The following is a 72,089-nucleotide window of genomic DNA, read 5'->3' as shown; positions in this document are numbered from 1 at the left end:
TTACAGATTTCTGCAGAACTAAAACTACCTTTTGAAAATCAGACATCTTGTTTCCAAAGGGGCATACTTCTACCTGCAGTTATTTCAGTTTATTACTGCTTCTAGCCCATCATGTTCAGGCTCAGATCTAACAGAGCAGCAATGTTTGGCACAGATACCTCGATCACCATTCACATTACGTGGTGTCATGTATGTGGGCTGACTAATGTAACTGCAGAGGACAGCTAGTAGTTCAGACATAGAGAAAGCAATGCACCTGATCCCAAGGTTACATCTCCCTTCTTTATGCACCTTTAATGCAGTCTTGTCAATAGACCAAAATGTATCAGGAAAGCTTTTCAAAATTATGTGTACTTTTATAAATGCATATAAACTTATACATGCATGTATCTACACCTGGATACACAATGGCGAATATGTAAGTACAAAAAATATGGCCTCATAAAATATGACCCTTAATATGCCACTGGATATTGGCTAAGTTAATTAAATTAGTGGTATATAAACAACTTTTTTTTTAGTTATTGAGTTTTGTTCTTATGCATGGTTAGAAGAAAAAACACATACAACAAACTCTAAAGCTGGCTTACAGCAGTGCCATCACCAATACCTTTGTATCTCTTATATGTTTGGAGATGAGGGGTCCTGTCAAGCCTGGCTGGTGTGTGAACAAAGAAGGGATGTGTAAACTCCACCTTCCCAGTCCTCACTTTTGCAGAGGATGCTGCTTTGACCATAACTGAGTCCTACCATCACTGAAAAGGGCAGGGAGGAAACATGTATCAGTGGGGCCTGGCTTCAGCAACTGTAGAAACTTGCCGTGCATTCGGTGCATCATTTTTTATAGCTCTGATCATGACATATGATAGAAGCCAGAAAATAGTCTCTTATCATCATTCTGCAGACAAGAGTCTCTCTTATAGTATGTGCCCTGGGCATAGTCCTGCCAATTTCACTGGCACAGATATGAAAAGCTGTGTTTGCTCTTTTCTGTAACCTATTTATAGGGATTTCTTCTGAATCCCCAGAATTTCCCCTGGAGTGGGGCAACCCTATGCTGTTCTCAGTTAGTGCTATACTATTTTCCAGCAAAAACAAAACAAAACAAAACCAGTTATGTTAAGCCTGAAAGATTTCTATCACAAAATATTTGCCAAATGCAGCGCAGGATTTTATTTGGGGAGTTTTGAGGCAGCTTGCTTCTGAGCTGGGGTGCTTGGGAATCCAAGGTCACCAGCTTGGGATGAGCTAGCTCTTCCCACCTCTCTGCTTGGCATGGGAAGGAGAAAGCTTGGACTTGGCTATAACAAGACCCCAAAGACTACAAATCTTGAAGTCACAGACAGCTGTTCAGAAAAAAAACAACCTCTTTTGCATCAGCAAAACTGAGAAAAATGGCAATTTTATTGAGAGGATGCATGTTCTAGGTAGGAAGTTAATCTGGGAAGTATTATATACCTTAGGTTCTGAAAGAAAATGTTATTGGAATATCTGATTCATAGGAGTTTGTGAAACTTTTTATATTTTGGCTCAATTTTGATTAAAGTAAAGTCTAAAGATCGTTTTTCACATATTGGAAGGCTATCAGTTCTCCTTCTACTACAGGCTCAGTCTAATTAGGTAAATTCTTGGCTTATTAGGCAAAGAGATGTCCAAATAAAACAAATAGCTACACTACTAGTCTCCCTTACGTCATGGGAGAAGTTGACATCTTCACTAGTGTTATTGTAATTAGGATTTGAAAGCAGTATAATAAATAAATGTCATTGCTTTGTCAAAGAGATGTAAGACTTTTATATTAGCTGTATATTTGCCCTTTGGACTGCTGGAAAACAGTGGAAAGAAAGATGGCAAAAATAGAAACACTTAAAAAATAAGATGGAAGAGTAGGCAAATAACCAACATTGTTTTTACTTATAGCTAAGTATTTAAATTTCCATTTACCCTATCCGGTCATGAAATACTAGGGTAAACTTTGCAGTAGTTTTTATAAACACGTTGGAAGAACCTCACTATTTCTCAGTCCCATATCTCTCAGATAGATGCAGTGTCATGTAATGCCTTCTTCATGTTACAAATGTTCTTATGGATCACAAGGACAGGAGCCACCAAAAAGGTTTACTTTGATGTGGGAAGTTCAGGATACAGTGCTGTCACCTGAAATGCTCAGCTGTTGCCACTGAGAAACAGGTGTATGAAGTGTTCCTGAGCATTAGAAAGCTGTAGCCTTTCCAAGGTTTCTCCTCCGTACGGTTTTAAATAACAAGAACATTAACCGTCTTCCTCTACAAAGAAAACAGGCTTATCTAGCTGTGAGAAAGGAAACAAGTTGCCCGCCTTCCAGAGAGCTGTCAGACTAAACTATTGCAAGTGGAGTGGAAACAAAGAATTTGTCTTGAGTGAAGATTTTTGTTCTAAATAAGACATACCCCATCTGCAGGTGCATTTCCATTTTCGTGGAAATTGAATCCCAGAGGGGGGAAAAGCACAATGACCTAATGCAAAGGTAATTACAAAAAAAAAGACAATTTATGTGGGAATATGGGACCTAATGTCTTTCTCTGCATACAGCATTTTACTTAAATGCCAGTTTTCATGTTTTACTTTGCAGAACGTAGATGAGCAGATCAATTGCATAAGATGTGTGCTTCCTCTTTTTCTCAATTTCTAATAAATTTGGCTTGGATGAATTCCTTCGGAAATGAGCTTAATGGGACACATGGTCAGGTGAGTTTCCTGATGGCACTCGGTAGTCCGACCAGTCAGCTGGCTACTACAGTTGGCCCGTAGTGGTAAACTAACTCCCACTTAGAGCTAGTGTCTTTTAATGGTTACAGAAATCCATCAGTCTCTAAAGAAAAATTTGATAGAATGACAGCCGTCAGGCTGGGCAGGCCAGTTACTCTGTTATGTAAGAAACTCGGCCTTCTCTGCACTGTCAAATTTTGCTTGCAATATGTTTGGGCAAAGATCAACCATAAACTGAGACTGTGCACTCTTCAGATTTTGTCTGACCTGCCTGTGGTTTTCTCTGTTAAGTAGCTGCCTAATCTGGGCCACAGCTACATTTTCTTGCATTCTAGATTTTATCAATCTTTTATGTTTTACTTCCAGCATCTCTGTGAGAAAAAGACTTAAGTTTTTTTAAGAAGTGGACCGAGCAAAGCAGGAGAAAGGTACTAAAACACGTAGCGTGAAATAATTGCTAAAAATAAAATTCATTGTGTGAATATTGATTTTGACTGGTAAGGAAAATGGAAGAAGGCTGTGAAAACATATCCTATCTGCCTTACTCAGAACTGTGACTGGTGAGATGAGCTTTGGTTGTGCCTGACACGTGCCATGGGAAAGCACTCAGGCCCATAAAGCTTTCAAGTTACAAGTGCGAAGATCTGAACCCTAGCCAAGGGGGAAGTCCCTTTAGTTAAGAGATGAATATGAACCATGCTGCTGAGTGCTCATCACTGCTTCACACTAAAAATTACGCATATGGGCTTCAATGAATAGCTGAACATGTACCCCAAAGACTTCATCAGTTTAAAAATCCTGCTTTTTTCTCCGAACACATTGTGCATTTTATTACTGTAGTGAGCAACTTCCAGTGGAAAAAAAGAACAGAAGTATTGGTGCAGTGACTAAAGAGATCCTCCTGTTTTTTCCCCTGTAAATCTGATTGTAGTATGTGAAGAGTCAATTCTTTATTTTTCTTACAGATTCCATATATCTAGTCCGTGATTTGCATGCTTTTGATACACAATTAGAGAAAACAGAAACGAAAACAAAAACACATTTTTAAAACCAAACAAAAAGTAATCTTTTTGTCCCCCAAAATGGCTTTGGGGAGTTAGGATATAATCTACTATGATCATAGATCACTCTTTGAACTAGGGTGGATAGGGTGATCCTGTATCTTTAAAAAACAGATTAACAAAATTTTGCATAGCAACAATCTTTTCACTTTTCATCCCCGAATCATGAAAATTGTCTTCTTCCATGATGCTCTTAATAATGAGCCAATCAACATGTTTACCTTCCAAATGGCACATGTAACTATGGAGAAATCCAACTGCCTTAAGTGCAGAAGATACAAAGTTCTTTGGAATCATAAAGTTAAATCCATCTTCAAACAAAATCACAGTGCACTGACCTTGGTCTGACTTCAGCCACAGTTCTGCATATTTTGGGAAATACATCTTGGGTTAAAAAAGAGAGCGCTTACCTTACAAATGGTCCTCAGAAGGCCTTTTCCTCACCTCAGTCTTACTGAAATCTGGCATGTAAGTGGGACAGCCTTTGTGAATCAGCCCTGTGTCTGTCTTATGCATGGAGGTGAGTGTTATTCTGAAAGATGGGAGAAAAACAATGTGATTCAGACTGAGCTTTGCTAAACTTAAATACAGGTTTTAAATGTTCATAAGTCAGAATTCAACTGATTAAATTTACAGCTGTCTAGTTGAAAGCAAGTGATTAGTTGACCTTAGTAGAAGATTTGGGACCAGAATCACCCATATGGGTATAGTCATTCTGACGTTAGAAAACATCTGTAAAACTACTTCCTTGACCAGAAAAAAAAAGTAGGCTCTATTGTTACTTTGTTTTTCCAACCATTTGATGAATGCAGTCCTTTGTCTCCAGAAGCATCTGAAAACCTAGATACTTATCTGCATTTCTCAGCTAAGTAAATTACGATGGGGATCTTGTGGTGATAGCCCATCACAAGCTTTTCAGCTTTTTGATGCTGAATAATTGGTTAGAGAACATTTGAATGGAAATGAGCCAAGAGGAGGTTTCATCTTTTATGAAGTCTCTTTATCAAAAAAAAAAAGGTCCTGCCATGGGAAAGTCACAGCCTAAGTAAAAACTGTCGAAGAATAGTTAGTAATCAGTTTAAACAGACAAAATAAGAAAAGTAACATGAGAAAAAATACTCTAAAGAGGAAGAATGACTGAGCACTTGCATTTGGTTCATTTTCATGTGTTAGTAGAGCTGCAGGGGGCTGTTTGTTTTTTATCTGCGCTACATTGATGGACTCAATGGGAGGATTGGGGTTTAGAGATGTTATGAGACAAGTATTTTGAGAAGAGACTTAATAGAATAAGGGGTGGAGGCATGAAAGATTGGGTCAGGAAGGGAATTTCAGGCAGGGGGGCTCAATTGAAGAAGGCACCAGAGAAAGCTGGCAAAGCTGATGTATGCAACTTCAGCAAAGTAAAGGAGACAAGGGTGAAAGGATGAGAGCAGAGCTCTTCCAGCAGACTTCCTATGCTTCTTCTCCTATCATTTCAAGCCTAAAATGCATGGAAAGGGAGAATGGGGAGGTGTTGCTAGAGAAAGATTGTTGTGGCAGAAACTACCTCAATCTCCCCAGCCTTCAAAAAAGATGTATTTACTGTTCCAAACTGAGAGCTTAGACACTGACAGGTACAGCATTTTAAAACTCTTTTTGTAGATTCCTTTGCAAGAAATCTGCTGTTTTCTTATTTTTTGAGACCATTTGCCCAGGTGTCATGCAGAGACTCTGGAAACTAGGAATGAAAGTGGTGTTTCATTGTTTGCTCCCTCACTCAGACTCTCTTTACTCTCTCATATGTCTCTGAAGGATATATTTCCAAATGTGCACTTTCTCAATCTTGTCTGAATGTTCTTTAGATTAAAGGTCAAAAAATGCAATTCTTGCCATTGCGAAGATACCAAAGAGAATGGTAAAAATGGAGCAGTATCAGTTCTGTGGACTACATTTAAAATACCTGAAAGCAACAGCTTTAGGACTAATTTTTAAAGCCATGCATATGTGTAAAATCTAGCAGCCCTGAGACACAATTTAACATTTTGGGCCATAATACATACTTTATAAAGATCAGTTAAAGTTGGCAGGAGATAAATCAACTTTTCCAATTATTTCAAAAGTATGTAAGCTAAGGCATACCACAACTTTTGATCACAAGTACTTATGGAATTGCATATTCACCAAGTACAACTGTCAAGGTCATGCATGGATGTAGATCATAATGGCTTTCAGTTCGATCACAGTCTGAGAGATCTCTGTCCTTCCACTGACAGCAGTAAAACAAGTACAGTGATGGAGGAAACTGGTGGCTTTGGGGCCAGTAGGGCTTTGCATCCATTTTAAATAATTTTGTATCAATGAAATGGCAACACAATGACAAAAGAGACAAAATGAGTATCTGAAGGGCTTTGTAAGCCTGTTTCTCTATGACTTACCCAAAGAGGATCATTATAAAATTTAATCAGGTTGAAGTAAAATACTAGCTAATAAATGGAATACAGAAGGTAAAAAGCAATACACTATCATAAGAAAAGCCCAAGTGATAAATGTCAAGTGCAGTGTACAGTTCATATGTTGCTATTGCTGCTATCTGCTTTGGAAGTATAGAGTACATATCTACTGGAGCAAAAAAACATCAGCTATTCATTTTGAGCAATGTAATAGCCAATGACATGATGGCAGTAAAGTGAAAACTTTTGTGTCTTATTAAAAGTAAGTATTGCATATACCTTCATATAGAATACCATATTCTCCAGCTGATGAGAGCTAATATAAAATCAACATGCTTTGATAAATAGAGATACTTCTGGAAGGGTTATTCAGTGCTTAAGAGAGCACTTGTCACTTGCATAATTTTAATAGAATTAGCAGACAGTTTGATGGGATTGCTTCTTCTCATGATAATCCATCTTCTCTGTAATACTGGGAATTTCTAGTGACAAATGTGGCCACTAGCTTATATAGATTTTTTTTAAAACCTCATTTTTAATGTCAGTGTCATTGAGCATTGTTATTCTTAGATATGGACACTTGCCAAAATCCAGAGCTGTGCAGTCTCAGATCAGGAGAAATTTGGATTCATTCTTTCTATTTTGAATCTACCCTTTCTTAACTATAATTAATTTTTTTCTTTGTTGTTGTGGATTTTTTTATTATTATTATTAATTATATGCAATTCAATCAAGAAGTATACAGAATCAAAGTACCCTGAAAAGTTTGTGAAATAGAGATGACATTAGAAGCACAGATGGAAATGTGGGCCAGGAGAAAGCAGGTAAACTTAATAGTAAACTGGAACAATAGAATGAACGCTGCTGGTAACATTTTTTGCCTTGTAGTGCAGTAAGATGCTTGACCAACTAGAATATACTTGAAGGCTCTTCCTAGATGTCTTATGGGTGGGACGTAAGAATGCAACTGGTAGTGAACAGAAAGAACCAGTGTGGATTGCTTTCTAGAATCTTTTTGAGGCTTAATTTCTCTATGCAACCAGATGATGGGGAAACGGCTCTTTTGCTAACCTTGGAAAAATAGCCACCATAGAGATTAGAACCAATTAAAATTCTCTTATGATTTATCATCTGCTGCTTATTTAAAGTCTGAAGTAGGAAGGGGAATGCAAGCATCCATCACTGCCTGCCTCTTTTCCAACTGCTATTTTTGCCCAGAGGAGTTTTTGTAAGCAGGCACAGAGCAGCCTCCAGTGTTACATGATGCACAGCTGAGCTAGAATAGGGAAGGACAAATGTGACCCTCACACTGTGCAGTCAAGACTGAGACACTGATAAGCTATCTGGGAGGATGGAGTGTAACAATTGTACAGAAACAGTCTTAAAGGAGTATGAAAGTTATACATAAGGGATGAAATGGCCGCAGTAGTGTTGGTGGGGAGATAACAGAGCCTTTTGGTACTCAGAACTAATGCTTCCACAGCTACCTCCCTGTAGGAACCCAGTGTAGTCTTCTGCCAGATCCAGTATCACTGTGAAGCTGGAGGGCACAAAGTAGCAAAGTTTCTTTTGGGGTCTTCCGTAACCCTAGCTTATTGGACAGTCCTCATTTGTAAGTCCTTTGAGTTTTGCATGCGATTTTCCCTCCCAGCTCAGATCATTTAGATCTCTCAGGGGACTCATTTCATCTGGAATAAAAAATGAGTATCTGCCTTGGGTCTCAGGGCTGGTCTGAGGCAGAGGCAGTATTTAGCGTTGAAGAGGGAGATCACTTTAAACAATCTCAACATACAAACATACAAATCTTTCCAAAGTATTTGTGATTTACTGGAAATAGTTTCAAACACACATTTGAAATTTCAAATAAAAAAGCTCTGGCTTTGGTGAAAGCTGAATATGTTATAGAATGTCATATTCGTTCAAAATCTATATGAACTTGTATGTGTGCATACATAATTATATTGTTTCTAGACCTGGGGGTAATATAAATAGTATAAGAAAGTGTAATTAAGAAAAAATGGTCTGAAAATACATAAGTAGCAATTAGCTCTCAGAATAGAGAAATCTCAGTTTTTGCAGCATGATTCTTGAAAAGTGTAGCCACAAAGTAAAAATACGTCCTTCATCACAGAAATATAATGTCTTATAATCTTATATATTCATTACTATGATCTTTTTTTTTTTTTTTTTTTTTTTTTTTTTTTTTTTCTGTAGACAATCCAAATGTGCAAAGAGAAAAAGAAAGGATAAATTGAATGCTGAAGATGATTGCAGGTGAGATTCTGTTGAAAGTGTAAAGGCAAATGAAAGCAGCTGAAGGATTCCAGTTTTCATTATCATAGTTGGACTAGTGCACATTTCAGTTGCATGTAGTGCACAGCATATGAATGAGCTATACATTGGTTGCACCAAAAGTAATGCCTCCTATTTGTTTCCACACAAATGGCAAAGAGCACGATATTGTTTGATAGAGCATATTCTCAGCTACAAGACTAATTTTCAACACACCACCACTAGCTATGCATTTTCATCAGTGATGAACAGGAGCCTACAAGCCACGCCTATAATGGAATGTAATAAAATAATGATGGGAAAGTTCAGCTCCTACAGTCTTACCACCAAAACCTTCTGACCTTCTGCCTTCTGACATTCTGGATCAGTGTAATAAAATAGGAGACATTACTTTAGGAGCAGCCCTTATATTTGCTGTAGAACATAATGTAAGAAAAGCAAGAAAGCTCTTCTAACAAAGAAAAAGTGGGACTGTCTTATCTGTTTGGTATAAGCATGGCAGTTTTTCTAAAAGAAAAAAATCTGTACTATTAGAAATGAATTTGGATAAGCTGAAAAAAAGACTCCCAGGGAGTTCTGCTTGAAATGTGGGTAATTTTAAGGTCTGTATAGCACTTAGAAATTTTTGTACAGGACTTTTCTGTGGATTCTCTGGAGTGTAACATCCTGGGTCCCTAAAAGATACTGCACTGGCAGATCCAGGGGTCTAAATCAGATTCAGCAGCAATTCCTGGTTCCATCAAAATCAGAAAAACCTCCTTTCAGACTTACTCTTGAAGTAGTTCTACTCAAAGGCCTGTGGTCAAGGTTCTGTGAAGTCCTATGCAGAGTGATTGGAGTAGTTTTGAAACCAGCGATATGCAGAATGAAAAAGGAAAAAAAAAAGAAAAAAGGAGGAATAGAGTTATAAATGATTCCATGTAAATATAATGCAGTAAAGAGGAAATCATTCAGTGAATTGGAATAGGACAGGACTTGTTTGATGTGTTTATGTGGACATCATAGAAAATATGTACAATGGTGTGTGTCTTTTTGTATTTCTCATTGTATCTGAATATGCACAGACCACCATTAGGCTATTTCCTGGTTTACTCATAGCAAAAAGGGAGCCTGAAATGAGAGTTAAGTAGCTGCAGAAAATCATGCCAATATGCTTCCTAAGAGCATCTGGTGTTTGGCATCTTGACCCCGTAGACAGGAGGAGAGCTTCTGTGTGTCATATCTGCAAGATGAAGGGTACTTTTTTCTGAAATGTTGATTCTTAAAACTAGGAATAAATTATATCATTTAAATGAAATAACTTTGCTTTTCTTTTCTGTATTTCTGAGTCAAAGGAAGTGCCCGTGGATGAGGGTCATAATGTTCTCCTGTCTGCTTACCTGTTATAATTATTTCATTTATTTGCAGTTTTTTCTTTTAATTTCGGAAGGAGTGCTAATTGTATGGCTTTCTAGAAGATTTGAGTTCTTGATGTGTTTGGTTCACAATGTAATATTTTTGTTGCCTTGCTGGAGGACTGCCTCCTCCAGGGCTTGACTCTTCCTTCTCTATTCAATGGTGAGAAAGAAGAGTCTATAAGGCTATCAGATTCTAAGACATGTTAGTTTTTCCTTCAGCTGTTTCGGAAACTTAATTTTCCTTTCAAATTGATTGTCTTTTCAATCGTTGTATGTTGTTGTGGACAGAACAACAAATATCAGTGAACATCACAACTCTTCAACAGGTGGTCAAGGCTCTGAAGAAAAGTGTTACTGTTTATGTTCATTCTCGTAACTTTTGAAAATTCTTTCTTATTTGAATTTGCATTTGCTTTAATTTGATATTGATAACATCCAAATATTTAATTATAATTTTTTATTCAAGATATGTAGCTCTCTCTTATTCAGCTAGCTATTAGGTTGCAAAAAGTGGCAGTGAACAGTTCTTTTCCTTAGTTTGCAACATTTAATACGAGTGATATTTCAACATACATGCATAAGAGATTAAGTGAATGTATGAACAATCCTTCCTGTGGCTAAATTTTTGTGTGGTAAATGTATCCTCATGTTAAGGACTTGATAGAATACATAAGGCACAGAACATGGTATGTATTACTTGAGCTTGGGTGGTCTAGTAGATGATTTCCACAGCTCGAAGCCTCTTGCCATTCAGTGAATATACAATACAGTATTCTTCCATGACTATTTACATTCTCTGTTTTTTTTGTAGTAACTTCAAAGGGATACATTAGGCATTTCTATCCCTTTGCCTCTTTTTTTTTTTAATCTTCTTGAAGATGAATTTTACTACGGTGTCAAAATATAATACAGTCCACTTATTTGTTAGACACAGAGCTTATTTACAGAAGTATCATTATTTGTAATGAGAAAGAGCATAATCCTGAAGAGCAGTCATGGAAGAAAAATCAAAAAACAAGACTAGGAAGCTCTAAGAAAAATAAAGCACTGCCTCTTTTATCCCATCAAAGCCTTTGTACAGTAGGAGAAATGATTAAGAAGGCACTGCAGAACAGAAAATCTGAGAAAAATTCATTTTTATTATTTTAGAGGTTTCTGAGCAGGCAAGTTCTGCAGTCCTCTTGAAGCTCAATTATAATTCAGTAGGAAAAGGCAAAGGAGAAAGATTTTAAATGGAAGTTAAAGAGGACTGAATGTAAAGTGAAGATAATGAGATCTTTCTGTCCCAAATATAGGCAGGAATATATGCTACATGTAATTCTTAAATGACTACTCAGTTGTACCATATTTTACAAAAAGTCCCCCAGATTTCTCATTTGTAAAACCAGTCCGAATTTTCAAGGGGCAAATAAAAAATTGCTTGTTAAAAACGAAATTAAAGAAACCTAAGAAACTGTGACCATCATCGCAGTGAAACCTGTATGCTTCCATCTATAGAGACTTCCCTTTGAGGTGAGGATCTCAGAAAACTGCAGATGTGAATCAAACTTCACGATGACGATGGAAAATATTTTAGTTTTTTTTTCTAGAATAATCAGACCTATTTGAAGTCAGAAAATACTGTTTTGTCAAAATCAGAACAATGTATTTATTTGCTGGGCTTTGTAAAAGTTTGTCTTGATAACATCGACTGTGTTAGGCGCATGTTTTGACTATTCTAACTGTTACGTTCCCATACAGGACATTTAAGAATGATGGAAGTCCAACAGAGGGTCAGAAAAATTGTTTTGTCCCTACTAAGTGGAGATCTTTCATTTTTATAAATTTATTTTGACTTTTTGATAATGAAAATTCTCAGAAATTTTATTGTGTAGGAACTTAATGTTGTTGACCTTCTGTTAGAGTTCAGGATGAAAGAGTAATTTTTTGTAACTTTCCAGAGACTGAAAGATTTGAGATTTTCATGAGGATAATTCTATCAGATTTTCAGAGCTTTAAGCCTTGCTCTGTAAGCAGTACTGCATATGTTAAAATTTAAACAAAAAGTACCTAATCTAAAGTCTACACACTCATGATTTAACTGTGTATTTATCTACAGACCAAAAATTTTACAGAAATTTGAAAAACAGCAACCACTAAAATAATCAAATACAAATAAAAAAAGAAAAAAAAGCATCTCCATCTGAAATGGCATCAGTGTTTTTTGGCATGATATAACAATATACTCAACACGTTAACCCCTGTCCCTAAGCTTAGCACACAGAAACCTGAAAATAGACAAAGGACAAAGCAGATAAGATGGATATAAGTACTTTATTCATCATTAAAACTGGCTATTTCAGATAGGCTGAACTGAATTAAAATATTCAGGGAAATAATATGCAATTACTGAAAACTGGCCAGTATTAATAATAGTAGTTTTTTTTAATACAAAGCATTGCTGTACCAAAAAATGTCCAATTTAAAATCTCACTCAAAATAAAACCAAATGAACTTTATATTTATGAATAATACATACAATTTCCGAACTATCCTGTGAACTAGCAATATTAGCAACATGCACCGTATACATTTTTGCATACACATCAGAAAGCAACAGGATATGCTCTTTTACTTCAAAGGCCGCCCCTGTATATATAAGATTAAACAAAAGTGTCTCTTATTGCTTACTCAAGGTTTTGAAACAGATGGGGCAGCAAGTAAATCTTGGAAATAATGAAGATGGATTCATGTAAAGCAGGAAACAACTCTGATCATATATTTGAGAATGAAGGTATTAGAAAGAGATGTTTGTGGGTAAGGGAAGAAGAAAAGGCAGGCAGAGGAAAAAAAGAAAAGGGAACCATCATCACAATTTACTTTTACTTCAAGGCATATTGGTAGACAACATTAAATGAAAAAATCACTAATCTCCAAGATCAGCAAGTACACTGAAAAGAGTAAGTTATTTGCACTGAGGCAAAATTGGCTTAAACACTGAAGGCAGAGGGTCTTCTTCAGTGAATTTCATAAAAAGGAATGCAACTAATGGCCCTCCACATGGGTAATCATTAAGGATGATTCTGCTCATTTTTTATACCTGTGACCTAGAAGAGGTAATGCAGCTCTCTGACAGAGAAGAAGCTGGATTGAAAGACCAGTTATCAAGTGAAAAGAAGTGTTTGAATTGAGTTAGACTAGAAATGATGTGATGTAGAGCAGAGATGAGACTGCTAGTGACAAGCAGATGTGCAATAGAAAACTCTAATAAAGAGAAGGATCTCAATGATGTTATCTAGAATAGAAATTTTGTTTATTAGATTCTGAAGTTAAACAACTGAGAAAATTACCATAAATATAAGTTAAAATAATGTTTGCCTGAAGACAAATATTACTGAATATTCAAACAAATCTTTGAATGCATGTTACAGATAATGTATTTATGTAAATATATCCACACTAGAAAAACACTCTGATTATAAAGGTAACTATCAGCCGACCCAAAGCCTAAAAGAAAGATGAGCTTCTTTCATTCCTTTGTCAATAACTTAGTGATTGAATATGGTGTTGAGTACTTTCATGGCAGAAGCAAAGACTTAAAGAAAGGAAATGTCAGGGTTTTTTTTTTGTACTGGGACATCATCAACATGAACAAAACTATCTTTTTTTCTTTTTTTTTTTCCTTTTTTTTTTGCTATTATGCATCATTATTTTCTTTCTGTTTCATATTTGGTGAAGCAGTTACAAATGCAAGTAAGGGACATATTTTCAAAAACTGAAGTTTTTTGAGCCATGCTTATACTGTATAGATATATGTAAAAATAACATATTTTGATGCTGATCAGAGTCCATCTTAAGGCATTAATATGATGTCTCATTAATCTGGACTTATATAAACAAATGCAACATATATAATTCATATTACATAATTACAGCATAAGAGAATATAAATTCTCTTATCCTGGAAGCTTCTAAATTATGATAGAATTTTCTGTACTGTAAACTGCTCTTGGCTAAAATCTTTTCCTTTCAAATACATAAGCTGAAAATTGTTTCACTCACTGACCTGTGAGCCAAGTTCCCCAAAGCCTGATGCAAATTAAAATGGCTGAGTTATAAATATCTCTGAAAGTAGGTTTATAATGGAAACACAACCAGATCTTTCACTACAGCAGTACTCTTGGGGGCTGTTAGGACAGTTTATAGAGCTATCAGCGCCAAACTATAAGTTAATGAGGAGGAGCAATCGACTGTAATAAAACACCCCTAAACAAGAAGAGAGCATTAAAAAATGCAGGCACTAAAAATTCCTGTTGGGCTTCCCATTAGCTATGTCCCTGTATAAAATTGCTTCTTTCATCATTCTGGAATATGTTGCCGTGACTTCTTACATTTTCATGTGCTGAATTCAGTAAGTACACTTTTATAGGCCTGGGGAAGAGGTGTATGTGAAACTTAAAGTCAGAAGGCAGTTGTCAAAAAGCAATTTACTATTCTCCTCTCTTCTCAGCCTTACCTCTGTTCTCTATATTATTACGTGACTGGGGATGCACCATAGGATGACAGCAAGATAAAATTAGATATGGCTCCATTTGACTTTTGCACCTTTTCACATCAATCTGTTCTCGCAAGTTTTATTGTTAACATTTGAACGTAGCAGAGAGTACAGGTGTCTATGGCAGGCAATCAGTGCTTGAGAAAGCTGCACATAAAGACAAGGCTTAGTTAATGCTAGGCTATTGGGGGAATGTACATGAGGGAGACAATTGCTGTTATTCTAGGCATAAGAACACATCACTAAGTAAATGTAATGTATGTTATGACAGTCATTATAAAGACAGCATTCACTGCAGAAGAGATAACAGAAATATTCTTCTCATTTCAGGGATGACTGGTGATTACGTAGAGTGATCAGATTTTTTCTCGTTTCCAGCCAGAAGTCATTGTACTTGAAAAGGTACTTAAAAAATTGAGACTGATTATCAGTAGCTAATACTGCTGAAGGTGGGCATGTACAGCTTTCAACTCACCTTGATTTTTTTTTGCACTGGGACATATAAACTTCAGGAAACATTAAATAAATCCTTTGTGTTGGACTGAGATGTATCCATTAAGAACAAAACAAAAAATGAACTAATCCCCCCAGTACATTTGTTTATTTTTCCTTCCTGTTGGCTACATGCAGTGTGAACTGAATGCATACACTTCTTAACGAGAGTAATAAAGAGATAATTTGGACAATATGTATACTATATAAAAAGACACACAGTATTCCTGTGCCTGGCTTAAATTAGTGAGTGGTTTAAGAATATGAAAGAATTCATTGTGTATAAATTCAACTCCCCCAAAAACTGTTATTTAAAATGCAATAGCATAATGAACCCTTTTAAACTTATGGTAAACTGGAAGGTGAAGGGTAAAGCTAATGGAAGGATGGCTATGATTTTTGGAGCTTTGCTCTATAATGAAACAGAACCCCAAATCTTCGGAGTACAAGAACTGACATCCCCTTTGACAAAATGGAGTTGTGCTGAAATCCAGTTTCTCCAGTCTAGACCAAGACAGTTCACTGTGGCCTCCTTTCCTATGCATAGTGAATGGAAAGTGAAAATACAGAAATTAAGCAATCTCCAGTTCTCAGTTTTGTTTAATAGGATGCCGCCTTGTTCCTAAGAATGCGACGACAGCTTTTAATCTTAAAACCACAAACAGGAGAGCTTCAGAGGGGCTTGCCAAGCTACGTACTGCTCTATGTCTGTGTTTATGGGAAACCCATTAACTTGGTCTTTCATCAGTGTGACTGCTCTCATTCTGCACTGTGCTGGAGAACTTCCTGACACGGCCAGAGATTGCTCTGCACCCATATGGCTGCAAAAGTGGAACACTGGTTTCTCTGGGAACAGGTATACCTTGCTCATGCTGCCTTCAATGCAACATGCCTGAGGTCCATCTTCCTCACCTTCATGTGCATCTTTGTGGTGAGGGACCACAGCTGGCTAAGGGCTTAAAGCATTATTTTGGAAGAGCACAAAGGGCTGGAGGGAGGGGACCTTGGGATGAAGGAGGACTCCTCCAGCATGCCCTGCTTCACCACTGTAGTTAAACAGGTTTACTCATGCAGCAAGGCACTAGGGTCCTTGCAGTCTTGATGTGAGGTTGAGACTGTGCATGTTATAGCTCCAGTGGCCAAGCTGGTCATGTGCTACTGATATGTAGAGTGTTATGCTGGATGCAGCATGCAAATTCCCTAATACAAGGAGTTTGACTTAATTCAAGTACCATTTTTATCCTCTTGTGTCTATAGTAAGTCTTGCAGAGCAAGGCAGAATGCTTTTAAAATTTAATAGAGATACTTTTGATTTTTAATCCTACAATTGTTTGTATAATGGTGAAAAATAATCCTTCAGTATGTCTGCTGGGCTCTTCAGGCACAGTGTGTTCATAGACTTGCTATATATACTTCATATCCTGCACAATTTCAGTGGAGGAAAAAAAGAAAAATTGCACATTCAAACTAAATTGAATTTAAAACCTCTAATATGTCAGGTCACAGAAGGCATGTACACATTTGAATAGGACTGCTGCTTTGGAAACTGAGCAGCTCTGAAGTACATCTACATGTTGGTTCCTGACTTCATGCAGCTCCATTAGGTAATGTTTTAAATATAAAGCCACTTAATGATGAATGTTCATAAATGAAAAATCCATATTACCCATAAAACGTTTATCAAACAGCAGTGCCCACATATTTTTAGCACACATAAAAAAATCACATTAATCCATATTGTTGTGAAACTCCTGATCTGCCCTTGAGAGTCTGTTCTAGGATTTTAAATTATCAGTCTTAGAAGGGAACCTTCTTGCTTCATAAGTAAGTTCCTAATTTTTTTAATAGGCAGCGAACAAAGCAGAGGAGGAACTAATGTGGAATAGCTTAGGTTGGGGGTACTTTAATATCACCATAAAATTTCTTCATTTAGAGCTGTATGACTAACTGCTCAGAGTTCTTATTTTCTTTAAAGAAATTATGTGTTGAATCGACAGACATGCTGATTACAGAGCCAAAATTTCCACAGTGGCAGACCAGGCAGAAGGTATTCTCAGTGAGGGACCACTGTTATTAAATACACTGTCACAGAAAATTAGGCCAAAAGCAGATCACACTTAAAGAGCCTGCACAGCAAGGCACACCCTTTCAAATTAGTCTCTCCTTCTGCAATCCACAGAGTTTGTTCTGTGCTGGAGTTTAATTTAATTCAATGCAAATCTTGCTGTAGTCAACCTTTTGGCTTCCACCATCTTTTCTCCCATGTTTTGCATGTTATGAAGACTATTTTTAAAGTTAATTAGCTTATCCAAAATAAAGCAGAGAAAGATGCAAATTCCAAACTAATGTTTAAAAGTACTATAATATAAAAATTAACTATACAATCGTAGCTGTTAATTTTCTTCCATAGCAACTGCTTTTCTAAGAAAGAGAAAGAAAGGCATTCTCAAGAAAAATTATTTTGAATACAGAAACCCCTTATAACTAATTTATTTGTCTCTTAAAATGAAGTAGTAAATATTGAAATTAAATATTAGACAATGGGAAAGGAAGCAGCTTGGATAGTGGAAACACCAGTACTGAGCAGAATGATTCTATAAAGAACAAATCTTGACCAACATCTGCCATCAGGATTGCAAGTGGTCCCCACCCTGTAGGCTTCCTGTTCCACATGGACAACCTTTGTGTTCACTAAACATAACGAAAATCTAGACAAGACAGGATTGCATGAGAAACATCTTCAGGAATGATATTGAATCCATAATGCACAATCCACTTAATAGGAGCTGGCAAAACATGAGGAAATGCACAATACTGCTAATGATTGTTGTTTCATTGTGCAAATAGAACCTACACATCTCAGCCAGACTGGTGAACTCTGTGATGGGCACTGCATGACCACCCTGAAGTAGTCAGATGTGTCTTATCTCCACAGACATATGGTCTCATCATGCCGAATTGAACTAGGCCAGGACCCCTAATGCCATGATGAACATTCATTTTTTGGTTTATTATCTGAGACCTTCTAGAGCTGATGTATGTGAGCAAGGGAAACATATGCTAAAATTCTCCTTAAAAAAGCAGGAAATGAATGCTCTGGTTGAAGCTTCTGTGAAACAAAGGTGCCAATTTGAAAACTTCAGTCAACAAGCTGTTGTCCATGGTTTGTCATGAAATATATCAAGTCTTGTTCTGTGTAATCTGTTCCTGCTTCTACTACTGAAGTCAGTTTTCATTTCCTGTTCGTATAACAAAATGCATTATTAAACTTTCAGACAACATGAAAGAGAGTAAAAACATTGCAGTATAGTACTAGGAATTAAAAAGTTCTTGTCAAATTATGTAAATGGTCTAAAATACAATACAAAGCATTTCAGTAAAGGTGAGTGATAAGTATTTCAATTACATAGGCATAATCAACCCCAGACAATTACAGGGAGTAATGATGCGGTAGGCAGCAACTCTGAATGGATTGCAAACTCAGCTTAAGTAAAATAACCAATAGTTATATTTGAATAAAAACATTTTTCATGCTGAAACATGAAACCAGGTGTGCCACAGATAGAATGCCCTGAGTGCTTCCATCTTCTGCAGGGTGAAGTATCTTGCATGTCATTTGTGACCCTATAAATGATGCTCTCCCTTGATACTTAATATTTAGAAGTTTGTTTTTTGTGTCACTTAACTGGTCTTTGAACTGGTCTTTGGAAGTCATATTGGGCTAAATCTCTATCTGCTATATTGGTTCACTCTGTGCAACTAGTGCACCCAAATCTTACCACTTACCACTTACCAATAGTTCTGTATATTGTACAATGCTGGATTCTGTTGAGTTGCTTTATATCATCCGTTTTTATCCTGAGACTATTTTTGGAAGCTCAAAAAATATCAAGGGAAGATGGTTCACTTGCATTCAGGGGCAGGCTGTGTGTTAATCACATTAAAAACCGTAAAAGTGACAACAACAAAACACTTCTATATCTTACCAACTTCACCTGCCATTTGCAGAGAAAAACCCAGATGTCCTAGAAAAAATCTGGCCAAGTGACAACCTACTACATCTTATACAACAGCAGATATACACATTTCTTTAACTGTGTACAATTTTCCATGGATTTCCTGGTGAATATTTGTACTATCCTCATTTCAAAACACCAAATGGCTCGCACCAGACAAAGAATAATGAGGTAAAAATGTTTTTCTTCTTGGGAAATATATCCTTTCAATCAACAATTGGACTAGAAAAGAAACAAAAATGGAGATGCAATGTCCTTTTGTACTTTCTGTAAATCAAAATTTCATTATTTTTTATTTGCTTTTTTTTTAAAATATATTTAGTTTTAAGTAGAACACACACTTAGCAACTAAATTTAAGATACTGGGGACCTGACTTCTGAAAATGTTTAAACTTTTTTTTAGGTAATTATATTCATATGATTAAGAAGATTAATTAACATCTGTCCTGCGGTTTTATGGAATAAACTGATAATTCAAAAAAATGAAAGTGAAGTTGTGATGTCAAGTAAACGGGAGTTCAATTTCATCATTGCACACTGGCGCAGCTGCTCTGTAGACAATACAGGTAAGATCCATCTCCCTTAAATTTTCAACTTTTCAGATTTTTAAAAACCATCAGGTAAATATTCCATTTACTCAGTATCTGCTAACACAGAAATAATTTCCTGTAGCTGCAGTAAGTTGAGGAGTAACAGTAGATAATTCAATGTGCTACGCAAATATACATGTTCTTCTATTATTCATACCATGACATTTGTTGGTGTCTCAGGAGTAATAAGTGAGGCTCCTATTGGTTCATGAACTGCTTGAATTATGCATGGTTATGGGTAGGCATTCACCATGTACAAACTGGTTTTGAATCATGCATTTCCTGGGGGCAATATTTCTCAAGGTAACTAGCAAACTTTTAAGGTATTTTAGCCAGCTGAATATTAGTAATTACTACCGTGGCAGTGATCCCAGCATGCATGCTTTCTTGTAAACGTGGGAGATAATGAATGTATAAATGTTGGGAGGTTGGAATCATCATTGTATTTATTCACACTCAAAGAGGTTTTCTACTTCAGCTGGAATATAAATTATGACATCAAACTGCTAAGCATCTATCTGCAGTTCAGTTATCACTATAAATAGCTGTCCACAAGAGGGAGGTGGCAGTAGATCATATGTTGTAAGTCCAGAACTGTACAATTGTATCCTAACTAACAGTCCTGCTACATTCTCGTTTTTAGGCTTTTGTATCTAAGTACCTCTTTAGTGTGTTTTTAGTTACTAATTTGTATGGACAATTCTGGCTATCTATAAGGGCATGAAAACCCATTAGTACACCATTCATTGCGTAAATACAGCACATCGGTTTTACCAAAGGACAAGTCCTTTCAGAAAAGGACAATATTTTCTTGTTAACAAATACTTTTTTACTCAAGAATTCATTTTTACTCAAGTAAAAGCCAAAAGGTGGCTCAAACACTGCAAATTTTCTTGTCTTGCATGGAAAATTTCAGATCACTGAGCTACATAATCTCAATTATTTTTAAAATAAATCATATTTTAATTAATGTGTTTCTAAGATTGTGACACAGATAGCTTGTTTGATCCTTACTGTAGGAAATAGAGGACCTGCTTTGCCCTGCATTGGGCAGCAAAATAGCCACACCAGAGAATATTCTGCTTTCTTAGCTATAAAATTGCAAGCGTCCTCACATTAAGCACTAACTTGCCACTCAGGTCTAGAAGTTTCATCTGGAGCTCACTGAGCTGCCATTAAATGCCATTTTTTCCCACCGCCAAAAACATACTGAGATTAAACATGCTGAGAATTTAGGAGTCAGTAAAATGCTGCGGATCTGTCTCCTTTTTAACCTTTGAAGAGAAATTTACTTATTACATCATATTTTCTACTGTTTTGTCCAAACCTAGTTTTGAAGCAGCAATACTTCTGCCTTCTGCCTTGGAAAATGAGCGGGATAAACATTGTAGTCAGAATATATCTCTTGAATTTTGGGTTAAATTTATCTTGTTTTTCATTTCATTACTTTTAACAACACAAAATTGATATCTGAAGCACTCGTGTGCTGCTTTAACCTTTGCTTTCCTAAGTGACAATGGCTGCTGCTGCAAAAGGGTTGGAATCCTGCTAGGAAAAAGACATTGTAAGGACTTTTTTTTTTTATCATATTGTTTCTTAAGACATAGAACTCCTTTAGAAACCTTTTTCCTTTTTTTTTTTTTTTTTTTTTTATGCCTATAATGATACAGGAACATACCACAGCTCGTTGGCAGTAAGTATAGCAACTTGCTTTATTTGATAGGCACTGGGAAACCAATATCTGTTATAAAAATATTTTTCTAATCTATGTAAAAGTAAATATCTTCTAAGACCACCTCAGAAAAAAAAAAGAAAAAAATAAGTCATATAGAAGCAGAGCTCATAGGCTTTCTGCACATTTTACTTGCAGGCTGTGAATTTTTATGGCCATAAACTCTGAAAGCATTTGGTATTTGTCCTTCCTATTTGTAGTTTGAACAGTTACACTCTGCGAGTCTTTCTTTACTTTTGTCCTACCCACAAAAAGTGGCTCATGCAGCTCAACAGGCCAAGCAGTGCTCCAGAGAGTGGCTCCTAATGACTCCAGTGCCCTGTTGTCCTCCATCCTAGCTGTTCCAATTTTGATTGCCAACTCTATATGCCCAATTGAGCCTTGCAACAGACCAAAACCAGAGCCTGAGAGTGCAGCTCAGGGCAGCAGAGCTTTAACAAAAACATGAGTATTGGAAGAAGGAACAGCGTGCAGGAGGTAACCCAGAGAAGCTGCGGATGCCCCGTTCCTAAAGGTGTTCAAGGACAGGATGTATGGGGTCCTGGCAGCCTGATCTAGCAAGTGGCAACTCCGCCCGAGGAGAGGGGTTGGAACAAAATGATCTTTGATGTCCCTTTCAACCCAAGCCATTCTGTGATTCTATGATTCTATGATTCCACGTGCCTGTGACTTCTTCCACTCAAAACGGGCCCCTGCTCTGCACCTACTCCTTTCCCTGCAGTATCTGCCTTTAAATGTGCAATGACCTTTTGTCTAAATACAATGCTAGGTACTAGGTGTTCTGAGCAAGCCCTGAACTAGTAAGAAGGGGACTGATTTTCAATATGCTACACCTCTACATCTCTGAAAACTTCTAGCTTATTTTCATAGCTTAATCTGTGACTATGTGATACAGAAGGAAATTGTGATGTCTTCTGTTTGGATACTATTTTGGAAGTAAAGGAGTACATGACTAACACATGCCTAAGTAGTTGTCAGCTTCGGTAGTGAGTGTTTGTAGTGAACAGGTTACAGTTGTAAACCTCATGGTTAATTTTATTCATCTTGAATACATCAATGAATGCTTGTTAATCCTAAGCACTTAAGAGGTTCTCCTGACTTTTTATGGTACTCATCTATGTAGTTTACAAAGGTGTTTCTTTGAGTGTATTTCACTGAGCTCTGTACTCAGTACTGTAACAGAAACATTCAGTGGCAAATGATAGAAACAATTGTGTAGTTTACTGGGGCTGCATCTGCTGTCTGGTTGCTATGGATATTTTGTATTGTGTTTATTTGTTATTTTTAACTTCAGGATTGTATCTCATAATTATTTTTCTTTTTGGTTTTTATAACTTTAATAACATAGAAAGAAATCATTAGCAGTACTTGTAATTCACCGGTGAAACTTTTTCAAATTCACTATGGACAAACACAAATTTTGTTACAGAATATTTTTCAAATTATGAAAGGGAAAAAAATTGTAGACAAGATGCATGCATGTGTTTGAGCAGGACTTTGAAAAAGAAAGGCCTAAGAGTAAGTGAAAATCAAACAGCTTCACTCCCAAAAAGACCTTACAGAACTGATTGTCACTTTCATGCTTCCCATCTGCAAGTTGGAAGTACTTTGTATGGGAAAATAAGGAAGATGTCTTCCAAAAGTAAAATCTAAATGCTTCTCTGTTATCATTAGCAGAAAATCACATTAATTTCTCTACTATTCATTGTGATAATGATATTAATCAAACTGCTCCCTGGATACTCATGTAGATGTAGTATATAATTCTATGGAAGCTCCATTATAATTTAGCCTGAATTAACATTCATTTGTTGCAAAGTGTTATGGGAAAAATATATTTGTGGACTTCATGGAGGATCCTATTCTTCTACTGTGAAAGAGGCCAAGCAGATAAAGCATGAGCCTGAATAGATGTTGGGTGAAATGAGTAGATGCAGTTGCATGTAGAGTGCACTTAACAATCTCACAGCATAAAAATGCAAGGCACTCAGAGCTGTTATATTTTCAATGGCATCAAGAAAGTGTTGAGAGACTCTGATATTGTGGTTAGGATTAATGGAATCCCTCAGTATCCTCATTAAATTTAATAAACTTGTGTGATAGGAATAATAACACTTCACATCTATATTGCATTGCTCCTTTTGTCAAAGATCTCTAAGCACGTTATGAGCACTCTGGAGTGGAACATCGCCATCCACCTTGATAGAGATGCTCTCCTCTTCCTGTTGCTGATGACACCCCCTCCTGGGAGATATCTCAACACAGGGTCCTGCAGGAGCTCTGCGTGGGCAGGCTATACCCTTTCGTTTTGGTACCTTGAGGCATTTAGTCTTATGAGGAGCAGCTGATGGAATTGGCATTGTTCAGCCTGGAGAAGAGAAGGCTCAGGGTAGACTTTATTGCTCTCCACAACAACCTGAAAGGATGTTGTAGGGAGGTGGGAGTCAGCCTTGTCTCCCAGGTAACAGCTATAGGACTTCAGCTACACCAGGGGAGGTTCAGGTTGGATGCCAGGAAAAATGTATTCTCCAAAAGAATGGTTGGGCTCTGGAAAAGGCTGCCCTGGAGGGTGGTTGAGTCACTGCCCTTGGAGGTGTTCAAGAACTGTGGAGATGTAACACTGAGGAACATCGTCTAGTGGTATTGGTGGTATGGTGGTGATGAGTTGGTGGGTGGTCTAGATGATCTTAGTGGTCTTTCCACAAACCTAACAATTTTACGAATCTGTGATTATAGTTAGCAGTTGCCTAAGGTCTAGTGCTGTGTGTTAGGACTGTTTTTTGTTATTCCATTTTTATTTTTAAAAATTAATTACATGTATCTACTGCTTTCAGGTTTTTAGTACCTTTATCCTGATTCTTATTCCATGTTCTTAACTGTGTTTATACTGCTCAAATTCCACTTTGCTTCACTGGGACTGTTTGTTTCAGATGCCATGCAACCTGTAGTCCTCAAATTTAGAAAAATGCTTTGTTGCATATTTTTAGTGGATCTTCGGTGGTCAAAGGCCCCAGAGGGCTGTGGCCCATCTTGTCAGATCAGCTAATGATCAAATGCTTGGGATTTCTCAAAGTTTCTTCAGCTCCACTGCAGCAATAGCGAATTCTCCTTCTACGTAAAACCTAAGACATCCACAGCTCTAGGATTGTTTTACCTGGTGAAAACTGTTCACTAATTTTTAAAATATTCCTCAATTCCTACCTCTCTTTTTTAAGAGTCCAGCTCTCTTCTGTTTGATCCATTTTTGACTGAGATGTGAATGACGTTAAGCTGCACAATTTTCTGCTCACTTAGGCTAGGAGAATGACCAGGTTCTTCTTTGCACCAGGAGACTGTGCTTAGCTGGAGTAAGACAGATCTGCTGGGGGATAAGTAATCTGTGTATCTGGTCTTTTGGCTGTTGCTGAAAAACTTCTGAAAAATGAATGGAAAGGAGGGGACTTAAGGATGTTTTTTCTTTCTCCTTGAACCTGTAGATTTCTGCCTTGCATTGGCTGATAAAGATCAATTAGAGTTGCATCCCCACCCTTATTCAGAAGGGAGAAAGGCTGACAATGTTTACTATTAGAGGGGACAGAACTTCTGAGCAGCTGCAGACAAAGGATATCACACTCTCCAGCTTGAGGTGAAGCACTGTCCATGCTGCCTAATTTTTCCTAGGTGCTTTTAGCAGCATGGAAATTTTGTTCTGTTCCTTTTTTGCCTTGCTCATCTGATTCTTCCAGATTGCCACTTAAATGCACATGCTCCTGCTCATTCTACCTCACACAAACAAGTTCTACTATTAATTATACTTGCCTTCCAGCCCCACTATTCACAATCCAGTAAACAGAGATATATCTAACGAAGAAGACAGGAAAGGGTGGGAAGCTGGGAGATCCATCTCCAAGTTTTGCTCCCAGGTCATATCTCTTTCCTTGCTTAATTATGCTCTGTAAAGTTTAAAAGAGCTGTGCTAGTATATGGTGTAGTTAATTATATTGCATTTGTAATCAGGCCATAAAAGAGAAACCCTTGAACCACAGCTATATTGTTCCAGGCACCGCAGTCTGTAGACTTCTCTCTTTGAATTTTGTTCCATGTGAGCCAGCGGTAATAGGTTCTTGCAGTATCCAAAACTCCTGCAGTCTTTTTCAGTCTGCCTTGGCCAGCAGCCCATCAGCTGTTCCACAAACAAACATACATTTCTTTCTCTATTTGTTTCTTCTTTTTTATCCCACTGTACAAGCAATTAGCTATTGAGTCCATAATAACCCAATCCAGTCCAACCCACATGATTATTTTGCTTCTCATCAATTTATTCAGCTCACGTAGAGGGTTTTATCATATTTACAATATCACAGCTATTTGTGTGGGAGTTATAAAAGGTAAGGAGTAATTTTAGGGAAAGAAAATCCAGTTGTAGGCTTTGGCTGTTTTTGTTGAGCTCCAGAATGCGGGGGTTCATTCCTCTGCTTGGGAGGGGAAATTCTGGATTCAGTCAGCAGAGTTCAGATCCACTGAGGGAGGAAAAGAAATGCGTAATTAAACAAACAGAAAATCACTTGGAAAAAAAGGTTTTGCAAACTTCAGCTTTTGCAAACTCTCTTTTTGCAGAATTATTTTCTTAAGTATTAACACACATCTCTAAACCTCGGAGATGGACTTCACCCTCATCTGTTATTACTTTAAAGTGAATTTGTTATCATCAGGGAGGGAAAAATGAATGGCACGGTGACTCTGGTTAGAGAGGCTGGATATTTGTGCGAGGTGACTTTTAAACATTGCTGCTGCTGTAGCCCCATGTCCCCACAAGGTGTGCACATGGTTTGGCCTCCACATTTCTAGGCCCCATGTTCCTCACTATGTGCTTGGTGAATGCTTTTGGATCCAGGCAACCATCCAGCTCTACTTGAGATCTGACTGCAAATCAAACTAATAACTTCCTTGGCCTGCAGCAAAAAGAAAAGGATAATAATGCCTTCCCAACTGCTTCATTTTTTGCTATTATTAGGATTTATTGACATAACAGTTGTATTGGGAGGCCCAGCTGAGGCTCCCAGAATGAACTCCCTCAGTCCCCACCCTTCTCCCTGATACTTCTGCTTCATATACAGTATGATTCTGACTTGAGCATGCAGTGCATTGTTATCCCCTTACATGGTGGCACTGTTCTCATTCTGCCATAAAAATAAAGCTTTTGCAGAAACAGCATGAAGACTACGTTTTCTATATGAATGGCAGTTCATGGAGTGATTCATTTCAGGTTGACTCATGAGAAACTTATGGGCTCCTTAGTCTTGTTAAGATGCTTGGTTTCATTTCAGATTGAAAAATTCTCCTTCTAGAGATAGGAGAGGAAAATACTTTCTCATAGTCACTTTTCTAATTCAAGCCTTCTTCCTCCAGAGATACACATGTACTTCAAGTTTCCAGAAGGATTGTCTACACTAATGCCAATGTTAAAACACTCCTAGAAATTTTTGGTTGCTTTATAAATTTCAGTATATTTTGATCTTCATATAGATACTGGATACTCCAGAAGAGTAGAATGGATCAGTTCCAGCAAACAGCACAGATGAAAGCTATCTGCATGGGTTTAAATCAAATTCAAGTACAATCACTGTAGATTAAATCCAACTTTGAAAATGCAAAATTTATGGAATTTGCATTTTTTCAGGGTGGACTGTGTAAAACTGCATTATCTGTTGCTATAGCATTACGTACTTCTGCCAAAATAGTAGCATTGGACAACGCTTATTGTTCTCATTTTAGCATTGAAGCTCATTCAGTGCCATTAAGTGCCTTTCTTCTGGTATGGAGAATGAAATGCCATCTGTGTAGCATAACTTGACCATGGCTTTTAATGGGGGTGATTCTTCCCAGCACTGCATTGCCCAGATCGAGCTTCTGAACAGTGGCCAGACTCCTCCCAGGGCTAATGTTGCTCTTAATCTTTCTCAGGGGCACATGGGAAGAAGATCCAAAACAGTGGCCATCCATCTGTTTTTGCATTTCCTGACTGCTTGAATTTGCAATAGCCTAGCTAGTCAGTGCTGTCTCTCCTAAGGCACATTCTCTTGTAATTGAGTACCGTGCCATCTCAGCAGGCTTGTGAGCTCAATTTTTTGACGGAGTCAAGTTCAAGGAGAGGTCTAAGAGAGAGGCCAATACATGGCATCTATTTCTGTGTATCTGTGTATCTCCTCTGATAGAGATTAACACAAAATCTGCCATATGATCAAGTTTCCTTCCAATTTTTTACATGCTGTTCCTCATGCAGTTTGAATATATGTCTTTATTAATTAACAAGAGCTTATGAAAAGCAGAAAGAAAATCCAAGAACAGAGGAGATGAATGTGAAACTAAGGTACAGAGGCTTGAGAACTGCTAGAAGCAAAGAAAACAGCAAGGAAAGAAGAAAAGCAAGCTCTCAGTAGTGTTAAAGTGGGGGAGAAAGAAATAAGGTTTAGGGAGGACACCACTTCCAGCAAGCCAAGTTTTCTTGGCTGAAGAGGAGCTGTTCTTCATCTTCAGCTAAGCCCAGCTTGTATTTAACAACCTAATTATTCTTGCTTAACAACCACAGCTCTCCATCTCAGCCTTCAGACTTGTGTTGAATGCAGTCTGATGCTCGCTCTGCAGCACGTTTGCTGCAGCCTGAGGCTCTGCATTTTGACAACACTCCAATGAGACCTTTTGACCTTCCCAGCATCATTGCAGATGCTCAGACAATGGCTGTGCTGCACAAAAGAGAGCTGAGATGTAGGTAGGAGAGAGGTATACATGCTGGGGATTCTCTGCAAAGCTCTTGTTAAATTCAGCCCCATGGGGTGCAAGCACTTACCACTATGAGGCCAAGTCATCAGTAGAGTTTCTGAATTCTATAGTTAACCTGAAGAGAGGAGCCTATAAAAAATAAATTATAAGTCTTAATGAATGGCTGCTTTGAGTATGGATTATACACTGCTAGCAATATGCCAGTGTTTACAGCACATCATTAGCCTGTAAGAGCTGCAGCAATTGAACTTTTGTATTTGTTTCAAAAGTGCCACGGTACAACATTTTAGTCGTTCTGTTGCAGTAACCACTGGTTGTTACAAATCCCTTCATGAATGCATTATGGAAAACTGGGGCAGAGTTCTTCACTAGCTAGCCAAGTGCATGCCTGCTGGGGCTTTGTACTAGGAAACAGTGAATAATGCTTTTAAAGCCAAAGTACAGTAGAAGCCCATTTTACACATATAAGCATGTTACACAAAACTAATTTTCATTGAAGTACCCTGCTGGTATGTGAAATTTATATTGTTCTACAATGCAGAATTTATTTTTCAGGTTTTCCTTCAAGTGGGCTCATTCTTGTATTGCATTTCACCTGTTAATGTCCTCAGAATAACTTACTTCACTAAGTCTATTATTTTGTTGAGTGTTCATGTAAAAATGTCTCATTGTTCTTTTCACTACGGTCTGGTGCACTGAAAATTTATTCTCAAAGGTTATACAGTACATATTTAATTCTACCCTGCTTTACCTATTGATATTATTACAGGGAGAAAAATCATCCTGTTTGACATCCTAAAATAAGGCTACTAGATGCAACACTACACAACATGTCACTGATGTTGCAACTTATCTAAGGCGATTAAGATCTCTGCTTTCAGATGGAGCTGGTATTTTAGAGAATAGTTATCCAAGACTTGCTGATCCACATGATTCATGTGAGATCTAATCCACATGAATATCCTAAATATTTATCTGTGTTTTAAATCAAGAGGAAACAATCTTGTGATGAACCTAACTGAGGTCACCGTGACATTAATTACAGTGCACAAAATAACTTCATGCTTTATATATTTATTTAGAGAAAGACAACTAGATATTAAAGCTTTTATTTCTAGATCTGGAGATGAAAGTTACGTTTCAACATTTACCACAAGTAATGTGTGCGCATATGTATATATGTACATATATACACACACACACAAACACATAAACAACAAATAAGTAAACAAAAGATAATATATAACTAAACTTCCAGACAAAATATAACTAAACTTCCAGAAAACCTAACACCACCTCTTCCCATGAATCACATTGAAAATGGTCAATAGGCAACGCTTTACTTTGAATTTTCTGTTTCAGCTTCTGACAGTAAGGTTCCTCCCTGGGGTTCCTATCAAGTAAATTGCCTACAGGTGCTTGACTCTTTCTCTCTCCTTACCTTGTATCAATGGAGAAGGGAGGGGGGCAGGGGAGTACAAGGGGCTCAGGTTCAGGAGATTGGCACAGCACTCAACCAGGGGTATCTTGTACTGCGCCAGGATACGATGATACGTGACAGGCATGGATCATCTTGGAATTCAAGTTACTTCAGCTGTGTTTTTATTGCAAGGCATAATTACAGGTGAGGATGAAACATGCTGGACATTTCAATCAAGATAAAGATATAGATCTATGAGGGCTGCTCTTATTTTATTATGTTGGCCCACAGTATCAGAGGTGGATGTTGGTGGTAGGGCAGTTAAAGCTGAATCTTTCTACCAATATTCCATTACATTTTGTTGCTGTGTAACAGATGGCAGTAGAGGGGCAGTCTGACAAAATAGTGTTTGACATGGAAGTGTGGATGAAGCAAAGGTGTGCGACTGAATTCTTAATGTGGGACAGATTGCACCCATTCATTGACTCTTCATGAATCTTTATAGAGACCAAACGGTGAATGTGAGCACAGTGAGGTGGTGGGTGGTGCATTTCAGCAGTAATGGCAGTGACAGTGGGTTACCTCCACTGGTGCAGGTTTTGATGCATGCAGCATGCAGGCTCTTGTTCATCACTGGCAAAAATGCATAGCTAATGGTGGTGACTTTGTTGAAAAATAGTTTTTTTTGTAGCTGAGAATGTGCTGTATCAAATAGTGTTATTGTGATCTTTGTATCTGTTTTCATTTCCATGGAAATAAATAGAATACATTACTTTTAGAGCAACACAAGTAGATGATATGGACATATTATAAGGGATATGTCAGATGCTCTTTATGGCCTTAAGCTCACATGCAGATGCACCCTGAGTTTTGTCCGCCTCCTTCTTACATTTTCTTAACCAGCTCTGGAGTAGTTAAAATCACTGCTGAAGCCAAGCAACTGATTTTGCAATATCCTCATTACTTTTCCAGCTCAGGAATCATGGATACATAGATACCATTTTTTACAATTAAAGATGCAGATGTTTGCTTCTGGTATTTCAATATTTTCTTTACAATTATGACACAAAAAATGAGGAGAAATTGGAAAAAAAAAATTAACGTGGAAGGAGAGGAATAAAGAAATTGAGAATTATCTTCATGTTGACAGGTAAGGACCATTTGGAAAATTTACGTATAGGTGTAAAAATCTGGAACCCTAAATATCGTGTAATACAACACTTGATCTGAGACACTTCAAATGCTTGAATGAGCTGAAAAACAAATTCATTCATTCAGTGGTATACAGTTCTCTGCTAAGTTATTTTGAAATCTGTGCTATGCAGGTGCTGTAAGACATGTTAGTATCACAGGAGTGATACATGACAATAACTTCTGCATTTTCCTCAAAGCCCCACATCTTTGCCACTGACCATAAGTGAGCATGTGGGATTCCTTTTCTAGCACTCCTTCTAAAGGCAGATTAGATTCAAGAGCAGAGAAGGAAGATGGTTGCAATGATTAAACTGTTTGGCCTGCCACCTAAGAGACTTGTAATATAAATTATTGCTTGAGCTTTTAAAACAAATAACTATAATTTTAATTTAATTGATTTTTGACCTTGCACTGCAATTATTCAATGGTAATTTACCTGAGCATAGAAGAGCAGCAGCTGCATATAAACTGTGAAGAAAAATGCTGTAAAAAAATATGTGTAGCAGAGAAAGAATGCATTTATTACAGGTTAGCTTACATTTGTGCAGTAGCCAGCTGAAGACCTTTTCCTTTTCCTGCAATGTAATTATCAGAGGCAACATAATTCACAAGGAAAACTTTGAGAAACATATGGAAGTCTGAGCTATGTAAACAGTAAAAATGCTTGCTTGAAAACAGTTCTATTGCTTTCTTTTTAGGACTGTTTTTATTATTTATTACAAGACCCAGGAGTGTGCTTGGGATTTCAGAGAACAAAGAGGAATAGCAGGTCTCCATCCTGAGCAACGCATAGCCCAGGAGAATTAAGAAAACATTAATGCATAGGAGGCCAAATTTTGTTCTTTGTCCAAAATAGCCATGGTTTAAGAATGAGGTGATTCAAATTCTTTACTCAATATTCAGTCTATGATTTTGGAACTAAGAAAAATTTCCTATTAACTGTTCATGTTTATCTCCATTTCTTGATGATCTGTATGTATCTTTTTAAGTTGAACACGGAGTATAATAGTAAGAACTACTGTTGCTCTTGATAATATCATAGAATTATAGAATTCTTTGAGTTGGAGGGGACTCATACAGGCCATCTGGTCCAACTCCTCCCAGTGAACAGGGGGTCCAACTCCTCCCAGGGACACCTACAGCTAGATCAGGTTGCTCAGAGCCCCCTCCAGTCTGTCTTTGAATGTCTGCAAGGATGGGGTACTCATCATCTCTTTGGGCAACCTGTTCCAGTGTCTCACTACCCTCACTGTAAGAATACTTATTCCTTATATCCAACCTAAACCTTTCTTCTTTTAGCTTGAGATCATTTCCCCTTGTCCTATCTCAACAGACCCAGCTAAAGAGTCTGTCCCCTTCTATCTACAGTCACAGTAATCTCTATTGCAATGTTTCCCAAGGTTTCACACAAGTGAGGGTAGTTTTTAACCATTATACTCGTACTGTTGTAAAACATGGAGAATTGCTCTTCACTAAGATGTAAAGGGAGATTGGCTTTTGCAGAATAAACGGGAGTAGAAGGAAGGAAAATCTGTGCAGTTCTAGCCTTGAGTTTCTGCTCTTCCAGGCATGGAACAGCAGTCAGTGCTAGTTAAGGAAAACATTATTTTCCTATCAGATAAATTGTAAATCGGCCCTCCAGGTCTTAAGATATTCTAACTTCATTCTTACACTTTAGTCACTTTAGCAATATCCTAACATATCTTCACTGGAAATTGGAAAAAGAATTAAAAACTTTACTGCAAAAGAGTAAAAAAAATCTTAAATTCAACTACATAAATCATGACCCTGACTTGAATGAACCTCTTGAAATTATCTGATAAAGGATTCAGTGATACTCTTGAAACCAGCTGTCTGTTAAAAGCCCACAGTTTCTGTAGAGTGGAATAGAATTTGGAGGATGGGAATCGCAGGAGTAATTGATAATTGACCTTGATGCTTAGGCATTACCAATGTCCCATTTTCAGATTTGCTACCAACATGACAAGTATTGTCGTGTGTGTACTGGTGAGAAGAACTGTATGCAAGGTCTTTCATTCAACCTCACCTTTTCCCCTTCCCTCAGGAGATGAGCTGCACAAAAATTACCCATGGTTTATATTCCCATTACAAGTGGTGGCAGGATGTCTGAGGAGTCCTTATGATTTGTGTCCTGTACTTATTCAAGGGGCCAAATGTGCCAATAACGCGCTGTTTAACTGCAGCTTCTCTGTCTGGATACTGGACAACATTCCTTGCTGTCCTCATAGCATTCACATTTGAAGCATCTTGGTTAGAAGTTAGAAAGTTAGTTCCTGGCCACATGTCAGATATGAATTGTTCTAGCAATGACAGCAAAAGAAGGCAAGAGCAGACAAGATGGCACAAGAAAAATGAGCATGTGAGAAATATTAATTCCTCCTGCTTGATTACATCCTGCCTCAAAAAAGCTTTCCATAAGCATGGCAGTGGTTGAGTATTTAACATTTACAACTCCCACTATGTTTATACCAGAAGAGATAAAGCTGAGGAGTTCTGAGTTTGTGGTAAGGAAACTGATGAAATAAAATTGAAGAGTGAGGTCTGAGCACAAAGCAAACAAAGAGAATGTAGATAGATGTTGTTAGAAATGCTGATTTCTGAGAAGAGAGAAATTCCTGCAAAACCAGGGTTTACCCTGGCTCTTTAAAGAGCATAGGTACCAAGAGAAGGGGAATCAGAGAACAGGACCAGATTGTAGTGTCTCTGCAACTTTCTCTTCAAGAATTCAAAAAATGCGTCCTGCTAACAATGATGTATAGAGCAGAAATAAAAGGTCTCTATGAAACATACATGTATATATATATATTTAGCACAGAGAAATACATAAGGTGTTAAAATTTTCGGGGCAAGTCAGGAAGATCAATGAACGGTCTTACAGCGAACATCCGTCTAGGAAATTATTCATCAGTGATACACAGAGAATAATTGCAACTAAGTTGGACAGCTAGCTCAAAAACAGAACATAGAATGGACAAAATTAAGTCACAGAATACAAGTTGCAGATATACATGAGAAATGAATGTTGCCAGGAAATGGCAAATGGATGTGATCACAGAATCTTCCCAGACAAGACAGACGAGCAAAGTACAAGGCAGAGAAAAATGGCAGGTGCTCTCTTATTCCATCAGTCACTTGGTATCAGCAGCTGCTACTACTAATATGATGTTATCTGTGTTATATACAATCAAAGTTTTATATTTTCAGTTGGTTTTCAGCATAAGACAGAGCTTCTGTTTAAAAGAGAAATGTGCACTCATTAGGGTTGCTGGGACTGCGCTGTGGCAGAGCATTGTGCAGAGGTTGCTTCTGTGCTGCTGCCGTTGGAGCAGAGCATGGAATTGGTGAATTAATTCATGTTTTGAAAATATTCTCCACGGGATCACTCATAAAACATGGACCTTGTTTGCACAAAGAACAGAAATAGGCAGCAGTTGTCAGCTCTGGATCTCCATACTCTTCAGAAAACGAGGCAGATGCTGTTCTCTCTGCACTGTTGTTTGCTGTACGAGTAGTCAGAGTTTGTTGGTATAAACCCACATATGATTAATGAGAAATTTATGAGGAAAAGCACAGGAAGAAGTGTCAACTTGAGGGAATTCCAAATGGCCTTCACTGGCTCAGAAAGTATTGGGTTTTTTTTTTTCTCAGTTATACCAGTTAGTGAAATCAAGTACATTACCTCTAAATAAATTACAGCTATTTTGCTTATCTTTGAGAAATAAAGGAAAAGAACAGGACTTCGTATTTGGGCACTATTAATTATTTATGTGTACATAAGAATTTTTACATGCATGTGGAATCATAGTATATCTCACCTGCAAAGCTGCAATCAGATGGGTCCCAGCTGTACACTCTAGAAAGCTAACACAGAAATAGATATAGCCACTAAAAGAAAAATCCTGCAGTCTCAATGGGAACATTAATGTGCCCAATTTACAAGCACATGAAGCATCCAGAACACATGTTCCCTTTGTTTCCTGCAAAGAGATAAAAATAAAACTACCTGTAGTTTATGAATGTCTGTAAAAGAGTTTCATGAAGTAATTCTGTGAATTCACATTCTTCTGAGCTGCTTCTTCTTCTGCTTAAAGGTTGTCAGTAATGAACGAGTGCAAGTGAACAGGTCAGGAAATATAGCTGTGAGGAAGTCTGGAGGTAAATATGCCTCGCTGCCCACCTGGATGTGATGTGAGGTGACTGAGTGACTGATTCAGTATGCCTGAGCATGAGTAAAAGAACATCCTGATTCAATATGATTGCAAAGTTAAAAGATCATGTGTGTAAATGATCATCTCACTGGCTGTACAAGTAGAAGATGAGGTGAAAAGACAGGAGTAAATGAAGAAAAATGGGAAAAAATGAAATGCAAAATAAATGGTGGAGAAGAACGGTCTCAGATGGCCCATTTCTGATAATCAGTGGGAAATCTGTATTAGCAATTAGCTTCTAAGTAGGAAGAACACCATTGCATTAATTTAATGTTACCTGCACGTAACTTATCCCCAATTTCTCAAATCATAGAATCATAGAATCTTTCAGGTTGGAAGAGGCCAGCAAAGGTCTGGTCCAACCTTCAACCCATTCCCACTGTGCCCATTAACCATGTCCCTCAGTGACACATCTCCATGGTTCTTGAACACCTGCAGGGGCGGTGACTCCATCACCTCCCTGGGAATCCTGTGCCAGTGACTCCTCACTCTTTTAGAAAAGATATATTTTTTCTAATGTGGAGAGTTTCCTGACTCTTCTAAATTGACTTTGCAAATAGGCATGCAGGACACTTGCAAAGGGGCTGGCTCTTCCAGAAATCTTTGCAATATGTCTTGTAAGTTTTGACAGGAACAAATTGAAGGAGAATGAGGGAAATATCGAAGGCAAGACACCTCCTTCTGCCAGGGAATTGCTAGATGTACAAGCTCATTGATTTAATAATATATATTCAATTTCAAGTTATCTACTTATTGTAAATTAGTATATTCTTTGCTGCATTTAGAACATCTGCTTGTGGGTGGAGGGCATTAAATAGAGTTATAAAATTCCACTTAATTCATCAGCCATTTTGCTTTCTGTTGTCATGAGAGAAATTGCAACACAAGGCAAAGCAGCAGCAAATAAAACACTCTGATACAGCTGATACATCTACCTGAGGGAAGTGTAAAGATAGTTCACAAGACAACTCATCTACCTGACAAATTTAACAGGAACAGAATAGCTGAAGTATCACAACTTGTAGCAGGCAGTTACTCTGGATTAAACTAGAGCCCTGCTCCATATGTGAATGTATTGGCAGAGTTACCTTCAAATTGTTTCACCCTCCTTCTGTGGGATTTACGTGACTACAACAACAACAAAATGCATAGATGTGTGTGTGTGTGTGTGTGTGTTTGTGCTTGTTCACCCCTCTATCTCAATGTAACAGAAAACAGATTTAATAAGTAAATAACTAAGATATTCCTGCTTGATTATTTGTTTTAATGCTCTGAAAGAGACACTGTCTTCAGCAGCTTCTTTGACACTCAGTTTGATGGGAATTAGATACTTTTCTTTGAAGCTATAACAAAGTTAAGTAAGATTATACTTATTTTCATCTAGATGTTTTTTTTTACCACACCAATTTTTAATATTCTGTAGAATACTATTTTTTTTCAGGGTATTAAAATCTGTAATAATAATCTTTTCCTGGTTCAGAAAGGCTAAAAACCAGTCTTCTTTTAGACGCCATTAGATGTTCCAAAATTATGGAAATACTTTCATGGATACACATATAGTAGAACATCTAGTTTTCTCCCGTTGCCAGCTGAATGCGTGAGTGGATTGAGCTATATACAGGATGTGATTAGTACTTTAGATTATTGTTTTATAGAGCTGAACTAGAAGAAGAAAATCCTGCCTGACTCAGGGCATTGGCATGCTCTCTCAGTGAAAGATAGCAAGAGCAAGAGCAGTTGACGTTACATACAATAAACCTTCCTGTTACTGTCACAATTGACAGTCATGTTTTTTGGAGTGGGAACATTATCCTTATCTCTTGGGTAGAAATACTGTGTTTTTACTGATGATGTGCTTATGAAATTTGAAAAGATAAGCGATCATAAATTTAATATTGAAAGACTGTGTGTGAAATTAAATAAGAGGCAGCTGCTCCCTAAGCAGCTTCCAAAGTTACAAGTAGCAATGTCAGTAATGATTCAGGAATAAATCCTGAAGTCACTGTATCATCTTCTTCTTTCCTATCTAACATTTGCATCATATATCTACTCAAGAAAATAATGCAAACAAACAAACAAAACGCCCCCTACTCTTCTCACTTACGAATAGTAGTAAAATTGGAAACAAGTATTTCATAGAATTATAGAATGGCTTGGTTTGGAAGGGATCCTAAGGAACATCAAGTTCCAACCCCCCCTGCCACAGGCAGGGCCACCAACCTCTGGATCTGGTCTAGACCAGACTGCCCATGGCCCCATACAACCTGGCACTGAACACCTCCAGGGATGGGGCGTCTGCAGCCTCTTTGGGCAGCCTGTTCCAGCACCTCACCACTCTTTCTGTAAAGAACTTCCCCCTGACATGCAATCTAAACCTTCCCTCCTTGAGCTTGAAGTATTTTCAGTGTTTCTTCAATGGCACTGGTGTTCCTCTGGAAGGAAACATTCTGATGTGGCCCATTCCTTCTTCTGAGTAGGAAAGATGAGGTCTGAGCATTAGCCAAAGTGAACTTTGGAAAAGCAGAGAGCAGAAAGTGTAGATCCCCTCTGGCTGCTGTATGCTACTTTGCACAGCCTCAGTAAAGGCCATGAGGATTTCTTACTTCATAGAACCGTGTTGTTCACTTTCTTTTGAGCCCAGGCACTCTTCAAAGGATACTTTGTAAAGCTTTGTGTTGGTGACATACTGACTCCTCTCCCTTCTGTCTCTTCTCTGTCACATCACAAAAATGAAATCAACAGGCAGTTAATGATCATCTGCTTAAAAATGCCTTCAGATATCTCTGAAAACTACCCAGAAAAGTGGATTAGAAGGAGTGGCTCAGGAATCAAACATTTTAGTTAACTTTTTTTCTCATACTTGCTGAACGTCTCCTACTAATTCGTTCTGAAGGGGGGTGCAGATGGAATTATTCTGTTGTCACATTTGTCAGTCAGTGAAAGAGAAAGCAATGTAGGAACAATAAAATGTAAAGGGCCATGTGATTTCATAATTGGGTTTTTCCTTATAATTCTGGTTATCCGATGTTTAATGGCCAGGTTTCCTTTCCACTCAAGTTCACAGGGCTTTTCTGCTGATTTTGGTGTTACAGATTCCTGACTTGTTCTTTACTTATATGATGATTTTGGATTTTAAATGTCTGTCAATTGGTGCTTCAGCAAATTCTTGGTGATCCATCAAAAAGGCCAATAGGCTTTTACCATCTTGTCAGCTATTTTTTTAGCTTCCTTTATTTTAGAGTATTGAAGTTCACAGATAATAATTTTTCCTCTTCCTTTGTTGACAGTGGGAACTCTTGCACTAAGTTTTAAATCATGCCTGAGACTATGCGGCTCTATTAAAGCTCAATCTGCAGAGAAAGCAATTATGTCACCTTAAGTGGGACTTTTCCCTCTGTCTCTTGCACTCTCTGATGATCTTACAGAGAAAATAATTTATGAGACTTTAAAAGTCAAAACAAGCCCTCAGAGATGCAAAGGAGGACTGGGACTTGCAATTAGACATTACATTATGTGTGTGTAACTAATCACAGAGGTAGCTTTCCTCACTGGCAGTAAGACATGACCAGAATTGTTGAGGCTGTGGGTGTGCAGAGTAGGAAAGTCAGACACCTCGTGTGTCATTTGAAGTACCCATTGCTAAATTCCAGATTGAGAAGACAGAGAGGAATAGAGATGTTTTTCCAATTCTTAAGTAACAAGTCATAGACAGACAGGAAGATGCAGGAGGCGCGGAGATGGCATTCCTGTGCCTGTGTTTAACAGCTTCTCATCTATCACCTTACATCCTGATCGGATCAGTTCTGACTAACAGTCAAAGCCTTATGAAATAAGGCTTTATAAATAAGGCTTATAACATCAAGCCTTATGAATCGTTGGTGGTCTGCCTGAGAACTGCTGATTTAAGAGGCAGCAGTCCTTTGTCCCACCATGTTTCTTTTATGGATGTTAGCATCATCATCCAAGAGGCTACAAAACCAGCTTTTGAACTTCCCCTTTACTATATTTAAGAGGACAGCAGGAGCAATTTCATACCGGCAAGCACTCTCTGTTTATGCCATAAGAAAACACTCTGACATTTTAGATTACATTTCATAAAAGTCGCTCCGCGCAAATGATATTGAAATACCATTTGGTTTCCTCTCTGCTGTGACTCAATGTTGCTTTGTCAGAAATAAACCCATTTTGAGAGCTTCTTATTCTTTGTGAATGTCCTGTGGCAGAGATGACACTTAGTGGTGTTTTTCTGAAAAGCATACTTAGGGCTCCTTGTTTGTTTTTTAATAGCTATTTCTAGATTTTGAAGTCAGGAGACATCCAGTGAGGACCAAATCAAAGCCTAAGCCCACTAAGTCCGTTCATGAAGAGGCTTAGCAGAATAAGTACAGAACTGGAGACTTCTGTCCAAAGTACTTTCCCACTAATTGATGGGATGATGTTAAATAGCTTGCTGGAATGTTTTCCTCTTTTCCATACTGGGATGGGAATACAAATTTTTATTTCCATTTGTTAATGTGATCGGAAATTGAAGTAGAGAAAAGACACGTTATAAGCAGTCAATGCTTAAACAAAATGTAGTAGCAGTTGCAGAATTAGTGTCTATGAAACTACATGCTATGCAGACTGGATTTTTTACAGCAAAGACACACATTCCTCCCAAAAGCCAATGTTGGAGGGCTCTGGTGGAGGCTGCTAGGGAGCAGACACCTCTCAGAATTCCAGACACAAAGCCAGCCTGGGCTCCTCTGCTCCTTTCACTCTTTATTGAACAGTGGGAGTCACATCTAGGAGGCATGGCATGTAGATTAGTGTGGGTTTTCTCAAATTCTTTGAAGATGTAAAGCATAATTTGGGATTTGAAGTGCATTTTGAGTGCTAATAAATATTTTTCCGTGCTGTTTTTGAAGTGGATTATCAAAACTTTTCTCCAGGCCTTTGGGATCTTGAAGAGCAGTCACTTAGAAATGGAAAAGATTGATGATACCTGTAGCAGTACTTCACTGAGGGAATAATTAGTAACATCCAGCTTGAAAAAATGGCATTCACCACTTATTCCTTTGCCAGGAGCTAGAAGGTCATCCAGAGAAATCACCTCTGAGTGAGAGCACTGCTCGGGAGCAGAAAGCTTCATCCGAGGGGAGGGTGTCTCTCAGGAGCATCTGAGTCTTGCAGTACTCCAGTTTTCTCAGGGTGACCTTCCAGAGTTTGTAGACCATGGGGAAATCTCACCAATGGTGAAAGATTTATTCCAGCATTTTTCAGGGGGCTCTAAGGAGCATCCCCAGCAAGGAGGGACAGACCTGTGCCTGCTGCCCTTGCCTGGCATGCAGTGCCTGAGCTCTTCAACAAAACAGGAAAAGCACAGATAATTGCATGACAATGAGGGCAGCCTCTGGGCTCTGATGCTTCTGTAGTACCGATGGGGTTTTTTGAATGTACATCTGGAGCATGAGCTTCCCTGCATTGGTTTCCTGGCATAGGACCTGGTACTTGCCAAGGGGAAGAATTCCAAATGCCTCGGAGATGTCAGCATAGGGCAGCAAAGCCTGACAGGACAGGTGTGACAGGGATGGGGAAGGTGTCTCCTCTTGTGCCGTACTATCGCTGTGACAAAGCATAATGCAGGCTGACACCGTTCTGCAAAGGTTAAAAGAGGTCGTGGCTCTCCATGCAGATGCTGCTCAAACATCTTTCCAATCGGCAACTTTTCTAAACAAAAACAAATGCTCACTATTTCATCTACTGCCAATGTACATAGTATTTAATAAGGTACTTAATTAGGTGTATGTAAATGCATCCCCTATGAGTTAATCTTGGCTAACATATTTTACCTTAAATAGAGGAGTCACAAAGATTACACTTGCCTAGAACACAGCCCTAAGAGGGGCTGCACTTTGGGCAGGAGCACACTATTTGCCTGCATTCTGTGAGGTTTATGGAATCACACAGCAGGACCTGCCTCGCACCTCTCTGCTCCAGTCAGCGGCACGGCCCCAGTGTTTGGTGGCACTAAGGATGAGAGCAGTTTCCAAACCTACAATAAGCAAATCTGACTGCAAATCTGAAACTAAGTCATACGTAGCTTATCTCCCTAGGGATGTTTGCTATGCACAAACAACAATGCTTCCAGCTGAGAAAGCCATTCCCAGCATGCCTCTTTAATAGAAGGAAGTTAGCACTAAATACTTCAGAGTGTGCACCCATGTTCTGCTTAGCAAAGCTCCATTTTCCTGTTTTAAATTCAGAGCTTCAGCTCCCTTGATCCAGAAGGTTAAATACTTCAAATCACATCAGTGCCCTGAGATGGTGAAGGGCCAGCTCAACAATGATGATTGCAAGTTGAAACATTAAGAATGCAAATTATCAGCCAAGTGACAACTGTTAAGCTGTATTATAGAGCGTGCTGCTTCTTCTTAGCAGGAATGCAGATAGAAATGATGCTCCTGTGAATTATTTTTTAAGGCTGGGGGGGGAGGGGGGGGGAATGGCATAATTTAAAGTACAGGGAAATCATTTGTTCTCTTGTCCATTCATTTGCTGTTTTGAAAACAAGCAAGAGTATCACCTCAGGAAATCTGCAGCGGAGATCCATCACTAGGCAATGTCCTTACTAATAAATACAGGATGATGAGGAGTAAAGAAAAATTAATAAAAAAGCTTTGGTTCAATAATCAATATGTTGTATAATATCATAATCAGTATGTTGCATAATATCATTTCTCCTTGTTAGACAGTCTAGTACTTTCTGTGAGTTGTAGATAGCATATTGTAGGATTTAAAGGTAATGGCCTATGGCTACTGACTGCTGACGTATCATAAATACACCATGCTGGTAGAGCTTGTTCAAGTACTTTTGTATGTGACATTGATTTCATCTCTTTCTTCTGCCAAGAAAATAACTTTCTAGAAATTCTGTGTTAGATGTCAGATGCAAAAGAGATTTTATATGAAGTCAACAGCCAGCATGGAAGTACCTCACATATGTCCCTTTACTTGTTTTTAAGTTCTGCATTTAAGCCTCCTGCCACAAATGTAGAAGTCTGATGATGACCTCAAATCAAAATATAAAAACCAAAACACAATTGCTAGAATAAAATAATAAAATAACACCTCTCTCTCCTCCAAAAAAAACCCCACTAACTGAATGATTTTATATGACATATTACACAGATCACAGAGTAAATTATTCTTCATTACATGACACTTCACCACTGACTCCAACAAGAGTAAGATCAAACCTTGTCTTCTTCTAAATAGTTAGGGTAGTCTTCTATATCTGCCAGTGTTTGTCATGCACTTGATGATCCAGTCTGCTATGGTGAATCCCATGATCATGCTGCATTGGTATGTTTTTTGTAATTGTTGAGAAATACATCATTTTTACAAAAGCTGACAAAGGTGTTAGTGCCCGCCAGTGTGATTGCATTGTCTTACTGAAACCCATGGAGTTACTCTCACCATACAACGTCCAACACTTTTGTGACCTATATGTGTCTTATTCACTTATGAATACAACAGCTGCAGACAGCCTGCAAGCAGAAACTCAACTGAATGTAAATACAGGAACCATTTATAGAAAAATCATTGCTTTAAAATTCACAGATCCAAGTACCCACCTTGCACAACTCAGTCAGAGCCAATCAGGTTTTGTTAATGTCCTGAACTAATAATCATTGTCTCCAAACGCAACAAGAGAGTATTTGTGCTCTTGTACAGAAATTGGTGATACAGAACTACTTCTGATATCACACTACAACATCTGTATTTTGCAACTTACCTTGCTGTTATTTTCCTCAAGTAAAAAATACGCATTCCTAATAGAATGATTCTCTGGTGAATTTTTTTCTAATGTGCTAACTATCTTGTAAAGTATGATGCTTTTTCTCTTGCTATAAGCAGTGCTGGTTTTTTGGTTTTTTTTTTTGTTGTTGTTGTTTTTTTTTTGGTTTTTTGTTTTTTTTTTTTTGTTTTGTTTTGTTTTGTTTTGTATAAAAACAATGTGAGGTTCTGGCATAGTCCATTATTTTTTGAGACATTTACTTTGGAGATGCCCCTGTAGACTGCCCTAACTAACAAATGTCTTTATTTGCTTTGCCTTTAGTACTTGAAAGTCATTTTTTCCTTGGCATTTTGAATAACAAGTTCTGTGAGATAAAGCACAGTGAAGATCTTTTGGAAAAGCATCTGGAATTCATCTGTGTAAAGAGTAAGTATAGACATGTAGAAGATAGTGCTTCTAAAATGATTACTCACCTTCTTGATTTAATAAAGTTTTATAGAATTCCAGATTCAAGTTAATGTGGCTCTGAAACAAGCAGTTGTATTTATAATATAAAGTAGCAACTAATCACAATTGCTCATTTACTGTACCTCAAAGTACTTTACAAAGGAGGTAAATATCATTGTGCTTAATTTATGAATGGCCCCACTGGCAAACAGAGAAGTATGACCAAGTACCTTACAACTTTTTCATCAAGCTATTATAGACTTTCCAAAACTGAGATCACACATACCAGCCAAGAAATTTACATCAAACACAGTTCAATAGGAGGATGACAGATAACTATAATATGCAAGCATCTCATACTTCAAAAGGAGTTAATAAGGTACAATATGTGACATAGGTTTGCTGTTCTGCATTACTCTTGGGGTTAGTCATCAGAAAGAGAGAGACCTCTGCTATTGTGGAAAATAGTTTCTAATTCTTGTCCAGAGTTGGACCACATGAAATAGATTTGAAGTAAGTTACAGCTGCTTAATGCTGTGGGAGTGCAGAAATGCTCGTGCCTAAGGAGGCTGAAGGGACCCTTCTGAAATTTTAAGTAGCTTGTTCTGACAATAACAAATGTGTCACTGGAAGCTCCTTTAAGGAGTGATCATCTTCCTTCTTTGTGAATTGAATCTCCCCCTAGAAGCTTGAGTGTTTATTGGAACGCCACCTTACACAATTCCTGACAATTCAGGTAATGTGACTTTGACTGTATAGACCATAGTGGTAATTTGGAGGAAGTCTGATAGGATTAAGGAAGTGTCTCTTCTGTCCCTAGCCCATGAGTTAGCACTGAAACAATGTGATAACTATATTTCCTGAAACAAATTAATAGAGATATTGGAATGATATCACCACCGTTTCCTACTGCAAAAACATTATGATTGTTTCACGTGTCCTAATGAAATCTTAATGTCAAGTACCGTTTATCAAACAATATTTTTAAATAATAAACTAAAAATGAAGTTTCAGTTAATACAGAATTCTTCAGCATTGCTATACAACACTTCAAATTTCTGAGCATGATCGACTATTTTTATCAAGTCCTCCAGGTATACAGGGTGCGACAAGCTTTTTGAATTTCCCAAAACAATTTTGCCAGTGCACCTTCACCCTGATTTGTAACTTCCTTATTATTCTAGTCTCAGGCTTTTCTTGATGAGAAATGGCATGTTGTGCCAAATTGCACAGCAGTCTCTGCATTGGTAAGAGCACTGTAAAAATTAAGCACCTGTCATTTTCCAGTTGCAACAAATAATATAATTTCCCACAAAATCAAGGCTGAGATTCATTCACTGAAGGTAGTTCAGCATGGTCACAGCACAGCAAGAGAGCTGCCAGGTTGAGCCAGTGTTTGAACCTAAATTCTTCCAATACAGTTATGAATAGAAGTGCAGCCCTGGATTAGAAAAGAAGGCCTGAAAAACATACATATGAAGGAGTAATTGTTGTTTTTGCTGTGAAGAGCATAGGCTTGGAAACTGCATCCTGCGTCATTGTGTCCAGTCCCCTGCTGTCTTAGGCAACCACAACATACAATCCTTTTCATAAATTTATCAAGTTCCATCTTGAACCCAGTTAGGTTTCTTGCCCCCAATGGGAAGGCTGTTCCCAAGCCTCACTGTGCTGAGGGTTAGAAGTATTCTTCTAATTTCCAGCTCACATTTATTCATGGCCAATTCAGACCCATTTGTTCTTGTGCCAACATTGTTCTGTAGCTTAAATAGCTTTTCTCCCTCTCTTGTGTTTACCACCCCCGATGAACTTATAGAGAGCAGGCTGTCCCTTTGGCCTCTCTCTGTCGTGCCATCCTGTTTGTACACGAGCTGCAATCCCCCTGAACAATGGATGAGCCATTGTTTTAGGGAAGCTCGCTGCAAATAAAAACAGTGCTGTCTTGCTGTCCGGGGATGGGCAACATCTATCATTGGGTGTCAAGCCCTCTGGAGCTCAAACACAGCTCAAAACAGAAGTGTAATGTCATGAACCAGTCACAACAGAGTGAACATAATGGGGATGCTTCAACACATTTCCCCAGTTAGCCCTTGCTACTTCTGAGCATGGAAGAGCAAAATCTGTCAATTAAGAGACAAAATTACTGGTCCACAATGGCTAGGAAGAGAAAATTACCATCAGTAATTGAGCTAAACAAGTATTTCCAACAATGTAATTGTGTCTGTTGAAGGAGGAAAACATATGCGTGCTTTAAGACATAGTGGGAATAACTAGCTAGAGAGCCTAGTGTATGTGAGCTTTCTCTTATGAAGGTTCCTCTGTGTGTGCCTAGCTTTGCTTGGTTGCAGCTGTTAACATCCAGGAGGCAGTTTATAGAATTTTCTCGAGACCCCCCACAGTTTTGATACTGAAAGGCTAATATCGTATTCCCTGACACACACTAGAGCAATTTAAAAAGGTTCTGCCCCCTTGTGTATCTTGTTTATGTGTTTTTCCCGTGCTTCCATAATTAGGAAATCTCAGTGTGTCGTAACATAAATATCATTTTCTCAGTGAGCAAGATTCAAAAGGCAGCATGTCTTATAAAGGGTGTAGGCCTATTCAGAGTTCTCTCCCCATGTTTTTATGTATTCTACCATGTATGTGCAGTGTAATATAAATATTATATCATATATTGTATAACATTACATTAGATCATATTATATGATGTGGTGTTTGTGGTAGGAGAATTAGAAATAGTGGAATCTTCTGGCAAGGCCTCATAGCCTGGAGACCAATGACCTTGTAATTCAGTCTTGCTATGACTACAGATGCTGTTTTATTCATAGGCATCTCGCTCTCTTTGAGCTTTACTAAAATATCAGTTTTTTAGTCATACCACAATGTTCAGAGGGCTCTTTACTTTCCAATATACTCATAATGGTCAGAAAATCCATCCATATTTTATTTTCAAACCAAGAAATAGATTCCTGTGTGCTGCTCAGGAAAAAAAAAAAGTTGGACTCCAAAAAATTCTGCATACTCTGAGCTGAATCCAAGAAAAAGTGGAAAGGGTAGATAAAGTTAAAAAAAAAAAAAGTGCCATAATTAATTGAAATTAAGTGAATTACAGCTGCAGTAATTCCTGCAGCTTCCATTCCTGCTCTAGTACTTTAAAAATGCTTTGTCCTGTCCTTAATAGCTTTTTCTTGGTTTCACATGCAAAGGTGAAAGGCTTCTGGCATGTAATTTCCAGGAAGCTCTAGTTTGTAAATCACACATGTGATAGAGATTCTAGAGACAAAACAGAGAAATGGTCTCTCTGTGATAAAAGCTATCAAAATGCTGTCTTTCTATGCAGAATGCTGGTGCATACTTTTGAGGAGATGATGTAGTGCACTGTTCTGAAGCGCCGCTTCAGCATCATTCTGGAAAGCATGCATCCACAAGCATGCGCACGTGCTCACTGAGTCTACTTCCACAGCATTTGATGCCAGCACAGCCCCTAATGACAGAGCTGGAAAAACAGAGTTGTTCTCAACTTGTAGCCATCACCTCCTCATGTTTTGGAGGCAGACTGATGTGTACAGCTCCTTTTTCTCAATTTCTCTGCCATTTTGGTGAAGACATTAAGTCTGCCACAGAATCTAATACTGAAATAAAGGACCTGCTTTTGGTGTGAGTGCAGTGAAAGAGGGAAGATGGGCCTAACTCTACTCCCAGCCAATACTTCCTGATATTTCATGGCTTTGGCTGAAACAGATTTTCTGTTGTCCTTGACACATGATCAGACTCAACTTCAGCTCATGTATATCTCAGCAAGATAGATTTGGCAGTGGGAGTTGGTGTTGGTATTTGCAATAAAATTAAGCATTCTGGGTGCAATTGATGAGACTATTCCCTTGAATCATCTCACTGTGAATCTGACTTCCTTTCACTGTGAGTTGGATAGAGGCCAGTGGTTCATCAGGGTGCCTTGGGCCAGGAAGAACATTAGAAGAGAAAGAGAGAGGAGATTTATCCACTCTGTTGGAAACTAGTCCCTTGGTGATCAATGCTGATTTGCTTCTTCTCTGGACTTTCTTTCCTGTCTTCATGGATTAGATGCTGGTAGTGTGGAGAATAGCAATAAAATTGTTCACTTGCTGCATCTGGTGCAGGGAAACTTTCCAGAGATTATTAGTTTAAGCATTCTAGAGAAACATAATAAAAGGGAGATCATTATTATAACGTGTATGTTTTAGGGGATCCATTACTTCAGTGTCTTGGCATTATTACATAATTTAAAATAATAAAAACAATTATCCTTTGGAATAAAGAGGACTTTGAACATGCTGAGGTATATGTCACTGCTTATGAATTTGTTAGGCAGAGAGCATCTTGGCAAAGCCTTTAGAAATTAAATAAAATGTAAGCTCAAGTGATAAATTTTTGACAGGAAAAGGAAAGCCACAAGAGTTGGGTTCAGCGTTATCCACAACAAAATCAACTTCCTCATTTCCAAACTCGGCATCAACATAGTTCAGATTCAGCTTGTTCTTCCCTTTGTGATTTTTGCCTCCCTTTATGACGCACAGAAATAAAGAGAAGGGGTGATTTTCATCCACAATGGATGTCATTTTTTCCCCTGGACATCCCATTAAAGATAAATCTTTGGATGTATTGGGATACAGAAATCAAATGGAAATCCCCAATATCGTTACCATGTCCCTAATTCTCAAGCTGGAAAAGATCTTCCACAAGTTACTCAAATGCTTTAGGACTTGATGCTTGTGATACCCGTAGCAGTTTTGAAATGGCAGCAGGAAAGCCCAAATGGAAATAAGTGGGATCTGTAAGCTATCTTGCTCTTGAAATATAATTATTTTGACACATGGCAATTGCCTGATGGATATGTGAGTGACTTGGATCTGGGCATGAGGGCTTTTTCCCTCACAGCTTTTCCTTCTGCATCATTGACTTCTTGAATGACTTGCATAATAAAGGTATTCAAAACTGCAAGGACTCAGAGATTTTGAATGTGAGACTGTTGTGTTTTGAGACTTCAGCACAGGTTCCGTTGTCTCACTTTAACCCTCCAACTTTGAAAATGACAGCTTTCATTTACTTGATTCAAAAAAGACTTGGGAAACCCAGTAAATTCAAATCAGTAATATGCCTACCAGACACTGCATAAAATGTGCTACTTAGATGCAAATTATTAGTGATTATGTATTATTTTGTCAGTATTAAAATACATCAACACTGAACATATTGTCATAGATGCTGGAGGATGTGGTGGGGCTACACAGGCGATTTTTCTTTATAAAATACCATGTGTTTGGCATGAAAGTTAATTGAGGCAAATGTTCTGTTTCAATAGATGTCATACAGCCACCAGAGTATGGGGGGGATGACCCTCTCCCACATTAGCACAGCACTGAAGGACTAGCATTATGGAAAGTATCCTGGTTTCAAAATGCTGAACTGCTTTCATCTCGCTTACTCACTGCAAATTCCTCTTGAAGTCAGTGGGTGGCTGGTCCTAAAAGAAATGCTGGACTGAGAGCTGTGTTTTTCTTAGATAAAAGTTACGCAGAGTTATTGCTCTCTCTGTCCCTTTCTCTGCTTTCCCCAAGAATCCACATCAGCAATTATTTGTATTGGCCACACCATTATGTTAAACAGAAGGGGCTGACTTACATACAGCCCACACATAATCACAATCACCACGTAGCACAAAGCTGATGTCACCTTTTGCTGCTAATCACATAATGGATTTTGTTTTTGGTCTGTGCACCAGTACAAAATTTACTAGGCTAAATAATTCCAAACGAAAGAAATTACTAAGTCCTTCAGACCTTCAGACCACCAAAATTCAGAGTGAAAAGAAAAATACAATGGCATCATATGAATGTTCTGATTTCTGATTTCCATGATCCATTTTTCTTTTCAATCTGTGGAACAACACCCTCCCAGGCTGAAATGTTGATGAATTCCAACCTTCTTTTCATTTTCCCCAAAACAATCACTTTATCACCAAGACACATATGAAAAATTTATTCCTGTCTCTGCTTGGCATCACTGCCACCTCATGGATTAATGAATTCCGTGTCCTCTAATTCCCCCACATTATGCACCTCTGTGTTATGTGAGTAGCCAAATGTATCAAGATTAATTTTAATGAATGTGAGTCACTACCCATATTCAGAAGGCAAGACTGTTATGTTGTAAGTTAGCACACCATTAGCTGTGCTAAAAATAAACAAGCATTACCTGTATGAAAACCTATGTAGTCAAAGCACACACTGGGAAGTACCTAAAAAATGACAAAAAAAAACCTAAAACAAAACAAAAACAACACATGAAGAAAAACATAGGCCAGGAATGGTGTTTATGCTGCATGCAAAGGGAATAGAATAGATTGTGAATGCTATCTACCCTGCTTTTAGATACACTGGAGTAAACATAGTGTAGGACCTGAAGATTGCTTTACCAGGAAATTCAAATTCAAAACATTCAGTGTCATTGTAGGTTTTATCAATTCTCTGCTGGGTTTAATTTAATTTAATTGCTAGTGTTGAAAGAAAGAAAAATAAATGAATGATTCTTTGTAATACCAATTTTCCTCTATGTTTTGGTTGGTGTAGAGCAACTATTTCTTCTGTGGCTAGCTGGAGATTTTAGAGTTTGAAGATCTAAACATTTCAAGGTCAGCCTGAATTTGCTTGAGCAGAAGGCATGCATGGCTTGGTGGTGTGGTATTTCTGTTCCACTATTTTCATGACTCTTAGTGTGGTGCAATGGGAAAATCTTTGGTTGAGTCTCAGAAACCAAGCCCATAAATCAGTAAGTCAATCAACAAGTCTGGGGAACAATATGTTCTTCTATTTTAATTTCTTTGTGGGAAATGTGTAAATAGATACTGGCAATGAAACTGGAATATAATGGGTACTTACAAATTAAGGCATCCGATGATTTATTCTCTCTACGTGCAATGTGAAAAGAGGTTACGCTTTCTGATCTGTTAAAACCCTATTTTTAAAATAATAAGATTTCTTTAGTTTTCAAGGATGAGAATTGCTGTCTTCTGACCAGCTTCCAAAGATGTGGGAAGTTAGCACACTGAGAAGAAAATTTAGGGACTCTCAGCAGAACATTCTGACGTGTCCATGTTGGCACATTATCAGAGACCTACCCGTGGCACTTCACACACCACACAACAGCAGGGCAGACCATCCCAGGCAGGGGTGGCACTTGTCACTACAGACTCAATCTGTCCTTGTACTTCACCCAGCGCAAGACGTGTCTTTACTTAGGTGTTTCCCTCTGTAAAACTGTATGACAACACTGGGCTTACCTGTTTCACAGCAGTCTCTGGAGACTGATTAGTTAATATTTGCACAGAACTGATAAATGTAGCCATAAACTATACAATGTAAAGCATTTGCCAGAAGAAGGAGAAAAGGTTTGAATTGTTTTGTCCCTATCCCTTTGCAGATGAAGTGACACAAGCATTTGAACGATTGAGGAGCTGTCTGTACAACTGATCTCAAGCAGCTAATTTAAGCCCCACTTACTGAAATCCTTTCAAACAAAGCAAACAAAATGTATTATATGATGAGATTTCATTATGGAAAGCAACAGAAGTCATTAATAAAGTTACATCATCCATTCCAGGAAAATAGTGCAGACATTGTGATTTAGGAAGACCAATCCTGTATGAAAGAGTCTACTAAGTATTTACTACAAACAGCTGAGGAATGGAATTTATAGCTCAAAAAATGTCTACAAAATCTCTTGCCAACCTATTTTAAATAATTCTGTTGCTTTTTTGTTGTTGTAAAATAAGACTATATTTCTGGATGACTTATAAATGGGAGGGAAAAAAAATTACATTTGGGAAACAAATTGTTTGCAAATAGTAGTCTATCCTGCCCTAAGGACCTGATTTTTAAGGTGTATGTGGGCAGGCAGACCATAAATGGAATTTTCAAATGCTTCTAAACATCTAAATGAGGTTCCTATGAATTTTTAAAATCACATTTCTGCCTATCCAAATCTTGGCATGCATAAATGCCTTTAAAAGCTGATCCCATGTTTTTGCAACATGAAAGGCATTATCTGAAGGTCCATTTCCACCACAAGAGGCAACTGCTATTACTGTATCACTGCAGTGTCCTTCAGATGAGGTGAACCAGAGTAAGTCAACACAACTAAGGAGTACAGCAACAGAGAGGGCGTTGTGCTAATTCAGGCTATCTTCTACCTTATCACTAGAATACCGTTAGGTTGAGTGTTTTCCCATCTTCAACCTCTTCTTTCAAACTGTAAGCCAGCATAAACTTAAACACAGCCTCAGCTGTGCAGGAGAAATGATCTGGAGAAGGATGACAAGGAGTGAAAAAGTTTCAATTGACACATATTAACAGCCACACTTCAAGGCATGATTTAGTACTTGAGTTTCAATTTAAGACACGGAGCTCATCCATCTTCTTCTGTAAGGATATATGGTATTTCTAAAAATATAATTCCCGATGAAGCTAGCTGGAGAGTATGTCCTGAGTTCAGCCACAGATGTAAAGACTTAATATTGGTTTTTGAACATGACAGACGCCTTTTCTTTTTCAAAAATATGGTAACCAGATGTGGCAATAATCACTCCAAATCCAGTCATAGAAGTGCATAATTCAATCCTAATTTGAAGTCCAGCAAATTTATCTAAAAAACAAGCTATGAATCAATAAGTATACCAGTGGATTACAAGCTGTTTATTTGTACCTGTAAATTAAGTTACAGCTATAATAATTGGAGATGGATCCAAGAACTGGGCTAGAACCACTGGTGAAAGAAATGTTCTCTAGAAAACAAGACACTGTTCAGCTTCCCTTGGGAACAGTGATTAATTGAAATTCACAATAAAGGGATGTGAAAAAAACTAACAACATATAAGCAAAAACCACCATAAACACCACCCTGTAAAGAAATCTGGCTAGCTCCAAACCCTGCTGCTGATAATTCAAAAAAAATGTAGCCATTAATTTAAAACAAGTATCTTTGATGAGTTTTCTGAATTTTTCTTGTCAGTTTTCTAAACACTATTCTTAAAAATGACTACTATTTAAAACACCATTAGGTTTAGAACAATCTTAATATATACATTTATATTTTCATATGAAGAGCTTCAGAATTAAAAAACACAGAGAATCACGTTAGGAGGGTTCATATGGGGAGGGTAGCATTCATATCATCTAAACAGGTTGTTTTCCTTCTCAAAGTGGCCCATTCTGTTTGCAATGACTTAAAAATTCAGAATAAAGTCCCAGCAAAAAAATCACTGCACTTAAATTTAAAAATGATCTTTTTACCTAAAATTTAGTACTCCAGCAAAAGCTTCTTTCACTTAATTCAGTTGATGAAATATTTCTATAATACAAACACAGACAGATGCAAAATCAGTTCATGCAGATTATGTTAAAAACATAGCTGAATTATTAATATCACAGCATTTGATCAGCTACTTCATCACATTTTTCAGAGCAACAAAGTCTTCCCTTACACCTGCAGAAACAGGCAGCTGCACAAGGTGTCTCCTTGCACTGAAATTACTTTCCAGCTGCTTTGTCAACAAAGTGGCTCCCCCTAGGAAAGTCTTTCTTGCCCTTGAATAAGTTGAAAGATTCGTTCTGCTCCATAAATATGATCGATGTGTAGTACGACAGATTTGCTGCATCTCAATCTTTTTCTAATCTCTTCCCACAGTATCATCAATACCCTCTGTTGCAAGAAATTTCTAGAACAATTGTATGAAGCTGGGAACACTAAGGACTGCCCCTTTGCTCTCCAGCAACCTAGTGGATGCTCCTTGGCATCTTCAAGGAAGCTGTCTGAGGAATAAGCGCAGCAGGTGTCAGTGACTAGCCTAGGGATCTCTGCACAAGCTGCTCAGGAAGAGGCAACAACAGATGCCAACTTTATTAAGGCCTTCAGACAACACAGCAATAAGGACAGCTATGTAATTGTCAGGCACTGGGGGAGGAAAAAATCACAGAATTCCCATTGCCTTTCCTAGTCCTGTGCTTCCTGGATTAACTGAGCTTCCTCCATTGAAACCAGTGTTTGTCAGTGAATTCATTGCTTCTCATTCACAGCAGGAGCTGTTGCACTGTCTGGAATCAATCAGCATAAAAATGCTCTTTTTCCTATTGTGGACTCCTTGTTACAGTTACTGTTGTGATTGATACCTTTTGAAGGTCAACCAAAGCATATAAATGTGATTCTGTGGGTATATTGGGTGCAGTTGAAATGCTCTAAGAAGCCTTTTAATTACTGCCATTAGAGTAGGACAGACAGTGAAAAATATCTAGTGTGAAACAGAGTTTTGAAGAGAATCTGAGGAGGATGTTGAAAACCAAATTATCCAACAGAACTCCAGCTACCTCAACACAATCAAACCTCAAAGATTTCCACATTGTGAATTATGTTGGAAGATATCATGCGGAATTGAACTACAGAACTTCATAGACAAATCCTTTTCTACTTCTTTCTTTTCTTATTTATTTATTTAAATTTCTTGGACCATTCCAAAGGATCTTCGGGTTCCAAAAGAAACAAATTTAAATTGCTACTTACTAACAAAACCAAGGAACTTTCAAAGGCACCTTTCAGAGAGTTTTTCTTCGTACTCATCTTCTTCGTGCAGGTGTTCTCTGTTGAGAAGGACATGTAACTGCTTGGCTAGAAATCAAAACAAGAACTCTGACACTGAAAGACATCCCTTTTGAATATTCTCTGTGTTCTATGCTCTACTGCAAGCAAACTAAACAATATCAAAATGTGTGTGTTCTTTTTAATATAACAGGCTGATCTATGTGAACTATGTCTAATTTTTAAGGCCATGCTAATATAAGCATTGAAGTCAGAGAGGAGCTCTTAAAAGAAAAAGAAAATAAAAAGAAAGAAAAGGCTGGCACCTTTTCTGAACAGAGGTCATAAAATAATTATAGACTTAAAATGAAACCATTCATTTTTCAGTAGTAAATCAAAACAGATAGGTAGATATTTTCCCAGACAATTGTACAACAAGACTAATGAAGTCTGACAGGATGAATGGTAACCATGGCTCTATGTTTGGCAGTGCGGTGTTTGAGTTTACCCAGTCAGAAGCTGAGACAGGAGCAGTTCTGAAAAGGGACAGCCAGAATTCCAGACATATAAAACCTGACAGATCTAAGTTTCTAAATTAAAATGGAAGGGCAAGAGATTGTTTAATTTCCTTCAGCAGGCTGTGTCATATCTGTACTGAAGTAATGTGCAATACAAATTTCTGATTCTTTTTTTAGCTTATGTACGTAATGTCATTTACTAATAGATTATAATAGATTAATAACATATGGAAGAAAATCTTCTGGAAGAAACTTTGAAGGCCAACCTTCAGCTGTCAGCTGTTGTGCATGTTTTTCAGTCCTTAGATCTTGTTGGAAAGGAAACCTCTTCAATTTATTTCAAACTATGTCCCAAAAACAATAGCCACATCTCAGGAAGTGCCAAGCTCTTTGCTGGTGACCCTACGCCATTTTTTTATTCTCATATACATTTCATTTTGACTGACAGACAAAGAGGAAAACCAGAGTATCTGTATGTAGTTCAGAAAGGAGAAACAAGTCTCCCATATGTTTGGATTTATGTGATCATAAACTGTCACTTTAGTTTGTTAGCTCTGAACACCAATTTTAGGTATTATTAGCAATGAGTTGACCAGCCTGATGATAATGACTTCTTCATTAAGTAGTGCGTCTTAGTACTGGTAATAATAATTATAACAACAATCATAGTAATGCAATTGTCAGAAAAATGGGTAATTTGTGAATTAATATCTTGGTAAACTTTGCTCTTTTGATTCTCCATTAGATGACAAGTAATGGCCTTGAACTTGTAATTGTACATTTGTTCTGAATCATTAACACCTGATCTCACTAGTCATAATGATTTTATTGACAGTATCCAAATCACAAAATCGATTTTGCTTCTATTAGGTAAAGAGTTCATTTAATTAAAGTCAGCATTTAATAAGAGGGAAACATTAACATATTATGTGTTAACACATAATGTGTTATCTGTTTTACAATTACAGCATACATTCATCTGTACTCTTTCCTGTGGCTTAAAAAAAAAATTACACGACCAGCACTGCAAGGTTTATATTTGTGCTTGCTTCACTTTGTCATTTGGATATTTGTATATATTAATAGAAAATAGCATTTGCGTGAGGAACAACTATAGATATAAATCACAAAGAGAATGCACCTCTGAGAACATAACAGAGTGATGAGGATTCAGCAAAGCATAGTTGTCTAATTGCTTCATTTACATAGACACAGATGTTCACAACGAAGCATCAATTGTACTGGAAACTCTAACTTCTCTGTGAATGCAGTTAGAGTTAGATGAAGGTAGGCTAAAAGTGTACTCTGAAAGCAGCTACCAAATGCAAATGAGCTACAAAGCAGTTTCTATATTGTCTCATGTACCTAAAAAAAAAAAGTAGCCCAACTAAGAAAAAGAGAGGACGGAGTCTGAATAAAACATGCTCTACAAGATTCTCATTAGAAATAAAATATCACTGAAGATGATTAAAATTCTGTTCAGTGAAAGAACAGCTGCAGTTCCACCTAAAGCTGACAGCAATGCCCATGTCTGGTATCAGCCGCTGGTTTCCCCACTGATTATAGCAATATCCCCTTATAATGCTCCCTGGACTCATGCCACTCCCAGCTGCCACGTTTCTGGCCACGTGCCCCTCATCCCAGTAGCAGCTTCATCTGAAGCCTGGCATGTCATGGAGGTGTCCAGTGACTGCACTTCACTAAAGAAAAACAAGCCAGGAAATTAGAAGCTATAGATGGTATAGACAGTGGGGAAAAATGTATAGTAAAAGCAGTAATTTCCAGGGAAGTGCAGGAGGCTAAAAAGCAGCAGTCTGGGTGTATCTCCTCACCTGTTGCTAGGAGACGTAGGTCATGACCTGCTATAGAAACTTTTAAAAATGCTTCAGTTAATACATCTGTATTTTATCCCACTTAGAAACAGCAAACTGTCATGTAGCTTCTCCTCTACACTGTTTCTAAGGAGAGAGCAAATCAGACACTACACATGACAGGATTTGCAAGACACAATATATAAGAGATTTAGAGTCCCTGGAAAATGATAGGCATCTGGTGTTAAATCATCTGTCATTTTCCTCTCCACCTAGCCAAATGGCCTTCTTCAAAACAACAGTAATCCCACCTATTACCCATCTTCTTCTGATGTGACCTGCACCTCCGCATGCTGCCCAGTGATGCACTTGATGGCTCACTATGATGAGAATGAGTAGAAACTCCAATATGATAAGTTCCGAGGATGGAAAACTCATGCACAGTTGTCAGATCCTTAAAAAAGAAAAAGCAAAAAGTCTTGTTAATAGTTAAACTTGACTCACTCATATCTTGCCAATATCTTTAAATCCATTGCAATGACATGGTAATTCTGTTGTGATCCAGAAAAAAAAAATAATTGTAATGATCATTAGATGTATAAAAATAATTATAATTAATAAACTAAATAAATAAATAAACTAACTAAATAATTAGATGTAAAAAAATAATTGTAATGATCAATAGAGATTTCAGTTAAAGAAAATGGTATTTCAGAAAACAGTCCACTTCCACTTTGGTATCTGCATATAATGGCTGATATCCCTACTACGTGATGAGAGATATGGGTAGAAAAATAACAGAGACAGTTATCCTAGATACCTGAGCTCCAGTAAGAGCACTGACCAGCCAGTATGGGGCTGCTCTTGATTGTGCATCAGATAGTACTGCCTAAATTTGTTATGGGTCTGACTGGCTCACTACTGATCTATGCAGATAACTTGCATAGATTTCTTTGTTCAGCTTTGGGTAGAAGGTACAGGTGCCACTATGCATTAATTGCCCACAGACTTCAAAACAAAAAGTTTTAAGATATGCTAACGTAGATTCTTAGTTCCTGCAAATGCAGCTCATGGGGGTTTTCAGCTGACAGGCAATACTTGTTCTACTGTTTTTTAATAAAACTGCAAGTGTGAAAGACACAATGTGCAAAAGGCTGTGCTAGGTCCAACACCCACCTACATTCTTCTGCTTTATCATATTGATCTTTGCCACTGTTTGTGGGAGTCAGCAGCGTCCATGCATCTTGTGCCTGGTTCTATGGGATATAAATCGTCCCAGAGAACTTCTGCAAGACAGGAGCATGTGGGTACTGAATATGGCTAAATTACTTCCATACCACTGATCTTTCTAATAGTATCTTGAGTGAGAACTCTGGACTTCCTTGTCTGTTGGTAGACCAGACTGCAGTGTTAAATAAAAACCAAATTCTACTAAGCATCTGATCTCTTTTTAATTCCAGATTTGCAGTTCTAGGAATGGCCATCAAGAGAAAAACAAAACAAACAACAACAACAACAAAACCACAGGACTAAATAAGGAAAGAAAGCAAGAGGCAGAGGGTTAATATATCACATATAAATAATACAGAAGTAAATGTTGCATAATGATGGATTAAGATTGAGTAGTGGCTATCTCTAAGTAAGAATAACATAGGTGCATCTAAGAAACACGTTTAATATAGTATGTTACATACTACACCATGAATGGGATACATACAATTCTTTTTTTGCAACCCTTGGCTTAATAATAGTGGTAGACAGGGATTTTGTGCATAGCATTTTACAATGAGATGTCATATAACTTAAAAGTAATGTGATTCCTTCTGAATTTTGTGCAATGAGCCTTGCTCTGAGAACAGTTGGGAAAACTGTTTCAGCACACAATGTTCACCATATATTATCCACAGCCTATGAAGTCAACTTGCACTTTTGCACACATCCTCTTAGCGTCATCTTAGACTGACCACCATAAAAAGTAAGTTTTTAAGGTGATAATCTCTCAGGCCTCAACAGACAACAGAGCCTTTGTAGAGAGCTTTAGGCACCAGCCCCAGAACTGCAGTTAACTCAGAAAAACTGCAAGAAAAGAAAGGAAGACAAAGGCACGACAAGGAAATAAGCTGTGGATGTTGAATTCTGCATCTGAATTGCATAGTGAGTATAGATTCCACCAGATTACAACAAGAGTCAATCTGGAGCACTTTGTTTTCTTTGAAATCTTCTGTAATATTCCGTCCAAGTATGGTATGATCCTTGCCAGCTGAAAACAAATGCACACAGTTCCCTCCAATTGCAGTTGTGTCACATGTAGGAGAATAAGGGAGACATAATGTATTCTATTACCTCAAAGACTATGACAGTTCAATTTAAAACAAATTGAAAGGCTCTCAGTGACTTCAGTCTTGACCAGCCTGATTCCAGTTCTTTCTCCTTTTGGTGCTGCATCTAGTGTCTCTCACTTGTGATTTCTACCACACCTCAACTAGGGGTGAGCAAGGGTACATTTACCACTGCTTTTTCAATCACAGATTGGAAAGCAGCACAGCCTGTGAAATGCATGCTCTGGAAAGCACAGAAAAAAATGTGACTGTTTACAGCGTATTTATCATTCCTTGTGACCTAATGATAGCTTCACGTGTGCTCGACAAGCAGCAATGGAAGGGATGCCTAAAATGGTTTAGTGAGGAAACAGTTTACTGAAGAAATATCCCTGTTACTCATCATCCACAAAAAAGGATGCAGGTTGTATTTGATCCCTATTATTTGGTCTTAACAATATGAGATAGGTAAGTAAGAAACAAAAGTTGGTCTGTCACAATGAGGTATACTTTTTAACTACCAGTTGGCACATAGCATACGTCTGAATCGTTTGATAAGTGCACCATTCCAAATAGCCCAGATCTCAATGCATCCCTAGCCAAACTGTCATGACTTCCATCTGCTCTATGTGGCTGTTTTCCTTCCCCCCAAGAAATGAGGAACTGAGGAAGGGAGAAGCATATGTATACAGATCTGACCCCCAAAATGATGGTGGCATTGGGCTACACAACTCAATCTGTGATCTTGGAAGTACTTCCAGGTGCTGCTTATTAAACATACCAAAGAGTACTCTGGCAGAAAGCCTAGATTTCACGGTATGGAAAAACTGTAATAAGCTGTTGACGATGCATATATGGAGATTGGATATACAAAATATTCTAAAACTTCTTTAACTCAGCTTCTTCCAGTGCATTGGACATCCCATGCATTTTTTCTTAATTGTTCCCTCAAAACAAATAATTGTTAAATCCATACATATTTTGCATGCATCCTCACAGGGGAGGAGTAGAACAAGCCCATACACAGCATTTTCAGGTTGAAAGGATCCGACAAGCATCAACTAATTATGCTACTTAGAATAAAAAGAAGAGAGACTCATCTGCATAGCTATAGAAGAGCTAGTCTCCCCTTTCAATTGAATAGCATATAGGCAATACAGACGAGAGTCTAGAGCACTATTCATCTCATCTCAAAGCAGCCACCTAAAGTAAATGAGATGCATGTAACCAAAAAAACACCATCTTCTCCCTGTTGGCTGCAAAGACAGTTTACTCTGTCTGCCTTAACCAAAGGAGAATATGGATAACCAAACCTGACTGGGCTAAACTACTTTCAATAACATCACTGTATCAGTTATATTCAGTTCAATTATATCCAGCAATTAAAGCAATGGTTTCAAGATTTGAAGAAGAAATAGGAAAGCAGAAGGAATTTTCCTATGTAAGATAGGACACTTTAGTATTTGTAAGCAATATCCTTCTGTGGTTTTCCACAAATGGACTGAATATTTGCTGTTCTTACTATGATCGCTAGTTTCTAGAAAAGAAAACCTATTTATTTAATTCTGCAAGGTTTCTGGTTCATGTTACAAATGTTAGCCCTAATCTCTTCAGACTGAAATGCTGGTAACACCAACTATTTTAACTGTCTGTAAAAGGCAATCTATAAGACAGCATATAGAGTAAATACTAAGTCACAGCTTGAAACAGTGATGGAGCACCTGGTGGAAAGGCAGGGCCAACCTAGGGAAGCTCAGGTGCATGCAATGTATCTAAGCGAGCAAAAGGGTGGAGCGAGGATCCATCATTCCAGATCTCAGTTATGTTTGGCAGGGAAGGCAGGGATATTTTGCTGGAGGTCCGTCCCTACTTGAGGTTTTCTAAAGGTAAGCAAATTTTCTTTCTTTGTTTTTATATCTATGGTTGCTGTATTTGGGTTTGTTCTTATTTGCTGCAGCCTAGAACTTTATTGACCTGCTATTATTGCTGTACTTCTTATCACATTACAGCATTACACAGCAATGTGATAGTTAAAACTGATTGTCCTTATATCCCTTCAAACTATGTTGTCTTAATTATTGTATTTTGTGCAATATCCTGCATGTTCACTTCTACAAACAATCATTTATTTGTTACAAAAAAATCCTACTTAAAGAGTCATGAAGAAAAAGCTGATGTATAAATTAGTTGTACTTCCTTGTGGCCTGTCTCCTGAAGACGTACATGGCCAATTTGTTTATAAAAGTCACAGATGCATCTTTAATGCATTAGGCTTGTAGTTAAACTTTTGGTCTGTCTTTTCCATTCTTCTACATAACAAATACAGTAGTCATGTTCAGCCAGAGCAGAATCAGACGTTTTTTTTTTAATGGTGATAATGTGTAGGAAACAAAATTTCTAAGGATCGCTGAAGGAATCTTTTATTTTTTTACAGTTACTTTTTAAGAGATAGTGTGCCCTAAGAAGATAAAGTAGTCCTATCTGCTTAGGAGCTCTGTACTCGATGTACCATGGTTTCTTTCACGTTATTCTTGATCTTCTCGATTTTTCTTTACTCTTTTAGGAACTTTATCTAGAAAGTTACAAGAAACAGAAAAATAAATAATTGCATATATTTGCCAGGTGTAGAAGATAGATGCATACAGTACATACATTGGGCTACTACTTCATCATGTTATGTTATGATGGAGAACTCCAATCACGATGATCCAAGTGCAGAAAGCATAACAGGAGAGTGAAAATGGAGAGGGGTACAGCAACAACAAAAGCCCTAAACAAACCGAAAAAAAAGCCACAGCCAAGAGAAAGCCAATGCTCCATAACAATTCACTTGCTGACGAGTCAGTGAAGGCTGTTTGAGCTAAGGTTGTAGTCAGTGCCACAACAAGCAGCAGCACTAGCCATCTGGGAGCCTGAGGCTTGGCAAGATGGTTGCAAGTACAAACCCACCCCCTCATCTGAGGGAAAAGGGCAGCAAAGCATCTCAGTTACAAATCTCACCAAGTTCTGAAGACTATATTGATTTTTGTTCAGCCTTTGAGTTCTAGGGCAAATATTCACACAGTGAGACCTCTCCTCCCCAGGAGGATGGAAGAAAGAATGACTCATGAGTCAGGATGACAGTGCTTTGACACTGGTAGAGGCTCTCACAGCAAAGCACAGAGCTTTTCTATGGTCCTTTGATACAATTTAGGGCAACCACCAGCTGTCTTCAATTACATCAAGAAGGCATATGAAGTTGCAATAAGTTAATCATGCTCTCTATACTGGAAATGTGAGGAGTTGTAAGTTTTCTTGTTGTAAGCTATTACAAAATCCCCTCATTGAGATGATTAGCTGGGCTTAGCTTACTGTTCTGTTATTGCATATGTATAGCCAAATGTAGATAGATTAACAGTATGGCAAATATTTTCTGTCATAAAGTATCTTTGTCCTTGCATGATAACTAGTTTTCATGGCTTTTTCTAATACAGTTAAAATTGAAAAGAGAAAAAATAAGGGTGATTCTTTTCTTTCCCTTTTTCTGAGGTCTTATCTGAAAGCTTTGTTCTGCCCAAAGTATTGTCTCATCCGTGACACTTGTCAGTATCTGCCCTTACCTTGAAGCACAGCAAACCTTTATAACTTAAATACTGGAAAGTAGAAAAGAGTTACGCTGGGGATAGGAGAGGAGGCTATATGTCAGGGCTACTATGGAAGTAATGCCTTCCATGTTGTTAAATTGACCCACAGTGTCAGCAGGCTGATGTTGCGGTATGATAGAGGCTGAACCTTCCCACCAATATTTCATTACATGTTGTTAGTGTGCAACAGATGGCAGCAGTGGGGCAGTTTGACAAAATAACATCTGACAGAAAAGTGTGTATAGAATGAAGGTGCGTCACTGAATTCCTTCCTGCAAAAGAAATCGCTGATGCTTGCTCTATACTGATGTAGACCAAACAGCAGAAGTGAGCAGTGTAGTTTCCATGGAAATAAATAGGAGGCACTACTTTTGGAGCAACCTATGTTGTATGTATATAGAAGAATAAGTTGAGGAAAATTCATAATAAATCTGTTCAATTTTGCAGAGAGGGGAAAAAAAAGGAAAGAAAAAGAGAGAACACCTTTGTTTTTCGATTCTGAATCTGACAAGCTCCAGTTCAAACTTCAGTCATACAGCACCTCATTCCTTCCTGCCCATTATCACCTTTACCAAGGACCCAAAGTGTTAGATTATTTTTTTTTCAGTTGTTTTTGAGCAGCTGTTTTCTTCAGAGTACACCCTCAGCAGACTCTGAACATTCCAGTTGCCATCTGTTGGTATGCACAGATGTGGTCAGCTGTCCTTTTGAGTGATAAGTATAGGGAGTTATCCTCAAGGTAGTGAACTGGGAGGAGTAGGGTGCAGCTCAGCCTCTTGGGCTGTGTTGCTCTTCAGGGTTGGTAAGTTTAAAGGTTAATAAAAATTATTTTTAGCACCAATGGCAGCAGTTGTAACTTTGAATGCAGATATGGCAGAAAAACTGGGGACAAAAGTGTCATTCTACATTGTGACTTTTCAAAGCAGAGCTTTACCTTTCAAAGTCCCTTGTTTCCTATGCATGTGAATAGGTTTCTGCCTTCTCGCTGTCCTGTTCTGCATAATAAATCCAGACTTCCTACTGTAGATTGTAAGTAAAACGGCAGCTTCCACAGAGACGAGGGATAAGAAAATTTTAGAAAACGGGCAGTGTTTCTAGGAAGTATTCTGAAAACTTATTTTCAAAAAAAATCTAGCATGCTATGCATCATTTTTCTTCCACTAGTTCTTGTGCTTACAATGCTTTGTTACCGTAATTAATGCTGCTTGCTTTGCATTTCAGTGAGGTAAATGCAATGACATTTTCAAGTGGTTGGAATAAAACGGAAACTGCTATCTCTGTGATTAGAAGTCATCTTTATTGAGGCTAGTTCAAAATCCAATCCTGTGGCTACCCATGCATATGAGATACGTGACAGAATATTTGGAAATATTTTGAAATAATTGACTGTTACGGAAAGAAAAAGGTTTTATTAGCCACAAAGTACCACAGCACAAATGTATGTAAATAATACGAAAATCGTAAATGTGATTACTTACACAGCTGTTTTACTTGTCCCATTGAATTTAAAGAATCACATGACTCCCGTGATCATTCACACAGAACAAATAAAAATCAGAACAATCATACCATGGTCAACAAGTGCACATGGACTTCTTGGTGAAAAATAACTATATTCATAGAGAAGAGAATAACTCTAGCAGTGAAAAAAGGAAATGTATTTCATACTCTAAGCTATGGAATGAGTATCTACATGAGTTCAAATGTCAGGAGAAAATATGAAAAGAGAGAACGTGAGAGAGACCCAGATTCAGCCTTCAGGAATCTTGTATGGAACGCCTATCACTAAATGCAGTCAGGTCAACTGGAGAAAATTTGATGTGATCTTGATGGTGTTAATAATCACAAACAAGAATTTGTATCCATATCTGAAAGAGAAAAACTTCCAAGATAGCAATATAACCTCATTTTGTTACTTATTCTGACAGCAGAAATTAATTAACAAAATGCAGATTTAAAGGTGGTAAAATACACATAGAGAGAGATCTGCTGATATATGAAAGGCACTCAGAAAAGAAAATACATTCATGCAGTACACCTAACCACTAGCAATAAAAGTCTCTCAGAAAGTGTGTGTAAATCTCCTTATTACTGGAAGTCTAAAATAAGAGGAAAGAGGGGGAGTGAATTACCTTGTTTTTTTCTCACACCCTTTCCCGGAACACCTGTCAATGCCCGTAGGGACTCAGAGATGAAAAGGCAGGTGGTCCAGAAGGTGAGAAACCCACACGAATTTCAGCCTCAACTCTCAGTGGTGTCACGCAGCACTGTGGAAAATAACTGCTCCAAATCCCAGGGCAACAGTGCATAGAAAGGTCCAAGTATTTGCTAGAAAATTGACTGGGTCCCAGAGGATTGATTCTTGAATGTCTGTCTAATAGATAAATCCCTTATAGACCATAATCTCCCTGTACCTGCACAGCACAGCTAATATGCATGAAATTCAGTGTGCTTTAGGGGAGTAGTTCTCAGTGCGTGGCAAGCTAGTTTGTGTTTATAGGTGAAACTAGTCTTAGGGTCACAAATTCTCTTTTGGTTTCATTTCCAGTGACTGCTTTGGTCCTCCAGTGAACAGCATGCAAGCACTGCCTTTCTCGGGTAGATTGTTGGAGATGGACTTAATAATAAAATTCTTTCAATGTACATCAGCTTATCCCAAAATGAAATTAGAAGATACTCTTTACTTTTAGTATATAAGTGAGCATCACCCGTGCACAAGAAAGTGAAAAGGATTGACTCAAATGTGTCTTACTGTACCCTGTAGTCAACAGAAGCACAAAACCACAGAATTGTAGTGACTCTCATCGCTGGATTTCAGCAGAAGTGTGGCACATCCCAGGATAAATTCCACCTCGGTGAAAGCACAGCCCTCAGGATTCCCTAGGGTTACTCTTGAACATGTGGAGATCAGGCTCCAGCTCTTCCTGTTAGGTAAGGTATTCTTAGCATTGAGCATTTGTTCATTTCTTGCTTGCACCAGGGTCTGACTTTCTTGATTCCAGATGCTTGTCCTTTAGAATCTATATGAGCCAGCGGTTACACATGCAGTATTCTTTGATCTTATGGTATGAGCTTCCTACGCAGCAGGAAACGGCTATTTTTTTCATGTCAAAATCGTGCCATATCTCAGAAGGAAACAAAAATAAGCTTTTTCTTCTGTGCCCCAGTTTTCATCACAAAACCTTTGGCCCCTGTTGCTTTTGTAAGATCTTTCCTCCCTGTCTGCCACACGAACTGTGGGAAATCTTTCCCAAGTGCATTTAAGCCCTTCCCATCAATCCGTTCCAAAAGTTGCTTTACGTTCAATTCAAACACTCCCTTCTGCTGCTGTGGGTTTTAGCTCAGAAATATTAATATCACCTGAATTGCCTGGCCTTGAGAGGTCATCTTCAAAAGTGTAGTAACACTCTTCTTGACCATTACTCTGTGTTGGCAGAAGGGAAAGAAAATGAAACTGCAGACAGCTTTGTACCTGATTTCCTTACTTTTAAAAGCATTTCTTTATCGTGTCAATTTCTTGAAAATATTCAAAGAAACTTTATGACTTAGGTCACAGATAATACTAAGACATTGTATTAGTAAAGGTGTGAAAGGGTACAATAACTGTAGGGTTCCTTATGTGCTATATATTTTCAATAGTTGCATACTCCACCTGTAATAAGATTTCACTGCTCTGCTCTTCAAAGTTATAGACCTACTGCTTTGATACAGGACTGCCTTTTAGTTTGTGGATCATAAAGTCAGTCACAGTATATGCAAAGGAAGTTTTGAGGGATGAGAGTAAAAATGGGTATTGGGAAGGGAGTTCAGGCTTATTTCAGGAACTTTGCAGCTTGTGGCTGAACCAAAATTTGTGCAGGCATTGCTGGAAAAATGTGCCAAGCAGGCTGTTAAAGAAGCATAAATGCTTCTGTAATTGACTTACGGATGGTTACCTGAGGGGTCAGCGCTACACGACGCTATATTATAGTCATTTTAATGCTTTACTCTGTCCGTTTATGCATTTGGTCCCATTCCCAGAATGACTGAGTCACCTTTATAAACTTATGGCAAAGAAACACAGTGACTGGGAAGGGAGCAGGACAATAATATCTGCTTAAAGTACATCCCCACCATTCCCAGAAATGCTGGAGAAAACTGTCTGATCTCTTTTATTTAGCACTGCCAGACACCCAGCAAATAGATCCATGCACAACCCTTCTGAACATAAATTCAGAATTTTTAAACTCTCCAAGGCCCCATGTTTCAGCTGCAGAAGATGTTTTGAATATGTGTGTAGGAATAAGCAAACAGCAGCATGACAGACAGCACTCATGACTCAACCTTGATAATAGGCAAACCAAATAGTCAAATAATTCACTGTAATTCAGCCTAGCAATTTAAAATATCACACGGTTCTGATTCTCTGGCAAGCTACCTCAAGTAGGGTATGATATATTTTTTCAGCAGTTTCAAAGTGCCAAAAATGTGGTATTATTTCTCAAACAGGAAACAAATTAATGAAGGATATGAGAGGTAAATGAAAACATGTCACAGAATGAAAACATAGTTCAGAAGCTCTTAATAAATTAAAAGTTACAAAAAGCAATTTACAGAGTGTTTTATGTATGTCACTACGATGAGGTTTTATTGGTGTGATATCATAATTTGGCCGTCTCTGGTCCCTTTCTCTTGGCAGCTCTAGCTCTAAAGACATTATGCGCTTGACATGCCAGCTCAGGAAGCTGAATGCCAGAGGTCTGCTTTTTTTGGGCAGTAATCAGCAGGACTTGTAGGTTTACCTAAGGACTTCTACATCAATTCTCCACGTATTGCATCTTGGGGTCTTTCTTGTTTGACTTTAGTAATTGCTTTTTTGTGCAAAGAAACTGACTAAAGTCATCAGGATTCACTGTGGAAATTGCATGGTTTTCAGTTGTTTTCCAAATTTCCCACAGAATTATCTGTGTTTACAAACGTATCCAGATTTTACTTTGAACTTTATTCCTTTCTCCTGCCCTTAAAGATAAATGAATTCCTAAACATGTTTGTACTTGCAAATTCATAGATTTATACACTTCATGCCACTTTAATCCCTATTAAACTAATCTGGAGTCATGTCAGGCCAACTATCCACAATAAAATGGATTAGACAAGCCAGTTGATCAGAGATAGAAATGATTCTGGATTTTTTTTCTATCTAGCCTCTGTGCCTTTAAAGAACTATTTTCATACAAATAATTTTGTTCTCTTAAATTCCTTTGTGATTAAGCTAATTCAAAAATAACATTGGTTCTTAGAGAATCATTAGTGTGAAGCAGAGCAGACAATGCTTTTAATTAGGGCTTTTTGTACCTCCTCTATCCATTTAGAAATAAAATTACTTCTGTATTAATTGATTAGCTATTTTAATTTACACAGCAATAAGTGCTTACATGCAGTGGCCACGGCTCAGCTTTGTTAAATAATTTTCCGAGTACTGCTGATATTTTTTTCCTGGAGAAGTGAAAGATGTTTTGTTTAAAAGCTTTGTGATGCATGTACTGTAGCTTCTGACAGTTCTTCTCAGCAGAGTGTAATAGACCTCTCACTGAATTTTAAGGAAGTTAATATGTACTATTTCAGCTTTATTTTTATTTCTAACAGAGACTCTTGTATTGCTAAAGGAATACATAGGTTCAAATTACGTGAAAGACCTCTCTCTGTATAAAGGGAGTCTTAGGCTTGGAAAGAATGGTTATCTACTGAATTCTAAGAGGAGAACTGTGTTTTTTATTGTATTTATAATTCTTTTAATATTTGAAACAAAGAAACAAATTAACACGCTTTAGCTTATGAAAGGGAATAGTCATTAAAACTGGTTGTTGGGAACCAAATTCTTCACAAATTTTTAAAAATGGAAGAAATTGCTGTTTTTAATAATGGATTAATATAATTAGATCACACACAATCTCTGTTCAATTAGCCACATTAACAGAAATATATGATAAGAATATTTCTATAATGCTGCTTTCCACGTTTTGTTTTGAGAACAATAGCTTGACTTCTCAGCTATTCTAAATTCTTCATACTGAAAGATGGAAATACAATGAGGCTGTATGTTACTTAATTATAAATTGCCTCACTCAAATGACCTTATACTGGTTGGTTGTCTTCACAAAATATCTTTGCAGATATTAATCATAACTGCTTTCTCTGCCTTTCTTCCACAGAAGGAAATTTCCTGGCCACCTCAACACATGCACATCACATTGCAGCACGGCAGCTGGCTGACCCATTCCTACCTACCTTCACCCATCCTATCCATTCTCAAACTCTTACTCCCCACTTAAGAATGAGACTTCCACTGTCATCCCACTCCCTCCATATTGTTGTGCCATGGTTGGAACAACAGCAGACAATGCTTTATCATTCTCCTTATCCGTTGAAAGGATTTGCGCATGGTATGGATGTGCATAAAATTCTCTGATCCTTATATATGTGAGAACAGTGGAAAAGGAAAGAATTCAAGAGGTTTTTTTATACAATTGTTGGTATGCTCTTCAATGCAGTTTTTTCAGGCCATGACTCAGATAAAGAAGGGAACAGCTAAATGAAAGGGAAAATGAAAATGAACTCTCCTAATAGAAGTTTAAAGTGAAGCGTCTGATATCCAGAAAAGACCAATTTTGAGCACAGAACTGCAGCTCATACTAAGCAGTTTTGCTGCACTTGCTCATTCCTGTTTAAATCAGCTGTCTTTTCTGAATCTTACAGCAACGCGCTCATAGAAGCAGCTAAGAAAAAGCAAGGGTTAGTAAAATAATCTCTAGTGATATCCTCCATTCTGTTCTGAAGCATGGGGGAAGGGGAGAATAGTGTTCAGAGGAAAGAATGATATTTACTATCAAACAACTTTTTTCTCTCCCTTACCTATGGGTGAAGCTTCAATCATTTAGAAACCTCTAAATGCAAATATATGTTTCTAGTTGAATTCATTCAATGTATTTGTTTATCAGGAAGAAGACAGAAGAAAAAGAAAATTTCCTTTACCCTATATTAAAAAAAAAAATCACTGAGTATTGAGGCAATCATTTTAGTGTGTTCCAGCACTTTGCTGCAAAAAAATCATCAAATTGATGCATTCTGCTGATTGAATGAGGACCAAATCCTTTTGGAAGAAATAGGGAAAACAAAAAAACAACATGTAATCCTGTGGTCAGATACTGCATATTTGGGGTGTTTTGCAGTTCTAGAATATTTGACTTTTTTGTCAGGATTTATCAGTCTTTAAGATAGTTTTTACATGCTGTATTTATAACTCTGGCTTGTGCATGATCTTTGTTTCCCCTACCTTGTGTCTGTCTTAGATGTTGCTTTACATCTAGATTAAGACTGAAAGCTCTCAGGATATGAAAATTATCTTCCTATAAGTATGAAAAGCAACTAGCATTTGACAATATCATAACTGTTGTAATAACAATAACCTGAGTTACCATTTTAAGTCACAAAAGGTCACTGCTTAAGGAGACAGGAGACATAAGAAGGTATGTTCTTAAGGAAAACTCTTTTGGTATTAAACATCTCAGCATTTATAAGGGTGCAAAACATTTTTCCCTGGATGTGTTTAAAAGCTGTTTGGATGTGGTACTCAGGGATATGATTTTGATGTGGGTTGTTAGAGTATGGCTAAGTTGCAATTGGACTTGCTGTTCTTCAAGGTTGTTTCCAACCTGAGCAGTTCTATGATTTCAAGAAGCTGATCTTACAGCTGAGTAATTGCTAGCTATTTTACAGATTGTCTGTATTTGGCAGGAGAAAATGCAGGAAATAAGTTCCTTCCACTTCGCTGGCTATTGCTGGTGTAACTTGTCCTACAGGAGTAGGCATGGTGACAGAAAGAAACTCAAAGGGAAGAATCTGATCAAACTTCTCTGGAGTATGTGAGTATTTCAAATCTATTGTATCTGAAAATACTGTGTTAGGCATGCATCAAGCAGTAAAACATCTGACAAAAGCTTTCTAATTACTGTAAAGGTGAGCTTCCCACTGAGCTTTCATCAAAGTTTTAACCCAAACAATGATAATCAACAGAGATGGTGACAAATGGAAAGGAAGTGAGGAAGAATAGTGACATTTGGTGCTGAACCATATGTGCGTGGTTTGAAAGACATGACTGAATTGTTTTTGGTGCTCTATTATTCTGACATTTAGAATGAGGCAAGTTTCCATTTCCATTAATGTACTGCCAACTCAAAGGGGAACTGTCGCAAATTTGAGACTAAAGAAAGCTGTTCCTCAAACTTCTCTTGAGCATAATCAGTGCCCTTGCTAGGCAACAGTGTAGTATCACAATGTATAATCTAAATGATTCTTACAGCTTCTGCTTCTTAAATACAAGAATGTGTTTTATACCCCACGATGATATGGCATCACTTTGATAAAAGATGGTGGGTTTATCTATGAATGAAGAGCAACCAGTGCAAAGGATCTCTGTTCATCAAGATTTTTTAGTACTAACCTCTCAAGTAAAGCCACTGAGGAAAGTGACCCGGGTAGAGGACATTCAGAGGAAAGAACCTGGAAGCTTGGCATCTTAAATTGTAACAAAACCCCCAAATTATGTGATAGAATAGTGGGGTGACCAACTTGATTTATCCCATTTAAAGTCCTTGCATATCTTTACAAAGAAAAACAAAAAACAAACAAACAAACAAAAAAAAAAAAAAAAAAAAAAAGGAGAAAGAGAAGAGGTAGTGGGAGGAAGCAGAAGGTAGCATAAGGTGACTTGGCAATCAGGATCCTGCAAAGAAGCGCTGGACTCCGTCCTTCTCTGAAACAACTTCTGGATGCTAAAATCTCCATTAGCTGTTCAGCATCTTTACAAACAACCTGAATTTAAAGGATTTTTCTGACATAGTGCAACAATAGATGAGCAGTTGTGGGGATGACATTCAGTGAAAAAAGCTGAAGGGATGATTATTCAAAATCCAAGTCATCAGTGTGTGCTTTCTTAACTAATTAACATTTTCCCCATGTGACTGCTTCTCTCTAAAGGTTTGGTCATTGGCTCAACTTAATTCTCCCAGCAAGCAGTGATTGTTTTTCAGTAATGGAAGAAATCACCCATACTGCATGATTTTGTTCTTTGTGCGTATGTGTGGCTGGCAACAGTTTAAGAAAACTTCCAGGTAATAAACTCCATTTTTTTTGTTTTTTACTTAACTCCTTTTCCATAGCAGACTTGGAGCCCAACTTCCACCATTTCAACCTTGCTGGGTGGAAGAACAAACTCACCTAGTCTTCAGAATAGTTACGTGCTCCAAATTAGAGCTCTGAGCTGATCGTGCTTTCCAGCTCTTCCTGATGCTCATTCCTGGAGTACTATAAAGACAGCTGGAAGTTTATTTCCTTGCATGATTCACAAAATCCTTTGAGACCAATACAGGACTTTGATGCCATCAGGCACTTTTTTTTAATTATTATTTGGAGCAACTTCCTCATCCTTCATCAATGTGACTTTTGTACCCCTTTTTGTGGTGGTTGTCCATTCTGCTAGCAGAATGCATTGAGCAAATATGTACGTGTCAGTGTACTACAGTTATAACTTGACTTCATAGAAATGAATTTATTGCTAGAAAAGTTGGGAAGAATGGCAGTCATGGCTTCAGAATCCCCTCATGGAGAAAGCGATGCAAAGATTAAATATGCTGTAATAATGAAGTATATGCTGCTTCAAAACATCCTTCCATTTGATCTCGAAAGTTGGACCTTTAGTGAGAATGCAAGGCATGAAATGAATGAAGGCAAAGAATAACCAGGAGAAATATCCAGGGAGAGAGGCACAATTTCAGTATAAATCAGAAGTTAGCTTGGAAAAGATGCAGGCACAATTCCTAGAAGTAGTGCAGAATTGTGAACTGAACATTGAATTCACCTCCCTTTTAACTCTAGGTGAATTGGGATTATGAGTAACACAGTGTCATGTGAGATGGGGAAATAAATGAAACCTGGAAAGCAGCCAAGTGGGGAAAAACAAAAAAACAAACAAACAAACAAAAATCTACTGCTCTGTTTGCAATAGCTGTGGACAAAAAAAACTGTGTTGGATAGTTACACCTTCAAAGGAAATAGTCATG

At 37.8% G+C, this 72,089-nt stretch overlaps 1 long non-coding RNA gene across 1 annotated transcript; it reads left to right on the top strand.

Annotated features, from left to right (window-relative positions):
- The first annotated feature begins 19,456 nt into the window (after nt 1-19,456).
- Nucleotides 19,457-56,412, top strand: LOC122179581. Its single transcript, XR_006178756.1, has 3 exons — nt 19,457-19,535; nt 42,995-43,099; nt 56,328-56,412. It is a non-coding gene; the product is annotated as an uncharacterized LOC122179581 (long non-coding RNA).
- The last annotated feature ends 15,677 nt before the right edge of the window (nt 56,413-72,089 follow it).

Source organism: Lagopus leucura, unplaced genomic scaffold, assembly GCF_019238085.1.
Source record: "Lagopus leucura isolate 7727_CA_CO unplaced genomic scaffold, USGS_WTPT01 Super-Scaffold_100004, whole genome shotgun sequence".
Classification (NCBI taxonomy): Eukaryota; Metazoa; Chordata; class Aves; order Galliformes; family Phasianidae; genus Lagopus; species Lagopus leucura.
The sequence above is the reverse complement of the archived record's forward strand: the minus strand, read 5'-3'. Positions and strand labels throughout refer to the sequence as shown.